General features: G+C 38.8%; 1 protein-coding gene across 5 annotated transcripts; it reads left to right on the top strand.

The window, feature by feature from the left end:
- Positions 1-25,686: 25,686 nt before the first annotated feature.
- LOC120072248 lies at positions 25,687-40,123 on the top strand. Of its 5 annotated transcripts, XM_039024699.1 has the most exons (12): positions 27,320-31,446; positions 31,531-31,558; positions 31,636-31,708; positions 31,802-31,872; positions 31,984-32,054; positions 37,027-37,260; positions 37,526-37,705; positions 37,827-37,898; positions 38,028-38,227; positions 38,343-38,758; positions 39,069-39,253; positions 39,562-40,123. In XM_039024699.1, the coding sequence occupies exons 6-12, from the start codon at positions 37,179-37,181 to the stop codon at positions 39,978-39,980; spliced, it is 1,554 nt and encodes a 517-aa protein (XP_038880627.1). In that variant the 5' UTR covers positions 27,320-31,446; positions 31,531-31,558; positions 31,636-31,708; positions 31,802-31,872; positions 31,984-32,054; positions 37,027-37,178; the 3' UTR covers positions 39,981-40,123. The 5 variants fall into 5 exon arrangements, with proteins under 5 accessions (XP_038880619.1, XP_038880604.1, XP_038880611.1 ...); XM_039024709.1 differs by lacking the exon at positions 31,531-31,558; XM_039024691.1 differs by lacking the exons at positions 27,320-31,446; positions 31,531-31,558; positions 31,636-31,708; positions 31,802-31,872; positions 31,984-32,054 and adding exons at positions 25,687-26,422; positions 27,144-27,257.
- Positions 40,124-68,631: the final 28,508 nt, after the last annotated feature.

Raw genomic sequence — 68,631 nt, 5'->3', positions numbered from 1 at the left:
ACTAAGTTTTTTTTTTACCCTAATCGTCTAGAACACTTCAACTAGAGAGAAGTAATGTACTTTTAGCTCTAGCGTCCCTGAGAGTTCACATCGTGAGATTCATGCTTGGCTTTGGGCCGCCCTGGGAGCGGACTCCATTCGGAGAGTGTTTGCATGAGTCAATACCAATAAGGGAAGTTGTTCATAGTAAGTGGGAGAAGGAAGTGTGTGAACACATCCTACGGTCTCTTCCATTAGGTCGCACCGTGAGATTCCTATAATGCACCTGCATGTCTTCCCTGAAGCGACCTTACTAATCGGATGGTTGTATTATAGGATTCTGAACTTCGCAAACTCTAGAAATAGATAAGGTCTCTCAGGTTCGTTTTCATTCTTGTCTTTCCAACTTCGGAAGCATAATGATTTCGATCTTTAAGGTCTGAAAAGAGAAGGTCACACTTACGAGAATTACTAAGTGTTAGTAAATTCTTGACCAAAGTAGTGATAATGAGTTACTATAGGAATAAGAGTTATTCTGGTGATAGTATCTAGTCAAGATAGTCTTGGTTCAACGGAGGAATAGTCGATCACCCCTCGGTGGAGGTTATTCTAAACCATTGAAATATGTTGCAAAATATAATAATGAAGGGTACACTATTAGTTGTTTTTGCTAACTTGATTGGATTTAAAAGATTAATGTTTTTTACTAAAAAAAATATGTTTTTCTTTTCAGCATGACTAGCTCTTTAGATCAACTCTTAGCTTCCGAGAAACTAAACGACGATAATTACTCAACATGGAAAAACAATATGAATTTAACACTAGTAATAGATGACCTGAGATTTGTCTTAACTGAGGAATGTCCTCAGGCTCCTACCTCGAAAGAAGCACAAGGTAAATATGATTTACTAGTTGCTGAAACATGTTTAGTGGAGGATGATACCTCAACCTGGATATTGGATTCAGAAGCCACTAATCATATTTGCTTCTCTTTTCAGGAAACCAGTTCCTGGAAAAAGCTTGAAGAAGGTGAGATCACCCTCAAGGTTGGAACAGGATAGGTTGTCTCGGTCGAAGCAGTGGGAGATTTAAAGTTGTTTTTCAACGATAGATATATCATACTTAAAGATGTTTTATATGCACCTCTTATGAAGAGGAATTTAATATCTATCGCTTGTATTATGGAACAAATGTACAAAATATCTTTTAAAGTTAATGAAGCATTCATTTTCAGAAAAGGTATTCAAATTTGTTCTGCTATATTTGAAAACAACTTATATAAGTTAAGACCAACTAAAGCAAAATTTGTCTTAAATACTGAGATGTTTAGAATAGTAAAAACTCAGAATATAAGACAAAAAGTTTCTTCTAATGCCTATCTATGGCACCTAAGACTTGGCCACATAAAACTCAAAAGGGTTGAGAGATTGGTTAAGAATGGACTCCTAAATCAGTTAGAAGACAATTCTTTACCTCCATGTGAGTCTTGTCTTGAGGGAAAAATGGCTAAGAGATCTTTTACTGGAAAAGGTCTCAAAGCCACAATACCCTTAGAGCTCGTACATTCGGACCTCTGTGGACCGATGAATGTCAAAGCTCGAGGTGGGTATGAATATATCATCAGTTTTATTAATGATTATTCAAGGTATGGTCATATTTACCTAATGCATCACAAGTCTGATTCTTTTGAAAAGTTCAAAGAATATAAGGCTGAAGTTGAGAACCAGTTAGGTAAAACAATTAACACACTACGATCAGATCGAGGTGGGGAGTACATGGACTTAAGATTCCAAGACTATATGACAGAACATAGAATCAAGTCACAACTCTCTGCACCAAATATGCCTTAGTAGAACGGTGTATCTGAAAGAAGAAACAGAACCTTATTGGACATGGTTCGCTCAATGATGAGTTTTGCTGAGTTACCTGATACCTTTTGGGGACATGCACTAGAGACTGCTGTCTATATTTTGAATAACGTTCCTTCTAAAAGTGTTTCAGAAACACCTTATAAGCTATGGAAAGGGCGTAAAGGCAGTTTACATCACTTTAGGATTTAGGGATGCCCGGCACACGTGTTGGTGTAAAATCCTAAAAAATTGGAACGTCGTTCAAAACTATGCCTATTGTAGGTTATCCAAAAGAAACAAAAGGTGGTCTATTTTACGATCCTCAAGAGAATAAGGTATTTGTATCGACAAATACCACATTCTTAGAGGAAGACCACATAAGAAGTCATCAACCTCGCAGTAGACTAGTATTGAATGAAATTTCCAAAGACGCTACAAATAAAGCTAGTTCATCTACTAAAGCAGCAGATAAAACTAGTACATCTGGTCAGTGACATCCTTCTCAAGAGTTAAGAATGCCTCGACGTAGTGGGAGGGTTGTTCATCAGCCTGACCGTTACTTGGGTTTAACAGAAACACAAGTCATCATACCTGATGACAGTATAGAGGATCCATTGACCTTTAATCAGGCAATGAATGATGTAGATAAAGACTAGTGGATTAAAGCCATGGATCTCGACATGGAGTCAATGTACTTCAATTCGGTCTGGGAACTTGTAGAGCATCCGGATAGGGTAAAACCTATTGATTGCAAATGGATATACAAAAGAAAACGAGACCAAGCCGGTAAGGTCCAAACCTTTAAGGCTCGACTTGTGGCAAAGGGTTTTACCTAGCGGGAAAAAGTGGATTTTGAAGAAACCTTTTCCCTTATTACTATGTTTAAGTCGATTAGAATACTCTTATCTATTGCCACATTTTATGATTATGAAATATGGCAAATGGATGTCAAGACGGCAACGTTCATAACGGCAATCTTGAAGAGACTATCTATATGGCTCAACCAAAGGGATTCATAGTCCAGGGTGATGAGCAAAAAGTTTGCAAACTTAAACGATCCATTTATGGGTTAAAACAAGCATCAAGATCCTGGAATATACATTTTGACACTGCGATCAAAACGTATGGCTTTGAGCAGAATATTGACGAACCTTGTGTTTACAAGAAAATCGTCAAATCTACTGTAGCTTTTCTGGTTCTGTATGTAGATGGTATCCTACTTATTGGGAATAATGTAGGATTCCTGTCTAACGTAAAACAATGGCTAGCGACTCAATTCCAAATGAAAGATTTGGGTGAGGCTCAATTTTTTCTGGGCATTCAAATCATTAGAAATAGAAAGAACAAAACGCTAGCACTGTCTCAAGCATCATATATCGACAAAATGTTGGTACGATATTCGATGCAGAACTCCAAAAAAGGGTTATTACCTTTTAGGCACGGGGTTCACCTGTCAAAGGAATAAAGTCCTAAGACACCTCAAGAAGTTGAGGAAATGAGACGCATTCCCTATGCATCAGCAGTTGGTAGTTTAATGTATGGCATGCTGTGTACCACACCCGACATATACTGTATGCCATGTAGTTTAATGTATGCATCAGCCTTATATAATGGATTACATAAGGTTAGAATGATTAATTGGATTATTCATATGAAACTAATTGGAAAAGTTTCAAATTAATTTCATATGATTAATCCAATTAATCATTCTAACCTTGTGCAATCCATTATATATGAATCCTTATTCATGTATATAGTATTTAAAACATTTATAAATACTTTATCTCTCATTTAATAATTTAATTCATAATTAAATTATTGTGTCAAACACAATTGACGATAATACCCTTTCTCGATTTTGAACGATTCAAAGTTTCCTATCTAATTGTTCTAGGCTTTATTCCGATATGAGCTAGTAGGGGGACCTAATGGACCTACAAATTATGGGCTCCAACGATTCAAGGTTAACCTACTAATCTCATTAACCAAGCTAACCAACATTCGTAACTACCGGGACACTCCACTATAGCCCAGTAGCTGCACTCCCCTCACTGTAGATATATTTTCGTCCACTTGATATAGCCATGTTCAGTAAGTCGATCCTTTACAGGTTTTTCGTAGCTATAGCCAAGTCAAATGTCTATTTTACCCCTATAGTACTTCTTGTTCCTTAAGTTCTACTAATCCTCTAATGAACAATCGGTTTGTGGTCCAACCATCAAACCTAAGTCCCTCTCAGGCCAAGTAAAGGGTGGGGCCCCTTGTTCCAGTCCTAGAGTTAGTACTTAAGAGAACAACCTCTCTACTATCCCTGAAATGGGTAGGAGTGAATTTCGTCTTACGAGACTATGTCCTCAGCTATCTATCTAATCTTATCCTTAAAATGGTAGGCTTGTTTAGTCGGTGATGTCTGGCCACTCTCACCCATGTAGATCAAAGGATAATCTCGTATAAACAGGAGTTCATTGTTAGCTCGAGATTAAAATCGAGTTACCTAGGTCATCTTGTGAAATAGTCAGTTTTTTCAGTAAATGGCGTTATAAAGAGCAAGTGACTAATTTTGCGGTCCTGTCTTATGCAAATTCATTGCATAGGACACTTTCACTTACATGTCTTTACACGAACGATTTAGGATCTCATCGTTTGTACTTAATACAAAGTGGGTCACGTCCATAGTGTCCCCAGGATAAGTTACCCAACCCTATCCTTTACTATAGATAGTTTTGGCTATATACTTGAACTTGATCCTATGATATATCTCTACATATAGTTCGAGTATTCATGTTATAGCCAAGGATCTTAATTTATTGGATTTAGGTTAGATATTCACAACTTACTTATTCAATAACATCTTTTACTGAATAACCTCAATAATGTCTTTATTGGAAATAGAATATGTTTAATGATTTACAAACTACGAGTTTATAGGACATTAAACCCAACATTAACTCGTTGTTTGTGTTCGGGACTACTGTCATTCCACGCTTCTTGGGAACGCATTGCATGGGGCTAACCCACATGCTATCGGCGATAGGGTATATGATGCTTGCGTCTAACCATTTAATGATCTCCTTTTTTACAACCCCCTTCATCGTAGGTTTCAGTCTGCGTTGAGGTTCGATAGAGCCTTTCTGGTTTTCTTCGAGCCAAATTCTGTGCATGTAGTATGTCAGGCTAATTCCTCTGATATCGCAGGCATCCATCCGATTACTTTAATATACTTCTTTAGAATACTGAGCAGCGCATTTTCTTTCTCTTCCCGTAATGCAGAGGATATTATTACTAGCAGGGTTTCATTTTGGCCAAGGAAAACATACTTCAAATGGCTTGGCAGAGTTTTTAGCTCCAAGGTAGGTGGTTGCTCTAAGGAAGGTTTCTATGTTTTTCTCTCTTCATTTAAATTCAAATTTTCGTCTTTGTTCACTGTCTCCGTTATTACATGGCAGGTTTCTACGGATGTTGTCGCATCCTCTCCTTCATCTTCTTCTTCGGACTCCAATTCTTCATCGCAATTGTGTTCATTGTCAGAATCTGATAGGCCTTCATCTTTTGGAAATTTCATCACCTTGATGATGTTAAACCTGAGCTTTTTTCCATTGATGCCCATCATGATCTCTTCTTTGTGCACATCTATTTGAGCACGACTAGTAGATAAAAATGGTCGTCTCAATATGATTGGCACATCTTTGTCCGCCTTATAATCTAGAATGATGAAGTCTGCTAGTAGAATAAATTTATTGATTGTGACCATGACATCCTTCAACTTTCCTTCAGGATGAACTAGAGACCTATCTGCAAGCTGGAGAGACCGTTGTGGGCGTCAGTTGTCCCACATTCAATTGTTTGAAGATTGAAAGAGGCATTAAATTTATACTTTCCCTAAGATCGCATAATACTTGACGAATGTAGATCTCTCCAATTGAGTAGGGTATCGTAAAGCTGCCTAGGTCGCGCATCTTCGGTGGGATTATCGTGTTTGATTTTTGTGTTAATGCCACCGTAGCGAATTTTCCTGTGCTTCTTTTCTTCGACACTATATCCTTCAAAAACTTGGCATATTTTGGCATCTACTCTATCACTTCTATAAATGGAATATTGATGTGTAGTTGTTTTAATATTTTCATGAAGCGATCATACTGACCTTCATTGTTTTGCTTCTTTTTCAATCTTTGTGGGAATGGCGGTAGCTACACTTTCACTGTTCCTTGGTAGGCTTAGAGCTGGTCGCAACTTCAGGTTCCATCATCTCGGACTCTTCTGATTCATCTTGCGCCAACGGTTTCTTTGATTCTATTGCATTCGAATCGGTCCTACTGGGCTCTTTCCTAACTTCCGCTGTCGTCTTTCCACTTTGCAAGTAACTGCTTGGCAGTGTTCTTTCCCTGTGTTCCCCGGGTTACGTGGGAGCTCAGTTGAGCTCAGCAGCATCCCCTACGGTCTATTTTTCAACTCTTCCGCAATCTGTACTATTTGGATTCTAGATTGCGGATGGAAGTCGCCTGGTTCTGGAAGACCGTCTCATTCTTTTCAATGTACTGTTTTAACAGGTTCTCCAGAAAGGAAGATGGTGGCGCTTGAAAGTTGTTGGCTTGTTGTTGCTGTTGACCGTTAGTTCATTGGAAAAATCCTGGTGGTCCTTCTTTTTGCGTCATAGGTTGATATCCTTGTTGTTGGTTATTTTTCCAAGCAAAATTAGGGTGGTTTCTCCACCTGAGGTTGTATGTATTTGAGAAAGGGTTGTTCTTGACAAAGTAGATTGACTGCGGGTTCCATGGACACTCTTCAATCGAATGCGATTCTCCATATGTAGCACAACTTGTGCTCATCTGTTCTATTGCATTGACTTGTCCTCTTTGTGTTCCAAGATTGTTGATTGTGATGGCCTGTAACAAATTTATCATCACATTCATCTGATTTTGCAAAGATGCGATGGCACCATTATTTGCGTTACCTTCTCTGGGTTTTACTCTTGATCGCTTTCCTGCCAATCTTCATGGTTTTTCGATATGCGACCAAGAATGTTCTTTGCCTCATCATAAGTCTTATCTAGTAGACCGCCTGCTGCTATTGCATTGGCAGCTGTCTGCGATGCAGGATTTAATCCATGATAGAAGATTTCCATTTGTAGGCAGTTTGGTAATCCGTTGTACGTGCAATCTCGCACTAATCTCTTGAACCTCGCCCACGTATCACTGAGTGATTTGTTTTCTTCTTGTTCAAAATTTGTGATTAACTTCCTCCGTCTAGCATTCTCGGTAGGAGGGAAATATTTCTTCATAAACTCTTCGACAACATGTTCCCATGAAGTTATCTCTCCTGGTTCGAGGGAGTATGCCCATTTTCTTGCTTTATCACATAACGAAAATGGAAATAACGTGAGTTGAACTTCTTCAGCGGAGATATTAGAGAACACAAAAGTGTTACAAATTTCAATGAAGCTCCGAAGATGGGCATGCGGATCTTTGCCACACCGTTCACCAAACTGTTCGGCTGTCTGGATCATTTGTAACATTACTGGTTTCATCTCGAACCTCGATTCATCCAAAGTTGGCCTCATGATTCCTGGGGAGAAATCATATAAGTTGGTAACGCATAGTCCCGGATGAGTCTATTACGATCATTCGCTAGCAAGATAGGATTTGCCATTATGTTGTTTGCATTCGCGGCTCTTTCTTCCAATTGTTCTGCCAATCTGGGAGTTCTTTCTTGTTGTTGGTGTCTATTTCTCTATCTTCTTTAAAATGTTCTTTCGATCTCTGGGTTGTAATTAGGCTTAGGAGCGTGTCCTTCGCTCATGCGATGCTTGCTTCTTCCCTTAACGAAGGAATGGCAATGCATAGAGGTCAAAAACTGCAAAGAAAAAGAGATTTGCTGTTAGCGCAATATATACCGTAGTCCCTAGCAACGGCACCAAAAACTTGATGGGGGAAAATTATGATGCGTTATGGTGTGAGTTGCGGTGATGTATGTTATGCGGTGAACATGCAAGTTTTCCTAACAAGGCCCAAGTATAAATCTTCCTAGGTTTCCTGGTAAGTCCAAGGTCGAACACAAGGACTACTAAGTAAATATGCGATAGACTCTTTGATTCTATTGCGGTAGTAAAAACAAATGAACTGGATAGTATTTTGATTGAGATTTTTCCTATGCGATGGAGTTGAACGCAACGTTGATGAAAGCGTAGAGTTACAATGAGTATGCGATGAAGGGGTTGAGAAGGGGTTTAGCTAACACTTCTTAAGATTGTGCACAAGTTATGCGATCATGCTACACATAAATATTAGTACTACATTTCTCAATGTAGAATGCCATTATTCCTATTTCTAGGACACATGCGATGTGTATACGAAACAATCGATAGGACTTATTTCTAAGCCTCTACTCTTGTCTATGTGATGATGAATGATGCATACATAAAACAAGGTGACCGCATACAATCATTCCTATTTCTAGGGCGCATGCGATGTATAAATAGCAATAGAATTTATGTCTAGGTTTCTATTTCTTGCTTATGCGATTCTAATCCGACTCTCTCAAGCCTAGATTCTAATCTGACTCTTTCAAGCCTAGATTCTATCTTTAGACTACTCTCTCAAGTATGTCCAAATGGTGAATGATGCATACATAAGACAAGATGATCGCATAAAATATAAATCTTAAGTCATGCTTGCTAAGTACTTCTCAACCCATTTAGAAATTTAGCTACTCATGTGAGATATGGAGAGATTGAACATAGATTGAAATGTGATTTCCATTTTCTGTAAATAAAGTTCTGAATACAAAATAACAAAACGGTTTGAGAGATAAGAAGCCCGGTAAGCAATGTCTTGCTTCCCGTGGCCTTTTACACTGCTCTTTTTCACTCTAACTCTGTTCTAGATGTGTATTCTTGCTCTCGCAAGTGTTGGCCCTCTCTTCTTTGTGTTGCTTTTCGACAGTCTTTCGATCTGATCGGGAATGATCTCTCGGCTTCATCGTCTCCTTGCTCTTCTTCATTTTCTAAGTATATGTATGAGTATGTATGTGAACAGACTAACTAACTCTCTAACTCTCTAACTTGCTAAGCTCCCTTTTACACTTGTGGCCTTCGGTATTTATAGATTTCAAGGTGAAGCAGCCTTTCTTGCTAATGATTGCAATGATGGGCGGCATTAATCCCCCTGCTCTGATGCGCCGATTAATAGTCATCGAAAGTTGAGTGTACTTGCTACAATGTGGCTTTTAACGGCTTGTCAACTAAATTCAGATTCGATTGTTATTAGCTTTTCGTCCCATCATGATTTATTATGCTATCATCTTGATGCGCAGTCTTTATACGGCCACATTTTTAAGAAGCTTCTCATGATCACATGTCTTGCGATCGCAATCTTCAACCGCACTAACGCCTTGTTCCTTTGAATCGCAATTTCATATGCGCCATCGCATTCTTCCTGCACAAAATAGGTAAATTAACTGCTTTTATGCGATGAGCGCTTGTGATCGTAATACCTTTCATTTAGCACTTTCGGACATGATATTGCTTATTTTTCCATCGCATTCTCTCATTGTTTTACTTATTTGAGCTATAATAACTTGTATTTCTACCAGTTATTGATGCGTTATTTTATGATGTGAAATTATGGAATGAAATGCGGTGATGGAATTGCGTTGAGCAACAAGTTTTCTCAGTGAAATCCAAGTATAAACCCCACTGAGTTTCCTGGTAAGTCCAGGGTCGAACTCAAGGACTTGGGAAAATGATATGCAGTGGTAATTTTTAGGAAGTCTTTGTGGTAACTGATAACTTAAATAGTTGTTTGGTGTTGTTGTTTGCAGTAATGAAATAAACGAATGTGGCAGAGTTTCGAAAAGAGTTGATAATACGGAAGATGTGATGAGTATACGGTGAACGGGTTGAGAAGGGGTTCGGCGAACACTTCCTAGGATGCGTTCATGTTATGCGATCATGTAACACACATACAATAGAAAACCATCTCTCGACGCAGATGCTACGGCTTTTAGTACTAAAATGCATGCGATATATGTAATAAGTCTATAGAACCTACACATAAGCCTCTATTCTCATTTATGCGATGACAAAATGATACACACACAAATAAGGCGACCATATAATATCATACCTATCTCTAGGGTGCATGCGATGCAGGTTAGCAAACAGAGCTTATCTCTAAGTCCCGATCTCTTACTTATGCAGATCTAATCTTACTCTCTCGAGTCTAGATTCTAACCTAGCTCTCTCAAGTCTTAGGTTCTTTCTTTAGACTCTCTCTCGAGTAGCTCTAAAGAAGTGTTGGGCACAACATAAAACAAGATAATCGCATGCGATGAAGATCTTAGGTCATATTAGTTTAAGTTTCTTCTCAAACCCATTCGATAGTTTAGCAACTCATGCATGCTTTCAAGAGAGTGAACAGATGTAGATAAAGAAATTCCATTGTATAGATATAGAGTTAAAATACAAAATAACAATGCAAGATAGAAATAAAGAACCTGGTAGCAATCTATTGCTTCCCAAGGCTTTTACACTGTCTTTTCTACTCTATTCAAAAGATAGTCTCGCTCTCACGAGAGTCGGCCCGCTCTCTGCTTTTCCATGCCTTCGGGTTCTTTCTTGAGTTGCCCTGAGAGATCTTCCGGCGTCTCTTCCCTTCTCTCACTCCGCCTTAAAATAAAAGAAAAACTAAGAACAAGGCTATTCTAAGGGAAAATTCTCTAAGTGTTCCAACTTGCTGAACGCCGAACTCCTGAATTGAAGGTTGCCTTCGATATTTATAGAGCTCCAGGGTGAAAGGCGGCTTCTCTCTTATGATTGCACAGATGGGATGGCTTTAATTCTCTAACTGATGCATTGAATATTTGTCACCTAAAAGTTGAGTGTACTTGTTATCGTTAGCGACTTGTCAACTTAATTCGGATTCAATCATCATCAGCCTTTTGTCCCATCATGATTAATTATGCTTTTCACTCAGATGTGCCCACCAAGTTGCGCTAGCTCTATGTGGCAATCCCTCTTGAGCAGATGTTTGCAAGCATAAATCACCACAAAGCCTTGCAGTAACGCTACGCTCGTCCGTTGATTTCTTGTGATCGCACTTTTCGCCTTGCGTCAATGCATATTCTGCATAAGAATACAAAAGTTAACTGTTTTTATGCGATGGACGCATGCGACCGCAATGTTATGAACTTAATGCTTTTTGGACGCAATCTAACATATTTTTACCAACGCAAACCTTCATTGTTTAATAACTTACCACTGTAATAACATGCATTTCTGCCCGTTATCAAGAATCAGATGGCAAGGCAAGCCTTGGACGTTGATGCAAAGGCACATTGGTAGTAGGCATGCGGGTGAGATCATGCGATAAGACAAACCATAAGGTGTTGAGTTGAGACCTAGCTTGACCCAAGGGTTGGTATGCAATGGTGGTGTGCTATGCGCTAAGGCTGAATTATGCACCAAGGACATCTGAGGGCATATAGACGCATATGACAAGGCTAGCAGCATGCGATGGTTATAGTCCTAGTTGAATGCATGTGCCAAGGGTAAGCCATACGGGGAAAGGAGTATGCGGACAAGCAAGTACTTGTGATGACTTGAGGTTAATGTGGCACAAAGAAGGGTGATGTGATGATCAAGGCATGCGATCAAGTAAGCATGCAACCATGTAATTGGAAGGATGCGATGATAAGAAGAGCTATGAGCTGATAGATTCATTTGGACAAGTTGCTAAACTGAGAAGAGGTTGAGCTTAAGTTAGAAGGAGGTGGACAAATAGGATTTCATGCAAAGGAGACTTATGCATGAGGAGGACAACGCAGCTTCATGCAAGTAGAAAGTGGCATGGAAGTAGATGGTGGCAAAGCAAGATGAAGACACTCCAAAAGTCCCTTAGTAAGAGGGGTCATGCATTGGGGCCTTAAGAGATGATGAGGATCGGTTGCCTAAGGCCTATAAATACCACCACAACTCTTCAATTTATAACACAAATTCTCTTCAAAGGACATTAGGAAGAGTATTTGAGGGCAGACTCAGAAGAAGCTTTACGTTGATCATGAAGAGAATGTGTTGATAGCAAGACCATGTGTCGATCAAATGGTTCCGAGAGATGGAGATTCTATCGGACAGTGAGGTCATGAAGTAGCATCAACTTGGAACGAGGAGTTCTCCCAAACTACTCGTGCATTTTGAGTGATTCCAAAGCCACTTGAAAGCTCTAAGTGTCTAGTTTTCAAGGCAGGGATGCTAGGGAAGAAGCTCAAAGGAATAGGGCTGGAAAGTGAGGAAAATATAGAAGGGTCGAGCTCTCGGGTAAGCTTGAGCCAATCTTGATGTTTTGAAGATTCCAGCCAAACCACGAGGAGTTCTGAGCTGAGATTTTAAGGTAAGCCTCCAAAGACAATTTAGAACATTTTTGTAGAAGGAAGTTCTCAAAATTAGTCCTATAATGATAAGTAATCTGAGCTTCAAAATGAATCTGGAATTTAGGGTTCAAAAGGAAGCCAAAGGAGACGAAGGAACTTGGAAAGAGAAAGGTTCCTGCCAATCAAGGTGAGTAGTATTTCTTTTAAGGTCTTAAGCATATATTTCATGTATATGTTTATGTTATGAATGAGTAGCCAGAATGAGCATGAGAGTATGTGGTCGAGATGGTCAGGGGGCTATAAGGCCTTGTTCCTGAGCCTATGAGAGGAATCTCGTATGAGATGGTTAGAGGACCGACGGGCCTAGCTTCTGAGCCCATAAATGAGGATCTATGTGCATATAGGGAACATAGGAGAGTATGTGTTTAATATTAATATTAGTTTAACTATCTACCCTGTGTGTAGGTAGGGTTGAAAACAGACTCATTCGAGACTGTGGTTTGGATGTTAACCTCATAATTGTGATATTCTTGTATTAATATGAGCTGAAAGAGACTTTATAAGTTGTTTACCACTCACTGAGCTTCTTGAAGCTCGTTCTTTTCTTTCATGTTTTCCTTTCCAGGTAGCGAAAGATGAGGAGTTCCAAGGTGCTGCTAAGGTCAAGGTCTGCCACACCACAGCCATATTTCAGTTTAAAGTTGTTGATGTAAACTTTGTAGTTAAGTTTGGGAATTGTATAAACATTATACTATTTCTAATAAAATGAGTTTAGCCAAACATTTGTTGTTTATATCCTTGGCTTAAAAGTTAATGAGTGCAAAAGGTTTAGATGGGTTGTAGGTATCACAAAAGTGTGGTATATGTCGTCCTCATGCCTCCTTTGGGTTCTAGAGGTAGGCTCGAGAGGGGGTGTGACATAAATTATTACATAAATCAGCAAAAGAGGCTCTAAAACCTTTCTGGACTGCATAAACCACCCGAACCAGACCCTAGCTGCTTGAAACAAACCTCTAAAGCTTCAAAAGTGGCTGAATCAGACCCCAATTGGTCGAACTGGATCTCCCAGACCTGAACTGACTAGACCGATTCACTTGGACCGTCAGTTCAGATTCGCACGTGTGTTTTGGGCTAGGATGAGCAGTGTTGCAATGCTCTCAGCCCAGCTTGCGATGCCACCGGTTTAGATGAGCAGCGTTGCAACATTTTAAGGGTAGCGTTGAAATGCTGCCTGACAGTGGCTACTGCTGTTGAATTCTGTTGCTGACCTTCTTCACTTCTTTCTTCAATTACATCCTAATTTCAACTCTAGTGACTTCAAACGAATTACAGATGCTTAAACACACATTAAGACCCAGCAGTTAAGAGCCAATTATGAGAATTACAACATAATTGAAGAGAAAAAGATGTCAAAACTCAGAAAACCCATATCAGTTCACCATTTTCATACAACTTATGAAAAACACCCACCAAGCTAAAATTAACACGAATTGAGTGTTTAAATCATCCTCTGATACCAATTGTTAGTTTCTAAAAGCATGCAGTGAAAGAAAACATAATCATTAAGCTGTATAATTCATCAATTTTAGCTCTAAAGATAGCATGTTCATCAAAGGACAAAAGGGTTTCAAACATACCTTTGAAAATCTTCTTCTTTAACAAAATTCAGCTACAATCCTCCGAGTTCTTGCTGTGGACCACCATTAGAGCTTCCCTGCTATCCTCTAGAAGCCTTACATTGAGTTTTGGGACTCAAAATAAGTTGGATTTAAGGGAAATAAGAGGATAAGGTCACTGGTTTAACATTGTTGAAGAACCTTCTTCAACCTCCAGATTTCTCAACAAAATCAGAGATTGCATACCCATTTCAGCTGAGGTTCAGTGTGTTTTTATTAAGCTTTACCATGCAATCACATTGCCTCAAAAATTGGCCAGCATCTACTTAGATTTTTGGGTGGAATTTTAAGTTGAAGTGTGAGTAAGATGGTTGCTTGAAAATAATGGATTCAATATCACATTTGAGATTTTTCCTTTTTTAAAAAAATTTATTTATTTTATTTCCATTTTGAAACTAATTTTCAAATAAAAAAAAATCAATTTTATTTTTTTAATTAAAACTCAAAAAATTTGTTAATTTTCAAAAAATTAATTCAATCATTAAGTTTTCTAATAAAATTAATAATAAATAATTAATTTAAAATGTTCATTAATTCTATTAATTTAATATCAATTATAAAATTAATTTCACCAATTCCACCACCATGAATCCTCATTCATGAACTTAATATTTAAATCATATTTAAAAATTAATCGATTCTCCAATTTTGTATAATTCCATAATCAAACGTGTAATTATATCACATATAATTACTAATTTCATTATATCAAATTTGAACGATTCAAATTAACTTACCATGCTATTCTAAGGTTAATTCCGTTTATGAGCTAGTAGGGGGACCTAATGGACCTATAGATCATGGGCTCCAACAATCCGAGATTAATTGGCTAAACTCTTTACACCGAATTAACCCCCATTCATTAACTTATCGGGTCTCTCCACTAAAGCCCAGTAGTTGCACTCCCCTCATTGTAGATATATTGTGTCCACCCGATATAACCATGATTAGTAAGTTAACCTTTCACAGGTTGTTCGTAATAACTGTTGGGTCAATAGTTGTTTTACCCACGAAATTACCTCTCGTTCCTTAAGTTTCACTAATCCTTTAATGAACAATTTATTTGTGATCTAATTAACAAACCGTATCCCTCTCGGGCTAATGAGAGGGTGGGGCCCCTTGTTCAAGATCCGGAGTTCAACACTTAAGGGAACAACCTCTCTACTATCCCTGAAAGCGGGTAGGACTGAACTCCATCATGCTCCCTATGTCTCCAGCTATCTACCCGATCTTACCCCTGAACTGAGAGGCTTATTGAGTCGGTGTTGTTGAGCCAACCCTCACCTATGCAAATCTAAGGATGATCCCAAATAAATAGAAGTTCATAGCTAACTCAGGATTAAAGTCAATTTACCTAGGTCATCACTATGAAATAGTCAATCTTAAACAGTAAACAACGTTATAAAGTAAGAGTGACTTATTTTCTCGTCCGATCTTATGCAATTTCATTGCATAGATCACCCCTACTCTTCATGTCACCACATGAATGAATCAAGATCACTTCGTTTGTAGCACTTTACAACTCATTGTAACAACTACACAGTGAGCCGCATCCAATAGTGTTACTAGAATAAGGTACCTAACCTTATTCGTGTACTATAGATCATTTTGACTATTTACCCGAACCTGATCGACTCTTATACCTCCACATAAAGTTTAAGTACTCGTGTAATAGTCATAGATCTTTTAGTTTATTGGATTTATTTCTAAAAGAAATAAGCAATTCATATATTCAATAACAACTTTGTTGAATCAAAACTTCAATAAAAACTTTATTGATTTACAGAATAAGTTTATTGTTTACAAACCACGAGTTTTAGGACATAAATCCCAACACTAGCATCATGACGCTACGAAGCGACAAACAGAGTATTTCTTCATAGTGCCACGACACTAGGGCACAGTTTCGCAACGCTCCGAGACGGAGAAGAAGCATGTTTTAGTACCAATTCGTGCACGGTTTGGTTCGATTTGGAGCTGGTTCGAGTCCATTTCATTTGGTTCGAGCGGTTCAAGGGCGGTTCAGTTTCTGGATGGTCTAGTTCGATTTGTTTCAAGATTGGTTCACTTCTTTCGAATCGGTTGACCTATTTATTAATGTAATAGGTAAGTTTTTATTAATTAAATTAATATAAACGTTATATTAATTTAATTAATGGTTTTAGGAGTCCAATCTCGATCCATAATTGCTGTTTAAATTATGCACTTGATGTATGATTTAATTATGTTTTATATGTCATAAAGTATGTCATATAGTAAAATCCCAAGGTTATGCATTATTCATGCATCATTTATATTATAAATGTTATAATATATGTTTGCATGATTTAATTTTATAGTATGCTCATGCATCATATAATATAAGTGTTATACTATATGCTAGCATGCATAAATAACATAGCCATGCATCATTGATATTATAATAGTTATAATATATAGTTTGAATGTATGCATGCGATGTATGTTATTTATTTCATTACTTTTATCTATAATTGTTATGTATGCTAGTAATGATATGAGATTTGCATGACGCATGACATTACTTTAGATAATCTTATAAACGTTATAATTTTTAAAAGTATGTCATACGATGCAATGTATGTTTGCTTTTAATTTGTTTCATTTATTTTATAATAGTTATAACTAAATGAAATTATAAATTAAAATCAATAACTTAGAATTGCATGCAAACTTAGGTAAAATCATTTTTTAAAATAGTTTTAAAATATGATTGACATAGACCTAAGATCACAAATTTGTAATGAGATTAGAAGTTAGTTTAATCTTTTTAATCAATTTAATAGGACTAAATTGGTTTTAATAAAAGATTAAATTTGTAGCAAGCGTATCTATAAGGGACCTTTTGTCTAAGGCTACTTCTGTCTAGGTTGGGGTATTTAAATTGACAGAAACGAAACACACCTACTTGGGAACTGACCTAGAAAGATGAATTAAATAGATTTGCTAGAAGCATGAAATTGTTGATTAAGGTTTGTTAAAGTGTTTAAATGAAAATTAATCAAAATCGTTTAACTTTCCAAAGTAAGTGTTACTTTTTGGCAAGCTTAATCAATCACTTAGTAAAAACAATTAGCCGATTTTTTCCTAGTAAATCAAACCCTAGGTTATTAAAATACTCAGTGGGAGGAAAAAGATATATATGAAACGTCAATTTTTCCACTCACGTTTCTCTCTTAATGTTCACACCATGAGACTCATGCTTGGCCTTGAGGTGCCCTGTGAGCTGCAATTCTAGATGGTATTAGGGTTCATTTAGATTTTGCTAAAACTGATTGAATATTTTAGAGTTATGCTAAAATCTAATGTAGATCAACTTGTTTATTTTTCAACAAAAAATGTCAAACAATATTTTTCTGTTAGTTGCCTGTAAACCCCGAAATTAGGTTCCCTAGATAAGCATGTTTGACCAAAGGGATGTTATATTACATATTTATTAAGTAGAAATTCATGTTGTTTATAGGGATTATGAAGGAAGAGAAGGAAAATATATTAAATGAAGAAACTCAATCATTAGTCTGGCTGGAGGCACTAAGTGTGGGGTGACGTGGAAATCTACTCTTTGAACTCAAGAAGCGGCAGAAAGATTAAAAGGGGAAGTGAAACTTCAAAATATGGTTCCGGCAATTGGCAAGAATAAATTTAGCGAATTCGGTGCCATTTGAAAGCTGGGAGAATCTAGTTTTGAAGGTTGTCCTTCTGGAGAAAGATTGCAAGAGGAGAAGAACAAAAGTGGAGAATTTACAGAAGAGGCAGAACCACAGATTAATCAAGGCTCGAGGTGAAATTTGGAAGTTCTAAGCCAAACTATAAAGAATTTTGGGCTGAAATTTTAAAGTAAAAAAGTAGCTCAAATCTAAACAAGTTTGTAGAAGGAAGTTTCTTGAAAAGAGCTATGGATTTTGAGTTATGAATTTTTGAAGTTATAACAGGGAATTGGTGCATAAACAGACAGCTGCTTGTGAAGAACAAGCAAGCAGTTCATCGTGGAGAATTATAGTGAGAGTTGGGCATGAGGATCTCGCTTATAAAGGAAATCTCGCTGATTTTGTAAGGAGGATCTCGCTTTAGGGGGAAATCTTGCTAGGAATTGAGATGAGTATCGCTAAGATTTGATAGGAAAAGCTTGATCTCGCTGGCATCGTTCTAGAGGATCTCGCTAGGGGGATCTTGCTAGCATCACTCAAGGGGATCTCGCCAGTAAAGCTGTCTGTATTGATGAAAGTTCCTTTAATAAATGAATTATTTGAGGTATTTTACTAGGAATTCTAAGTAGTTTAATAGGGAATTATATCTTTTCAGGCCAAGAAGAGCTAGGGGAAGCGTATAAACCAATAAAAGCCTGACGAACTGTGAGTGACTAAGTAAACTTAAGGTTTCCAATACTCATGCATATATAATCAAGTAAAGCACAGTGACATTAATGATGTATTTATACTTCCTCAAGCAACAAATGGTTGGAGAATAACTTAATGTATGTTTCCCGATTTGTATGTGTCTAACACAGGCCAAGGTATGTCATGTAACCATTACAAAAGCTATGTTTCTGATTTTGATATATGCTTCTTAGAGGAAGGCTATGAGAGGGTGAGTTCTTGTGTAAATGAGTGGCAATGGAACAACTACATTTAGAGACAATTGCTTGAGTTTACTCATTGGTATATTTACATGTTTATAGTGATGCTACGCTTGTTGCTTTACGATTCTATAGTCACTCACTAAGCTTCTAGCTCACAGAATTTCTGTGTTTTCCCTTCTCAGGTAGCGGTTAGTTTTCTCAAGGTTGATCCTGCTGGTGCTTGCCACCGAAAGACTCGGCTTATTAAAAGACTTAGGTTGATGATCTATTCATGTACACATATTTTGTGAGGGACTAGGGCTTCTGTAGGAATGTTTGGGCCACCTGAGAATATTTTTCTATAAAAGTAATGTCTTGGCTGTATGCATGTATTTATGTAATCTTTGTAGAACCTTAAGGGAGGTTAGCTGTTTGCGTATATTACTAATGAGTTGAATAGGTTGGTATTTAGATTAGGTTATGGCGGTAGGGTTAGTAACTACCACGGTCATATCCTTTTCCAGAATAAAAGGGTAATTTGGGAGGGGGTTTGACAAGTTGGTATCAGAGCATAAAGTTTTGGGAATGAGAGGGAAGTTTATGCATAAGTCTAAGTCCCGAAGTGTGAGTCCCTAACATGTGTACATTGTATTAGGTGAAATGCCAAGGCAACGTGGCAGACCGGGTAAACAGACAGGTAGCAGGAACACTGACCCTACCAATAGGGGCCTGGAGGTTGGGGAGAACCTATCGGGTGGCAAAAAGAAGGTGAATGATCTAGTGGGTCAGGAAACGATGTCCGAGGGAGAGTCTAGTACTCCCCAAGCAAGGGCAGATTCGCAACTAGAAGATGTAGTGTTTGACATGATAATGCAGAGGTTAGCAGCCAGTGTGGGCTCTGCACGAGCCGACCCAGAAAAGAAATATGGTATTGGGAGGTTTAAATCCCTAAGGGCTGTGACATTTGAAGGTACAACAGATCCAGCTGAAGCTGAGTTGTGGTTGGATGTAGTTGAAAAATGTTTCATTATGAGTTGTCCAGAGGACAGGAAAGTAGGATTAGCCATCTTTCTACTACAGAAAGGAACAGAGAAATGGTGGAAAGTGATATCCGCAAGACGAGCCAGTACAGATGTGATGTTATGGCCCGAGTTTAGGAAGGCCTTTGAGGATAAGTATTACCCCAGCTTGTTTCGGGATGCAAAAAGGGATGAGTTCCTCAGATTAACATAGGGAACGATGTCGGTGGCAGAATATGAGCAGAAATTTACAGAGTTATCACAGTATGCCCTACCGATTATTGCTGAGGAAAGAGATAGATGCAAGAAATTTGAACAAGGTTTGAAGAAGGAAATCAGAACTCTGGTGACGTCTATGGCTAATTGGCTAGATTTTAACCAGTTAGTAGAAACAGTAATACGAGTCGAGTGGAGTTTGGCAGATGTTGAGCAGTTGCCAAGAGGCAGTGAGACCGTAGTAGGGCCTAGAGACAAGGGATTCTGATCTTCAGTGGCAACCCAGACTAGTGGAAGCCATTTCAGGGGAACCAGATGGCAGGGATCCAAGAAAAGGAAAACGAGACCCTCGACCGGTGCAGTTAGCCGATCTGAGATGCCATGAGCTGGTCGGTATCCAACATAGACAGGAGACCGACATGCCCTAGTTATGGCAAGAGGCATTTTGGGGCATGCTATAGTGGCAGAGGTGCATGTTTCCAATGCAGACAAACAGGGCATTTCGAGAGGGACTGTCCCCAGATGAACAGGGACGTTCTAACAGCACAACAACCAACCTCCCAGACAGTTAACCAATCAAAGAGTGTTAGAAATCGGGGCGAAGGGTCAAGTGGTGCCAAGCAGAAGAATGTCGTAGGTCGACCCCAGCAGCAGGGGCAAGTGCATGCCGTGACACACTAGGAGGCAGCGGAGTCTCCAGATATTGTGAACGGTAATGTTACGTTATGTGGGCAGTCTGCTTATGTTTTATTTGATTCTGGTGCCACACATTTATTTATATCTAATATGTATACATCTGGTATAGATAGGTTAGTTGAACCTATGCCTGAAGAATTATTTATCTCTACCCCTTTGGGAGATGTGATAGTAGTAGATAGATGCTATAATCATTGTGAGATACTGATCAATAGTCAGAACTTCTATGCTGATTTACTTCCTTTAGAACTATTGGAGTTTGATGTTATCCTGGGGATGGATTTTCTAAGTAAGTATCATACTTCAATAGATTGTTACAAGAGGGAGGTAGTGCTCAGAAAATCAAATGGCCAAGATGCAATGTTGACAGAAAGCAAATGATTAGTCGCGGGGAATTTGATATCGACGGTGAAAGCTCAGAAGCTATTGAGCAAAGGATGTAAAGCCTATCTGGCTCATGTGATGGTTGCTCAAGGGAAAGAGTTGAATCTAGAAGATGTCCTAGTGGTAAATGAATTTCGGGATGTATTTCCTGAAGAACTATCGAGATTACCACTCAACAGGGAGGTGGAGTTTACTATTGACTTAGTTCTAGGAATAACTCCCATATCGCAGGCACTGTATAGAATGGCGCCGACTGAGTTGAAAGAATTAAAGGTTCAGTTACAAGAGTTAATTGACAAGGGATACATTCAACCTAGTGTATCGCCTTAGAGAGCTTCGGTATTGTTTGTGAGGAAGAAAGACATTACACTTAGATTGTGTATCGACTATAGGCAGCTGAATAAGGTAACGATTAAGAATAAATATCCGTTACCACACATTGATGATTTGTTTGATCAGCTAAGAGGAGCCACGATGTTTTCGAAGATATACTTGAGATCGGGTTATCATCAACTGAAAGTGATAGCGCCACTCATTTGCTACATGATCGTCCAAAGTGTGCATCTCCAATACCCAACACCCATGCTCGCGCACACTTGAGGAGGTTGTCGTATGCTTTGTTATGCATAGCTTTTCTCCTGGCCACACTTTGGCTTTCTTCAACACCCAAATAACCTCGCAAGCCTCTTGGATGTCGCAAGCCTTATCAATGCATCATGCCTTTCAACTCATTCGTTCTTTCTTAGTACCAACACATAGTTTATTCTTGTCTTTAACACTTAGCTTTTACCAGCCTTGGTTGCTACACACGCAACCTCATGCGTCCACACTTTTCCATCAACGCATGCTTACACTTGGCTTCCATACTTAACCAATTTTCACTTGTTATACTATCTAAAACTCACCCATGACTAGGTATTTCTAACATTTAGAATTTTTTTCCTCCATCTTCCTACTTTCTTTACCTCCTTTCACAACTTTACTTAGCACGCCTGTTACTCACTTATGTATGGAGTACAGGGTTTACATCTAGCTTTTTTTGCTTCTTCTAGGTTCTAGGTCGGTTTCCTCTCTAGTGTTAGGATTTCTAACTAGGGTTTGACCACTTGATCCTGAGCTCCCACTATTTCTTGATTTAAAAGGAAATCTATCTTCAAAGAAGTCATCATCATTTGACTCAATGATCATTTGGTTCACTAGATCATAGAACCTATAGGCTTTACTATTTAAGGCATAACCTATAAAGACGCACTCGTAAGCTCTACTAGCCAACTTTCTCCTTTTTGGGTCTGGAATCCTCACAAAGACTAGACAACCCCATGTTCTAAAGTAGGACAAGTTTGGTTTCTTATTCTTGAGAATTTTGTAAGGTGAAGTTTTATTTCTAGACTTTGGGATTCTATTTAGGACATAACACACGGTAAGGATGATTTCACTCCACCAATATGATGCGGCTCCTGAACTAAGTAAAATAGTAACTACTAGCTCAGCTAAAGTTCTATTTTTCCTTTCGGCTTTTCCGTTCATTTCAAGAGAATAAGGTGTGATCTTTTCATGTATTATTCCATGTGAGTTAAAGAACTCATTAAAACTGTCAGAGTCGTACTCGATTCCTCTATCACTACAAAGTCTTTTAACCTTTCTATTAAACTGATTCTCTAATTCAGAAACAAAAAGTTTGAAGGTATCAAAAGCATCACTTTTGTTTTTCAGCAAATATACAAAAGTAAAATCAAAGTAGTCGTCAATAAAAGTTATGAAATATATTTTACTGTTCGTAGTCAAGATGCCATCAAATTCACATAAATCAGAATGAATTAAATCTAGAGGCTCAGAAATCCTAAGTATAGATTTATGTGGAGTTTTAGTAATTTTAGCCTGACTACAATACTCGCATTTATTAAAATCATTCATGGATAACTTTAGATATCATTTCCAACCTAATCATGTTACTAATTAAATTCTTATTCACATGACAGAGTCTAGCATGCCAAAAATTCATAGAACACAATATATACATAGAAGATTTCATTTTATTGAGGTATAAATTTAATTTGAACATTCCCTAAGTTGCATATTCTTTCCCTACAAATACATTATTTTTGGTAAGGGTATATAGGTCTGCCCCTATAGTTTGAGTAAACCCGACTTTGTTGAGGAGATAGCTCGAGACCAAATTCTTTCTTATCTCTGGAGTGTGTAGGACGTCCTTCAACGTGAGGGTCTTTCCAAAGGTAAACTTCAGTTCCACCTTGCCGGTTCCAGCAACTTTCGTGGAATGGTGATCCCTCAACAAAATATTCTTATTCTTAGTTTCAATACAAGTTTTAAATAGACTAAGGTCGCGACAAAGCGCCAGTGTCTATCCACCACCCTTCATAACCACCGATCAAATTTACTTTCATGATCATGGTGACTAACAGTTCTTCTGTCAGATTCGCCTGACCAGCAGGACGACGCCTGTTCCTACAGTTTCTAGTCATGTGCCCAGGTTTATTACAATTAAAATAGAGGAACTGTACCGTTTCTCCTGAAAGGGTCTTCTATTTTTTCTATTGGTTCTGGTTGCTAGAGCCATGGTTCTGACTTTTCCACTTTGTCCTCTTAGATTTTTTGTCAGGTTTTACCACGGCAGAAGGGATTTCCCAGGTACTAGGTTCACCTCTTCCCTCTGGTCCTGCTTTCGAGCTTCCTCCTCAATCCTTAGCTAGGTGATAAGACTCTCCAAGGAGAATTCCTTGGTCTTATGCCTCAAAGTGTTCTTAAAATCCTTCCACAAAGGGGGTAGTTTATCAATAAAAACAGCAACTTGGAATTGTTCATTTAGAGGCATACCTTCAGTAATTATCTCGTGGACTATCTTCTGGAGTTCATGGGACTGGGCCTCCATGGATTTTTCATCCGTCATCTGGAACTTGAGATAACGGCTAACAACATATTTCTTCGACCTGGCCTCTTTGGTGTTGTACTTCTTTTGCAGGGCATCATAGACCTCATTCGTTGTCTTCATTATATTGTAGTAGTCATATAGATCATCATTCAAACCATTTAAAATAAAGTTCTAACAAAGAAAGTCTTTCTCCTCTCAGTTAGTAACTTCTTTTATCTGTTGTTCAATTGGTTCTTCTAAAGGGACAATCGACTTATCTCTGGTACAAGTTTCGGAAACTTTCTTGATGGTGAGAAAGAACAACATCTTTTACTTCCACCATTTGAAATTCTCTCCTTCGAACCAGAATGGATAGTTGAGGTCAGATGTCATAACGTCGTTGTTGTTAGTGAGGGCCATTAGTGATGTGGCAGTAAACCCGTCTTAAAATTGTTGGAAATGGCAAGACCCTCAGACGAAGAATAGCAAACAGTCAAGCAAAGAAGAAAACCTTCAAAACAGAAACTCATTATAGGCTGAATTGTGGAGCTCGTTCTCTTTAAGACGTTTCGTGACTCTGCCCAAGTGTGTAAGTAGATCAGGAATACTGCCACGCCGGGAGGAGTGAATGATCTGCTGAAGACTTTTTTTTTTTTTGGTTTTAAAATAAAATAAAAAATAATATTTTTATTAAAGAGAATAATAATAATCGCACACTCGCCTGACTAGACGGACGACGGCGGCGCGCGTGTGGGACGTCCATCAAACCCACATTGGTCTATCTCTTCACTTCCTCCAAAACATGGGTACCCCTTGGGGCCCAAACCCAAAGCCCAAGGTTAGAGTACAAAGGGGAGACTTCCAAATCAAAATTTTCTAATGTGGGATTCTGCAACCAAAGGTTGGTTCCCTTTTATTTTGAAATCTAAATTTTCACCCAACACCAATTTTTGAAAGCCCATGAAGTCCAAGTCTATTAAGGTGATTGGGGTATCTGGAGTGAGAGCCAAAAATGTAATTGGCACTTTGGCTTTGAGAAGTGTTGTTGTTGGGTGTATGGTTTGTGTTGTCTCCCCTGGTAAAGGCTTCTTCCAAATTCTTTTTCCTTCATTTCAAGGATAGCTCCATGTGGGTTTGAGTTTGTTTCTTTTGGGTGGGTGAATTTTGCTAAAAATATGGAATTTTGGATCATTCTCAGTTTGTTGACGTGGTGTCTTTAGTTGGTGACAAATCTGATAGTTTCAGATTAAGAGTGGCCTTATTTCCATGCTGTCAAAGTTGGTGGATGGATTGTTCTGGTTTTTCTGTTTTTGCTCCCACTCCAAGTTTTTGGCTACATCTAATTTAATGATTTTGCTGGTTTACAAGTCAAGTTGGGTTCCTTATATGGTTTTGATTTTATGGGTTGTTAGATTTCTTATCAGAATTTTCAAAGTAGGACTTAGTTTTCTCTCTGGTTTGTCACTTGTTATTTGTGTTCATTACATGGTTGTTTGTTCTTATAAATTCATGTTTAGTGGTTTTGTCCAAGAGCAAAGTGTTAGGTATCAAAATCCCTCCACATAGAAAGACACACAAGAACACCTAACCAGATCCAATAACCAGGCCAAAACATAGTATAACCTTCTCCCTTGAGGTGGCTATTATATATAAATAAATATCACAAAGTCTCGAGGATATTATAAAGTAACATAGGTCACAAGTTTAGAGAAATTAAAGAAGAATAGCAGAGGAAGAAAATGTAACATCCCGAATTTTTGAATGATTTTTAATTAATTATCTCAAACTATTTGAAATATATTTTTGATTTTTGGAGTTGGACATGGAACTAAATGTGATAAGATTATTAAGGTTATATTTGTTGATTTGGATTTATGGATATTTTTTTTTTTGGGAGATTGAGAGGTTAAAAGAAAAGGGAAAATATATATATGTATATTGGGTGTTGACTAGTCAAATTAGGATTTAAACTAATCTTTTATATATATATATATATAAATAAGGTTGAAAAAAAAAAGAAAGAAATTTAGTTTTCTGTTCTTGGCTGTTGAGTTTAGGCAGCTAGCAGAATATTTGATGGAAGAATGGGAAATTCTTTTGAAAACCCTGGGAACATCATTAGTATAAGAAGAGGCAGAGAAGACAAAGAGCTGGTCCTAAAATGGGTCAGATGTCGGTTCAGGAATATGAGAGCAAAGAGAAATTCCATGCACATCCTTAAGAGTCATTGCTCAAGAAGAGCCTTCCAAACTCGATTATAAAAAAAAAAGAAAGAAATTTAGTTTTCTGTCCCTCTTCTCCACGCCTGCAGCCGTGAATCTCCCCTCCCTCCAATCCACAACTTTTTCTTCTCTCCCGTTCGCAATCGTGCGCAATCCTCCGCCGCCAGATCCGACGCCCACACGAGAAGCTCCAAATCCGCCCGTCCCGCGCCACTCTGACCACGCCAACTGCTGGTTCTCTCAGCCGTGACTCAGCGCCGCTCATTCCGCTAGAGCTTCAGATCGCGTCGTGATCCAGCTGCAGCCCACCTGATCTCTAGCCACGATCTCCTGCCGTCTCGCTCGCTTGCCGCCGCCGCCGCTGGAGTCTAGCCGCCAGATCTGAAGCCGCGCCGCCGTCCACAGGCGTCCGTAGCCGGTGCTCAGCGTGGCCATGCGTGTGGGTTTTTGTCGAGTCGTCCGTTCGCTGCAACATCCGCCGTTCGATTCGTCGTGTTCATTACCGCCGGCCGCTGGTCGCTGTCACTGAATCATCGCTTTAAATTGCCAGATTTTAGAGTTTGATGTGTTCTGGTGAGTTAGATAAGTTTTCTATTATATCAGGTAATGATTAATTTTCTATACATATTTTTAACCTTTTATCAGTTTGTTATTCTGTTATAAGCTATTTTAGATATGTGCACCGACTCTGCCTATTTGTATCAGATACGTAAACAAATCTATTGTATGTGTAATACAATATCTTATTCTCATGTTTTTGAACTAGTTTGAAGTTATAGAAAAGTGTATTGGTAGGGGGGTGTGGGGTGTGTTTCTTTTACCATATTAGTTGTTGATCACCACAAACCCCAAACCCCAAATCTCTGCAAGCTCTTTATGTTTTTTTACATAATCATTCCATTTTAAGCCGAGTATCAAATAATGCCCTCTAGTTATTGCACTAATATCAGTAGCAATAATTAGTGATATATATGTGTGTGTCATAAGCTTTCGTGTAGGCATGAGTTATTTTATGCACTATGAGATGTACATGTTTTGCTCATCAATTTATTAATTTTTCTTAATTCAATTGGAGACGATTATTTTATGCACTATGAGATGTGAATTTTTGAGTTCACTAGGAAGCCAAGTATATGTTTTTCATCTTCTGGTTTTTCTCTAGTTTGCATGCAGTTACTTGTGTGGATGGGGGACAACCATTTTAATTTTTTTTCTTTGTTGGTTAACAACTTAATCACATACATTACCTCATTCTATATATCATTTCCAATTTATTGCTTACAAACTCTTACAGGGGCTTGTCTTTAACAATCACAATGGTAAGATAGTTGCAATACAAAGGACTCCAAAAGTAAAACCAATTGTTATGGTATTTTCTACCTTACACATGCGCCATGATTTAAGAGTGGTAAGTTCTTCAATTCTCATGGGAGCTATGGTATATAGAAAAGTATAATTGGATTGTGTCTTTGTGATTAATTGTAATGTAGCCGATATTCTTTTCTTTAATATTTCATTACTTACCATCTTTTACTTATTGTCTTTTCCTCTTTTAACGAGTGTTGATTCTTTTGTTTGTTGATTCTATTAATAAATATTTGTGTAGTTGTTATTTTTCTTCTTGAAGATGTTTTGCTTAATTAATTTGCTTATAATAAATTAGGTGACTTGATAGCATTGTTGTGTTCTTGTGATCTTCCGCAAATAGAAGAGGTCAAGAGTTGTGCACATGTCATTGATTTTTAGTGATTTTCGATGAAGGGATACACTTTAATAGAAGTATACAGTTAATTAATTTACTATTTGATTGATTATAATGTTAAATTCTTGTTTTTGTATAGCTGTGGAGTTACCCCCACCCAATTTAAATTTATATGTTATATTGAATGGATTCTTGACCTTTGTACGTTTTTCAATTTTCATATGGTTTTGTTCTTTCACTTTGCCCATCCCCTTTCAGATGCTAGCCTTTGTGAATTTTGTGGTTTCTATGGGTTTCATTTTACTCCATGAGTTTCAATAGGTGTGCAAGATCTTATATGATTTCTTTCTATCATTTATTTTCTAATCTTTATTTGTTTGGTTAATGTAAGTAACACTACAACAAATTTCTTTCTATCATTTTAGTTCACGAATTTCAAGAGGTGTGCAAGATCTTATATGACACTTTTGTGATCTTTTGATTATATAATAGGTGTATTTGGTTAAAAATGACTTAAGGATACTGTTATGTTGTAACTATATTTATGATTTGTTTAGATAGATATTATGCACTTGAAATTGGTTGAAAATTACTTTACGGATTTTGCTTTTAGATATTAGTAGGTTTGTTTCTTCCATTTTTATACCATCTTTATTTTCTTCTATCATCGTAAGACACATCCAAGATGTAATTGGTAGTATAAAGTTATGTGATATGTTTTGGTTTAGGAGTCTAGTATTTAAAACTCTTGGTTATTTCATTTATTTATTTGTTAATTTATTTATTTACTCAATTTATTTTTAAATTAGCATCGAGGAACCCCGAACGGAGTTTTCAGGATTTTGTCATTTGAGCTTTATTTAATGAAATAAAAATTTTATTTCTTTTGTTTAATTTTACTCGAGAAATTTATTGTCATGCCTATGCATGCATATAGTAGTGTCCTAGAAGTATAATAGAAAGTTGGGTCGTTACAATTGGTATCAGAGCCTAAGTTTTTAGGTTCTGTAGACTAACTTACATCATAAGACCAAAATGTCCCTTATGGCCCATCAACGAATTCCTTGTCATCGCTAGGTACGTTTGATAAGTAAAAGACATGCAAGTATTTGATCAATTTAATAGCACAAATTATGTTTTACTGCTTGGTTAATGTCTTTATGGAAGTTATAATGGATTGGATATGCAACTATGATTTAATGAAAAATAGATGGATGTCAAAAGTCACCTGACACTATTTTATCTTATGAACGGACTGTTAAGAAAGAATAGATAGTTCAAAGATATTTAAAACCTAATGAAGCTAGGTCGTGTTATGATATGACAGTGAAAATAGTAAAGTATTTATCTGTCTAAGCCATAGAATAAAGTAGTCAAGTTGAGAATTCACCAAGGAACAATGTTACGTTTTGTAATGGAGAATGAGATTAGTGAAACTACAAGAAACTCTATGAAAACAAGTCACGTACATAGGTATGAGATTAAAATTTCTTTATAGATAAGGAAAAGAAGAAGAGACTAGTTTTATTAGGGTTATTGGATATTAAAGTCAAATGTTTCCGAGAGGAATTGAGAAAGGATTAATAGGTCATAGTCGCTTTTGTATTATTGAAGATTGGTGGATTGGGTAAGGTATCATGTTTTGTTTCTTTATGTATCGTGCCTAAAAAGGGGAAAAAAATTAGTACGTGTAGGTGATAATATGAAGACCTCCATATAGGACCTTGATAAAATGAGTTTGGCAAGGAAGCCAAGATGGTTGAAAATAGCTTTGGCTTAAAAAATAGGGGAAAAAAGTTGGATTGAGTTATCGTTCTTTAGGTACTTGGATTTTTTTTATCTTCTTGTTGTGATGGAAGAACTAAACTATAACAAGAGGAATGGTAAAGCATTTAGATTTTTTTTTTTTTTTTTTTTTGGGAAAAAAAAGCTAAATTGTGGAGAGTACCCTGCCATAGTTTAAAGTTTTGAATTAAATTGTAGATTTTGGAGGGGTTATTAATGGTCACATGTCTTGGTATAGAGATTATTTTTCACTTAAAAAGTGAAAAGTACACCTTGAATTTATCGGCCTTAACAAGGATAAGTGTGAGGAAAATAAAAGCATCTAAGAAAGGTTTTAATATTTTGGGAAGATAAAAGAAATTAATATGTTCAAGATTCCCAAGTATTTGAGTGTGGTTTGGATGTTAAGATGTGGTATAATTGGTTACAAGGTGTAGGCTTTGGTGTAAAGGAAGAGTCCCTAATTACCATTTGGAACTTTGGACCTTACTATGTGTGGTTGAAGGAAATTGCGTAAAGTGTTGGTTGTAAAGCTCAATTCCAACATCAAAGTCTTTTCCAAAATAAAAGGTTAAAGAGATATAATCTAAGGTGGAGTTGTTAGTAGCAAGGATTGTTTTGAAACTATTGACATGGGATATCGAGACTTTATTAGTCAACAGGTACATAATTGAAAGTGTTAGCAAGGAGTAGGAGATTTTGATTTTGGGAACAATTTATATAGAAACTAATGAAGCCGTTAATTTGATTGAAAGGGGAAACTGATCTAGTTTGAAGAAGATAGAAAGTTATATATGTATTAAAGTAAGAAAGTTAGATTTTCTAAGATCATCACTAGTACAAGAGGTGGACTTGAGAGTAGAGCTTGAGTTGATAGCAAGAAATTGTTGTAGATGGGATGAAGTAGCTCAAGTCCCAGAAACATGAACTATTCAACAAAGTTCGTGTTATGCCCTAATGTTGTGCCTTTGAGAACATCAGTTTTGGTTGTCAAGAAGAAAGGTGGATCCATGCAACTATGCATCAACCATTAAGAGTTGAGTATGGTAGTGTCGCCAGGTTGCAGGGGACACAGGGGAATGCCCGTGCCGTTAGGTGTGAATCCGAATTCCGAATCTTGGACTTCGAGCGCCACAAGTAGTATGTCCTTCTAATATGGACGACGAGTTGATCAACTTCAGGGAGATGGATACGCTCGAGGTAGACTTATGAATCAAGAAGGTTTCCATCTTACAAACTATCTTCAAGGAATAGATATAGTTATTATGGGGTTATGGTGATGTGTTTTAGATGGACTGATACTCTATAGTATCTAATAACTTCATAAACCTTATTATGAAATAGATTTCTAGACTCATTCGTGCAGGGTCTGAATAATGAAATGCGATTGTTTTAAGACTAAAGAGTAACATGATGTTTGGGCTCGAGTAAGTTTTACATCCCTTGGCAATAGGATGCTAAGTTTCTAATGATATGAGATTTAATTGGACAAAGTTGTTTCTCAGGCATATAGCTACTAAATGGGGCATCAATTGTAGAAGCAATTTCCAGTTGTTCAGATATGCTCTGCTATTTATATTGGGTTATGATGTATATGGACAGTTGCTCTACCACATGTAAAGCATTGTTGATTTTCAACATCTCAAAGTTTCATAGTTATATATATGGAAGACATTATCACACTTCATGAGAAAGCATAAGGTATTCGACTACATTTCAGTACAACTTTTCACTCGCATATTGAGGTCAAACCGAGTGTGACTACAGTTCAGTACAACTTTTCATTTGCGTATTGATGGTCAAACCGAGTGTTGGAACCAAACATTAGAGGACATGTTATGCGCTTGTGGGATATACTTTTGCAGGCAGTTGAGACCCTATTTGCATCTTATGGAATTTGCTTATAACAACAGTTACCAAATTACTATTGGCATGACATCGTTTGAAGTTCTATATTGGAAGAGTTATAGGTCTCTTGTCTACTGGATTAGAGTTAGAGAACAAAAATTGTTGGGTCGAGGCAATCCAGAAGATCAGAGCACGTATGCAAATAGCATAGAGTAGACAGAAAAGCTACGCCGATGTTAGAAGCAAAGATTTGGAGTTTGAGGTGGGTGATAACATGTTTTTTTTTTTTTTTTTTTTTTTTTTTGTATATAGTAGCACTTATGAAAGGTGTTCTGAGGTTTGGTAGGAAAGGGAAGTTGACAGTGGTGCTGTCGGTGGGTGTTTCTTTCTCTCTCTAGCATCTTTCCTTCGATCTCAGTCTCTCTCTCTCACATCTAGCTGTTTGCAACAGACCCAACCTGTGAAGCTTCCACTGCCTCTGCATCGTGTTTTGGTTGCCACCACTCGTCGGAGTTTCAGTGTGGGTAAGGTTGAGTTTTTGGTTAAGTTCTTGGCTGGTTCTTGAATGCCCAATAATGTTGGATTTTATAATAATATTTTTTTCTTGGCATTTGAAGGTTAGTTTGGCGTTTTGGAGGCATTTGTCGTCACTGTCCAGCAGCTTCAATGGTGGTTTTGGGCCTTTTTGGTATACTTCTGGGCAAGATGTTGTAGATGTTTGGTGTGGGTTTCATTTAATCTTGATTACCCACTAAGTTTTGGCCTTGATGGTTAATTTTAAATCTGGCTGATGTGATAGGACTTGATTCAAGATCTTACTGGACTTACAAGATATAGGTTTCCTTGAACATACTTGGGCTTATTATAAAGGTAAGTTACCTATCGTGGGTTCGCCCTCGAACCCAAGTATGTGTTAAGTATTGGTTCCTATGTTGGCTTGGAATATTATGACATCCTTGTTGGTCAGTTGGAATTTTGGAAGCCAAGCCTAATATGTTATGCCATCATGATTTAAGACTTTGATTGTATGCTTATGCCTATGTGAGATTGATAATGACTGTGAGCACTTCTATCGGGCTATGCACATCACATGTTGTGAGCCTTTGGGCGCACACCTTAGGCCTATGTACGGTGTTCCCTTGGGATCACCACTTATGTTTATGACTGTGCCCTCCAGGGTCACTACCTATGAAAGCATGCCTTCGGGTTCACCCCTTATGCTTATGCCTATGCCTATGCCTACGATGCGTTTTTTGCACTCAAGTCCCAATAGGAAGACTAACAATTCACCTTGTGGGCCCAATAGTGGGATAGATCGGCAAATGACCGGAGGAATTCAAAACCTGGCCATTGGGACATCACATCAACTCATGTTTTTATTTATGTGATATGTTTTGGTTTAGGAGTCTAGTATTTAAAACTCTTGGTTATTTCATTTATTCATTTGCTAATTTATTTATTTATTCAATTTATTTTTAAATTAACATTGGGGAACCCTAAACGGAGTTTTCAGGATTTTGTTATTTGAGCTTTACTTAATGCAATTTTTTTTTATTTCTTTTGTTTAGTTTTTCTCGAGAAATTTATTGTCAAGCGTATGCATGCATATAGTAGCGTCCTAGAAGTAGAATAGAAAGTTGGGTCGTTACAGCTGATCCCCTCCCTCTCTCTTGTTTACATAATTTCTTTCTTGCCTTTCTTCCTCTCATAGACTTTCACGATAGGAAGTCTCACGTTACTCCCTTGTTGAATCACCTTGTCCTCAAGGTGAGCATTTGGAAGTTGCCTCTTCATGACTTCCACTAGTTCCCAAGTAGCCTCTGATTCTGGTTGTTTATCCCATTGAATCTGTCATTCTTGACAATTCGTTTCAGCATTCCACCTAACTCCCAATACCTGTTTCGGTTTTGCTTCCCATCGAAAATCTTCTGACAACTGTGGTGCTTCCGTTTGTACTATGCGCTCATAAGACATTGCTTTCTTTAATTGTGAGACGTGAAAAACACCATATATCGTGGCTCAGGAAGGAAGCTCCAGACCATATGCCACTGTCCCAATCTTTTCCACCACTTTGTAGGGACCATTGAACCGTGGTGATAGCTTTTCACATCTTTTTTTGCTAGAGATTTCTGTCTGTAAGGCCTGATCTTAAGGTATACAAAGTCTCCTGTTTCAAATCCCACTTCCTTTCTTTATCTATTCGCGAACTTATGCATTCGATTCTGAGCCATTACCAGCTGGTCTTTTAATTTCAAGAGAGCTTGATCCTGTTCGATTAGTTGTTGTTCCAACGTGTTGTGCACGGTTTTCCAGTCACTATACGAAATGATGGGGGGGAGGGGGGAGTGTGCCCAAAAACTATGCTGAACGGGATAGTGTTGATCGATATATGAAAGTTGGTGTTATACCATAACTCTGCCCTGGGCAACTACTTCTCCCATTTCCTTGGTTGTTGATTGCAGAAACATCTTAAGTAGGTTTTGAGACATTTGTTAATGATTTCTGTCAGACCATCAATTTGGGGGTGGAACGCGGTGCTTTCCTTAATTTGGTTCCTTGAGTTGCAAACATTCACACCATAATAAGCTCACAAAAATTTTGTCCGTGTCAGAAATGATCGATCTTGGAAACCCATGGTGCCAAATGACTTCTTTGATAAATTCCATTGCCACTTGTTTTGCTGAGAATAGATGACTTAGAGCTATGAAGTGACTATACTTAATCGATCCATGACCACAACAATCACATCCTTCCCTGTCGATTTAGGTAGACCCTCAATAAAATCCATTGATAAATCTTCCCATACTCGATCCAGAATTGGTAGGGGTTGTAGCAAACCAGCGGGTATCATTGCTTTGTACTTGTTCTTTTGGCCGATTACGTACTTCTCCACGTAACCTTTTACATCTTGCTTCATGCCTTGCCAATATAGTTCTCCTATTATTCGCTTATATGCTCGTAGGAATCTAGAGTGTCCCTCCCATCACATATTCATGAAAAATATGTAATAGAGTGGGTATCAGAGTAAAGGATTTTGAATTTACGAGCCGATTTTTATATAACAACTTCCCCTGCATCCATGAGTATTTGGGGTGGCTATCCGTATCTGGTTTCAAGTCTTGAATAATCTTCTACAGGGTTTGATCTTGTTATACTTCTGAATGAGGTCCACGTCTAAGATGCTATGAGTTGACAACATATTCAAGCTTGTAACTTCTTCCGTGCTCTGTTCTTTAGGTTCGGGCATTCTAGATAAGGCATCTGCCGCTTTCTTGTTCAAGCCTGGTTGATATAAAATTTTGAAGTCTTACCCCATTAGTTTGGTCAACCACCGCTGAAAATTCGATTAAACCTCCCTCTGTTGTAGTAAATATTTCAATGCTTGCTGATCGGAAACGCCTCCCCAATAGATAATGTCTCCACTTTTGCATTGCTAACACCACTGCCATCAGTTCCCTCTCATACACTGATTAGCTTGTGTCTTAAAGATAAGGGTTGATTGAAATACACAATGAGACGGTTGTTCTGTGTTAACACTGCCCTCAATCCTGTGCCTGATGCATCAGTTTCAATTACAAATGGTTGGTTAAAATAAGGTAAGGCAAGGACGGGTAGAGTGGTCATTATCTTCTTGAGTGTTTCAAATGCTTGATCGGCTTCCAAATTCCATTGAAAAGCGTTTTTGTGCAGTAATTGGTGAAGGGGTTGTGTAATCTTGCCATAATTTTCCACGAACCTTCGATAATATCCGGTGAGCCCTAGAAAACCCTGAAGGTTCCTTGGGTTTTTAGGCTTGCCCCAATTGACCATCGCCTGAATTTTCTCTTGCTTTGCCTCGATTCCTTCGGAAATCCAATGATCCAAATATTGGATCTTGGCTTGGCCGAAGACACACTTGTTGTTTGCGAACAACTTGGTTGTCTCCGAGCACATTAAAAACCAAATTGGTGAAGGGGTTGTGTAATCCTGCCATAATTTTCCACAAATCTTCGATAATATCTGGTGAGCCCTAGAAAACCCCGAAGTTTCCTTGGGTTTTTAGGCTTACCCCAATTGACCACCGCTTGAATATTCTCTTGCTTTGCCTCGACTCCTTGTTTGGAAATCCAATGATCCAAATATTGGATCTTGGTTTGGCCGAAGACACACTTGTTGTTTGCGAACAACTTGTTGTCTCTGAGCACATTAAAAACCATTCTCAAATGTTTAATGTGAGTATCCCGATCTGAACCATAAACCAGGATGTCATAGAAGAATACCAGGATGCATCTCCTAAGGAAAGGTTTGGATACTTGATTCATCAGCGCTTGGAATGTGGTTGAGGCGTTCGTTAATCCAAGGCATGACCAGGAATTCATAGTGTCCCTCGTGTGTACGAAAAGCAGTTTTGGGCACATCTTCCTCCATTCTAATTCGATGATAACCCGACCTCAAATCCAGCTTAGAGTACACTGTCTAACCATATAACTCATCTATCAACTTTTCAATAATCGGTATCGGGAACTTGTCTGGTATGGTGGCATTATTCATACGTCTATAATCCACGCAGAATCACCATCCTCCATCCTTCTTTCTAACCAATAGGACTGGACTAGAGAACAGGCTGTTACTTGGTCGGATTATCCCGGACGTCAACATATCGTTCACCAAACGTTCAATCTCTTCCTTCTAAATAACCAAGCCAAAATAGAGTATACCCTTCTCCCCCAAGGTGACTATTATATATAAACAAATATCCCAAAGTCTCAAGGATATTACAAAGCCAACAGAGGTCACAAGTTCAGAGAAATAAAAGAAGAATAACTGAGGAAGAAAAATAGCAAAGAAAGATACTCCAGCTGTTTGAGAGAGTAGTATCTCCTATATGAGCTATTGCTCTCAAAAATCATCCTACCCTTCCTTCATTCCCAAAACCCTACTAATGCCCTTCAGCGGGTCCCCGTTCCACCATTTCCTTCAAAACGCGCCTCTCCCAACGGTCAGGTGATCAAATGGTCTCACTACTGGTCCCCTCCCCCTCTCTTGTTTGCATAATTCCTTTCTTGCCCTTCTTCCTCTCATAGACTTTCATGATAGGTCTCACACAAAGTTGTTATGTTATGGGTAATTTTTAATCGTACTTGCTTTATTTTTCTGGACTTTCTGGCTTAGTCCAGTTAAGGGCTACATTTCGTTGTATTTGCTTTATATTGCTGGTTTTGTTTCATTGTACTTTGAGTATTAAACTCTTTTTATTTCATCAAAGAGACTTATTGTTTTTTTTTAAGCTGATTGAAAATATACCCATATTCCATAAGAGTAAGGGCAAGTCATGAACGGTCTTGTGTCAGTCTATGTGGCAGAAGCAGCAGCAACATTTATTATTTTTCCCATGTGTCCATTTGAGCATACATAACGAGTGTTTGATGCATGTTTGCGAATGTTGGACCTACTTTGACTTTGTACAACTAATGTCCAACACATCTTTTGCACTAATAAGTGTCCAAGTACCTGATGCATGTTAGACGCTTACATGCTAGCCAGATTAAAGTGTTTGTGCTTCTTAGTAGTACTATTTTAGGTTTGTCATGGAGCAAATTAAAACAACCTTTTTGTAACTACAATTTATCCACGCTCATATCCCAATGGCCTAGCCTTTTTTAATTCTCTCTGGTGTACCTTTTCAATTCATTTCACTATGTCAATCTAGTGAGTAATGTTTTCTTCAAATTCCTACTTCTTTTCTGTGCTTCAGATTTGAGATGGTGGCACTTGCTACTCGACATTCAGCACTGTCACTTTTTGTTAATTCCATGTGTTCCCCAAATCTGAGTTTTATTTCATTGTATGCTTTGATTTTCAGAATGAGATGATAGCACAGAAGACATGATAGATATTGGACCAGAAGATTAGTTGAACGGAGAGATCTTCATTTTGAGGACGCTATATAAATGTTGATTTTTCTTCTTGCTGCTTGTCTTGTTATTCCACAAATGGGAAGTTGAGATAGTACTTATGGATAGGGATTTACAGAGATCATTTTCTTCACGAGTAAATCGTAGGGGAGAGCGAAATATTCAAAATCAGCCTGCTAAAGGTACTTGGAAACGTTTAGACCTTTTCTGGTCTACTTTATGCAATTTGACCTGCCAGCTACGTTATGGATTGGGGTTGGGGTTGGGGTTTTGTTGAAGATTAAGATTTTTGTCTCTTGGTTTTTTTTTTTTTTTTTTATTTATTTTTCTTTCTTTCTGTTCGTTTCAGAGATTTTGAATGTCTTGTATGGGATATTTTCTGTTGCATGATAGATAAAATTGATATTATTCAAGAAAAATGAAGATATTTGGTTGTTATGGTTGCAGATGTTGAAGGAGGTTTCGTTTCATCTGAAAAGTTGCCTTCCGATTACCCAATGAAGATTGTTTGGAAGAAGGGGTTCATTCGATTATTTCTTGTGGGTGGAATTTTATGGATGTTGCTGATTCTCATTGCCTCCCTCTTTCATGTTTGGTCTTGCCGCTCTTCTATCACTTTTTTCTCCGGTATTTGTAGAGAAAACATTATCCTGTATTTATGTCTTTAGTGTTTTTGAGTCTTGTTTCAAGATCATTTAATTTGTGACTCGATGTTGAATGTGATTTCTTTTGTTTTCTTGATATACAGCTATTTGTAATAAAGAAAGTAAGGTTTTCACGATCTTAAACTCAATGGGATTAATGGCAAAGGCACAACACCGTAAGATTATTCTTTCGACCTTTCTTTTATAGTTTTGAACTTGGTTTGTAGTTGTCATAACTAAAGATGAAGTGGAGAAAACTTTAGTGTAGTGTTTAGATACTGATATTTATCTTGTTATTTACTTAGGTTGTTCAATTCCGTTGATGGATGAAGCCGATAGAGTAGTCATTCCGAAAGGAAGAACTCCAGATAAAATTGTCAAAAGACTTGTCTACATCACTGAAGCGGAGTACTCATTAAATGGATCTCAAACATCCCCACTGTTTGGAGGACATCAGAACTGGACTCAAAGAGAGGAAAGCTTTAAACTAAAACCAACCATGAAGGTGGGACAAAATGTCTTTTTTGTCCATATCCTCACCCAGTTAGCTTGAATGTTTTTCCTGGGTTTTTCAGAGTTGATTGTAAGCTAGTTTGTCACTATTTTTGTTTTCGAATCAGGTGCATTGTGGTTTTATGCGAAATGGTGGGGCTGAAATGATTCCTGCTGATATCAAGTATGTCAAGAAGTGCAGGTTTGTGGTTGCCTCAGGAATTTTCGATGGATATGATGTTCCTCGTCAGCCTTCGAATATAAGCGTCCGCTCTAAGGATCTATTCTGTTTTCTTATGGTGGTGGATGAGATATCAATGCAATTTATAAGAGAAAATGTTACTATTGAGGAGGATAATGATGGAGGAAAATGGGTTGGTATCTGGCGCCTTGTTTTACTGAAGTATCCACCCTATGATGAGCCAAGAAGAAATGGAAAGGTTCCAAAGATATTAACTCATCGGTTATTCCCTCAAGCACAATATAGTATCTGGATTGATGGTAAAATGGAGTTGATAGTAGACCCTTTGCTCATTTTAGAAAGGTATTACTTTTTATGAACTTGTTAGCCTTATGATTCCACATATATGTAATTTTTAATTATAGTTAAAAAATATCTTCCCATTTCTTTGCAAAATATACCTACGAAGGTATCATTTGACTTAACTAGGTGAAGCCAGTTTTTTCTAGTTACTGTCAGTGAGGGGAGGGGAGTCTATATTCCAACTGGGACTGTGAGATGTTGTGCTAATTTTCACGGATTCTGTTGATGATCAGGGTGATCGAACTTCTGCAAATACCTTCTAAAATCTTCTCAATGTTCTTGGTAATTACTTTTTCTTGCTAACCTGCAGATACTTGTGGCGTGGGAAGCATACCTTTGCCATTGCTCAACATAAGCATCACCGTAGTATCTATGAAGAGGCCGATTCTAATAAGCGAAGGAAACGATATGCCCGTCCTCTTATTGATCTTCACATGAAAATTTACCGATATGAAGGAATGGAGCCATGGAGTCCAGAGAAGAAAACTGTCAGTGGTAAGCCAAGGTTATCTTTATCAGATTTTATTATTGTCGATGCATGCCTTCTTATATAATATGTGAAATTGTGCATCTGAAAAACTTCAGTTCCTCAATAATCACCATTCTTGACATATATTAAATGAGAGAACTCTGTGACAAGATTTGGAAGAGTTCTAATTGTTGTCACACGGTTCCATTTTAATAATTCCTAAAATGAACTACTTAACTCTAGAATTGTGGGTGTTTCCACCGGATCATGCTTTTTAACTCGACGTTTATGTGCATAAAATGTTGTATTGATCAAACTTCATGAAAAAATGCAGATGTTCCAGAGGGAGCCATCATTATAAGGGAGCATACAGCAATGAGTAATTTGTTTAGCTGCTTGTGGTTCAATGAAGTCCACATGTTCACACCAAGAGACCAATTGAGTTTTGGCTATGTGGTATACAGGCTAGGGGATTCTTTCAAGTTTTTCATGTTTCCAAATTGCGAGTATTACTCACTTTTTATTTTGCACCCACATACAAGAGAGCATTCTTCTCTCATAGAGTGGGTTAAAGATTGGGATCAACTCAAGGGGAATATGAGCGATATGAAAGAGTATAAACAATGGAAGAAGCGTAATTCGTCGACTAGTTTGATAGAGACTAAGGGAGGATTAGGTCTGTGGACTCCTTACCCTGGAAACCTTGATTCAGTTGTCCTTCCAACTGTAGTAAGATCATCAAAAGCAGGCTGAACATTGCTTTTAAATTGTGCAATCCTTCCTGGAAAAGCATCTTCCACTTCTCTGTATTATTTACCTGACTATTCTCAAGGAAAGGATGAAGAAATTTTGTCATGATAGTTCCTTCCCATATATTTATAGACTTGCTACCTCTATTTGTGGCTGAGTGAACTTTTTCAGTTTAACTTTGAAGGTCTATTCTAATCTAATCTCTCATGATTCACAACCTTTGAGGTCAACTACTGAAGAAGGTTGATATTCTGCACCCATTTTGTGGAATATCAAAAGATTTTGAGGAATCATGTAGTGTCAGGTCAATGGAATTAGAAATAATTGCCATCTATGATTGTGGCATATTTTCATCAATTTGGTTGCATCAATTTGAATGGTAAGAAAAAGATAAAGCCTAGAATTAATGTGTAGGCTACTTGTATACATTAACAATTTAATACAACTCATGATATACACCAGTTACATCTCGATTGACTTAGACTATCATTAATAGGCAAATAAAATTAATTGGTATATCCATAATTTATATATCATTGATTTACCTACCATTGATATATGATGATCATTGTAAAAAATGCAATAGTGACACTTAGTTCATTCATATAATTGATGTACATGTATTGTTGATAATTTGATATTAGGGATTGTGATGGGGTATTGAGATGAGATATGATTGGAGTTCATGTCTGTATTTTGGGTATTTCAAATGTTGAGTTAAGTTCATGTCTGGAGTACTTGATGTAGTTTTTTCTGACAAAATCTGTTTTTATAATGATTATTTTTGTTTGGATATTTTTTAATTCAATAATTCTATATATTTTTTTAATAAACTATGGATTACACTAATTTTTTTTTTTTTTTTTAAATACACATATTGCATAGGGTTTTGAAAAATGGGGTTTAGAGTTTACTTTTGTGCATCATGCATTTCAGTCTTTTTATTTTAAGCCATCATTTTACAATTTTGTGCATGTAATATTTCTAGTTAAGTTGGAAAAAATTATATTGGATTCATTAGGGCAACAAATTTAGATTTACATTGCAAGTGAAATATTCTCAAAATGTAATTGTATTATAATGGTTCTATTAATGTCATATTACATGGTTGATGCAAAAATATGTGGCAAGTTTTTAGGAAAATTTTATTGTGCTTAAAAATGGAGTTATTGTGCTTAAATAATTCAATTGTAAATTAGTATGACAATTGATTTTTTTTTTTATTTAAATCAATTGGTGAAATTATATTTGGAATTGAACAATTGGAATAGAATTATTTTTTTAATTGGGAGATGGTTGAGATTTGATTTTTGAAATTTAATTTGGAGTTTTTTTTTTTGGAAATTAGAAAAGGAAAGGAAAGGAAAAGGGGTGTTCACACACACACGCACACGCACACGCACACACGCACACGCACACACATGTATAACCATCACTTCCTCATATCTAGAGTGGTATGCTATAAAGTCTTCGTTGCTTATTGTTTTCTAGTCTACTATAATCTTTCTCTTCTCTATTCATATACTCAAACGTTTGCGAAAATCTTTTCTCTAAACCCGTTTTCTAAAACCGTTTTATCTAAAATGGGGGTAGAGGTTGCAAGAGGTACCCGGTGTGCCATTAGCGTACGGTATTCGAATTGGTTGACTTGTTCGTGAGTGGAAACAAGTGTTGCACAATCGTTTAGTAAAGCTTTCGAAAGTGCAATTGTGACAGTTGACACACACATATATGTACATATACACACACACATATAAATACATATATCTATATATGTACATATACGTATATATATGTATATAAATATATATATCCATATATGTACAAAGAAATAGAGTCACCGATCCAATACTTATACCACAAACGCAGTAAAGCAGTAAGAATGGGGCCGAATCCACAGAGAGACTAATGGCTAGCCAAGTTAATTTAAAAATTCTATGTAGTGGGGGGTTGGTTGGTTTTGTGAAACAAATGACAAGAAAAATAGAGAAACAAGAATGAGGGCAGAAAAAAGGGTTGAATTAAATCGATGGAAAAACCATGGGATTAGTATGTATGTTTTATATTTCTATCATCAGACACTAGTTAATCGTACTACTTCTATGAACCCCTCAACCTATTAAAGAATCTAATAGCCCAATTAGCCAAATTTGATAATAAACCAAATGAGCCCTAATTCACTTTACAACTTTTCCTTCTTAGCGACATACAAGTTAAAATTGAATTGCATTACGAAGGGTTCAATTGTTGAGACATACTACAAACAGGAAAAGCCATATCTCATAGCATGATTTATTGGAAAAGATTATATTAGGGCATACACGAGTTTGGTCAGAAAAAGTCTAGGCCCTACACATGCGATCCTAATATACGTAACTAAATCAATCAACATTGCATAGGCTATGACGATTTTACAAACAAGAATTTTGATAAACTAATTTGTCAGATCCATTCATAAAAATTCGATTGAGACTCAATCAAATCCACCCAAAGAGTTCACAACAATTAAGCACAATTAACTAGATATCCTTCAAGAATTAAGACATACAATTAATCCCAAGAATATTTACCTAGCCTCACATAGGCATATCGACAATACAATCAAAGATATAGAAACGAGGCTGACTATGATGAAAATTTCACAAAAAATCGACTCAATTGGCTCTCAAAACCGTACTTAGATCAGAATTTTCTTCACACCTTTGATGGAACCAAGATCACCAATTTATAGGTTTGTCGCAACATCATAACACTAGGAAGAGCATTGCAATGCTGCGGCAACATTACTCAAAGTGTTGAGGAAGGGTCATGACGATGGCCTAAGTCTAGGTGATTCATCTGAGTATAACTTTTATACTGGATTTTTAACCTACGATGTCTAGGTGATAAACAAATTTTATTGCCTCACACTGCTCACGCATGCTCATAAAATCGGTTTAACCTAACTTAGACGTCGGCTCGATCTCCAGGTAGTAGGTGTTCCATGAACCGTCAACTTAAAAACCTTCAACCTTAGTCATCTTATCTGAATTTTTGCCAAGATCTTGCCGGATAAGTTTTCTTGTAACTTCGGTTTTACAAGATATCGACCTATTTTTTATGAAAATTGGGATTGCTCGATGGTTAACCCTAAGTGAGCATGCATCTTATCTTTATTATAGATTTTAGAAGTCTAGGTTATTTTATAATAATTATAAAATAAATTATAACAATTATAACCTTAGAGCATTCATCTATAACATTCTTCCTTCAAACAAAGATGCTTTAATATAACACTTATATTAAAACTAAGCATGCATAGTATATATTTTATAACACTTATAACATTAACAAATGCATGTCACATACTTTTCCTATGATGGGGTTTTAAAACTATATGGTATACTATATGCACACATAATCAAACAACATTATACATCACATGCATAATAGGTAAACAACACTAAAGTGGACCGATTTTGGCATTAAAAACAAACAAATAACTAATTTATTGCAAAAATCAGCAATCAGCTTCCTAGAACCGGCTTCAAACACTTTAAACTATCTGGAACCGATCAGAAACCACTTGAATCGGCCCAAAAACACCAAAAACCAAGTTGAACCGGTCAAACCGGCTCAATCAGGTCAAATAGACCGGTCCAGACTGTTCTGGACGGCTGGTCAATGCGCGTTGGTGCAGTCAAAGAAAGCGCGGGTGGGTTCAGGTCGAACGAAAATCGTGGGCGCACGCAGGCGGGTGGCGAATCGGGTCGATGCATGGATGCACGGGTTGCGAGTGACGGGAGGCGCGCGGGGCAAAACTGGGTTGGATACTTTGTCGACAGCTGGCGCGCATAGGGCTTGTGAAACCTGAATCCTAATTTCTCTCTTGAGTATGTTTCCTACTAAGACTAGTGTGATGAGTACGGTTGATGTGGAAACTAGTGTGTAATGGTAAGGAAAAAGTGGAGATTTGAAGAAAAGAGGAAATTTGGAAGTTTAAACTCTTGGGGAAATTTTGGAAAATTTGGCTAAGTATAGAATTTTACATTGGATGCATTGGATGATGGATGAGTTGGTGAAGGAAGGAAAATAGGAGTGAGGCATTGGGATGCACGAGGGCTAGAGGTGTATGCGTCAAGCAACCTCAGCCAAATGCTTAGCCATGTGTCGAGCAGTCCTCGGCCAGCACCCATGCATGCGTCGAGCAGCCTTGGCCAAATGCCTGCCCATGCATCGAGCAGCCTCAGCCGGACACCTTGCCAATGCACTCAAGCGTGCACGCCCATGGCATTGAGCGCCCTGCTGAGTAGCTATGCCGTTTTGTAGAGGTCCCTGCCATGCAGCCAAGTGCTCAACCCATGCCATGGCGCCATGCAGTCGAGCGAGCAAGCGATGGCAGCACACGCTGCACGGCCCAGCGTCGAAGTAGCACGCCCATGCATCGAGCGGCCAGCACGACCCATGCGTCGAGTGGCCAGCTCATTTTGCAGCGCGCCTATGCATTGGTGGCTAGCACCATGCGCCCATGCCAAGCAAGTCGTGCGAGTGAGCCATGCGTCGGGGATGGACGGTCACCCTATGCGTTGGTGATGGTTAGCTCCTTGCGATAGCTAAGTTGAATTATAATGATAGTGAATTGGCTTGCTATGCGTTGAGTAGAGGCTATGCATTGTTTATGGACTAGGCGTTGAGCATCCAAGAGTTGGACGCATACAAGGGTGAGGTCACATAGAAAACATCATCAAAACCATATGTCTTCTTGGGAGGAAAGCCTTAAGCCTTAAGAATTTGAGGTGGTGGCATCAGATTGGAGGCTCATGTGTTGGCAACATGGGAGTAAGACACTTAGCTTGCGATGATCACATCATTGCGTTGATGAGGTGAGAAGAAGACACTTGGCCATGCAGCCAAGTAGGTGATGTCAACTCCGGAGAAGGTTTGGACGCCTATAAATAGAGCCATGAGACTTCATTTTTAGATCACAATTCAGAAATACCGTAAAAAGAGTGGGAGAGTGAAGCAAACCTTGTGTTGGAGCCAAATCCATGCGTTAGTCATAGAGGACACATTGGACAATGAGGTCTGAAGAGGACACATCAACTTGGGACGAGGAGTTCTCCCAATTTACTCGTGCGTTTGGAGTGATTTTAAAGCCACCTGAAATCTCTGAAAGTCTAGTTTTCAGGGTAGGGCTGCCAAAAGAAAAGCTCGAAGAGATCGGGATGGAAACTGAGAAGAAAATAGAAGGGTCAGGTTGTTGGATCAGTTTGGGCCAGTCTTGAAGATTCCGTGATTCCGGCCAAACCACGAGGAGTTCTAGCTCAAATTTTAGGGTAAGCTTCCTGAGACATTTTAGAATATGTTTGTAGAAGGAAGAATCTCAAAATAAGATTTAGAACTATGAGTAATTTAAGCTGTAATTTGAATATGAATTCTAAGGATGAAAAGGGAGCCCGAGGTAGAAAAAAGAGCTACTAGAGTGAAAAGCTCCTAAGCAATCAAGGTGAGTGGCTAAAACGTTTTGACTAAAACATTTGCTTAAAATGTTTGATTACAACGTGTTATAAAAAGCATGTTTTAAAGAAGATTATTCTCATGCTAGCTAGTTTTACAAAGTGAATTCCAAGCAAATCATGAGTTATGTTTTAAATGTATGCATGTGTGAGAAATTGTTGAAAAACGATTTATATGTGTTAAATATACTCAGCATGCATTAGTACCTTTAAAGCCATGTTTTTTATATGAGTTATACTTTACATGCTTTAAAGAGAAAGTCATTTATGACTAGTTTTACTTTAAAGAGAAAGTCATTTATGACTAGTTTTACTTAATGTAAATCATATATACATTAATACTCCACTTGATGTATCTCATACATCACACGGATTATATCATACATAATTGAATTTCCTCTTGTCAATTTGAACATTTCAAATCAACCCCAAGAATTGATTCTCAATTTGAATCCATTGAGTTACCAAGGGAACCTTATGGACCTATAGCTTGAAGCTCTAACAGTATGTGAATAACTGACTAAACTCTTTAGCCAATGGATCCACCATCTATTGATATATGCGACCGATTTTTACAATTAATCTGAGGTCGAACATAGGGATTATTGTCGTCAATGTGTTACATTCGTGATATATGCGACCAATTTTTACAATTAATAAAGATTGTGTGTTTGTATAGGAAGTAAATTACGGTAAAGTAAAATTGTGCAAATAAACTAAAGTTGCATTAATAAAATAAACTGCGATGAAAATAAACCTAAGCTAATGTGATACAAGATACAAGATACATGATATACATGATGCTGAATTCGAGGATGACTGTGAAGTTTATACAAAGGATCGTGGTTTGCGAGAACAAGTCTTTATGGATGAATCAGAAGGGGAAAGGATAACGTCGCAAGTTTGTTAATTGCGTTGAAGATGTAACTAAGGTTCCGCTTTCCCTTGGCGTACACCTCTCGGTGATCGGCCGCGTTCCCATATCTCTATGGTGAAACAGGGATGAACGTGGTGAATGCAAGGTTGCTTCCATCTCTAGAAGTACTTCTTGCTTGAGTTAACACATTCTTCCAACCCTCTCTCGATAGGCGGAATGGCATCTTCACTTCTGCTCTCACAGGTGAAGATGTCGTCTAGCATGCCTTGACTAAACTTAATTATTTATTTAACCCAATTAATTTACTTGCTTAATTCTTGCTAATTACACACGGGATTAAGGAAACGTCATGGAGAAAATGGATTATGGGTGAACGGAAATAGATAGAGAAATGATAGGAAATGATCATAACATTCAATACTAAGATTAAGCGTCTGATACATGGTGTGAATGATAGACTAAGAAGATGAGTACAAGTGATGATAAAGAGATAGAAACAAATACATAAGAGTGTCAACGCCTTGACACAGATCTGAACAGAGGTTTTGCTTACCGGCGTGTGGAATGGATGAACAGAAGAGCTTCCCTCTCAGGCTTGTTTGTCTGGTAGAGGTGACCTTCGTATAGAGCTTTGATGGTAGGGATCGGAAGGATTCTTTTCCTGGAGAATCACCTCACGGCCTTATCTCTTAATTCTTCTCGGATCTACTCTGATTAGTCGCTCAACCAGTCTCTCTCTCAGATCAGTATATACACGTTTTTCTGTATTCAAGCATCCTATATATCCTTTCAGTGGAATTTCCAGAGCTATTTATAGGCTCAACTTTGACTCCCTACTTTATGGTCCTCACTTTACTGTTAAGGCAGTTCCTGAAATGGTGGAGTGAATATTTGTGAAACCTGGATCTCCATTTTCCTACTTAATTAAGTGATTAAGGGGTTAATTAGGAGAAAGTTAAATCCTATGTTATGTAAATAATCTAATAATTTTACAATTGTCATAATAATTGTAATAATTGTCACCTTCTGTGGATCAACAATTAGTAAGAGTGAATGTAAACTATAATGGTTAAGAAGGTGGTCTGGGGGCGGGGTGTGACAGAGTGGTATCAGAGCATAGGTATACGTAAAATCTGGGAGGAGGTTGAGTATAAAGTTTAAGTCGAGAACATAAGTCCTGGGATAATTGAGGAATTAGTTTATACCAGTTTAGTATCCAGTATAAGTTTTAGGAAAGGTTAAAGAGTTAGCTAATACCAGAGTGGTATCAGAACATAGGTGTATCGTAAACCTGGGGAAGGTTTGAGTTAAGTACTAGAGTATAAGTTTCTGGGAAAGTTATAGGTGAGTTGATACTAGTTTGGTATCAAAGTATATGGTCTTGAAAAAAAAAACATGAGGGTTGAGTTTAGTAAAACCAGAGGGAAGTGTGAAAAGAGAAACCTAAAAATTAGTCGAAGTGGGACTAAGAAGAATGGTAGATGTGGCATGACCTAGCAGGCAACCGGAGTTTGAACTCACAACGCTACCTGAAGACCTACCGAGGAAGGTAAGTATGAAATTAAGTTATTCTTATTTTGTAATTGAGATAGAAATGTTTATGTTGTAAATAATTTGGTTCAACATCTAGCTTAGAGATGGCTAGGTGAGGTATTGTTGGACAAACTGAGAAAGTTGATATTAGAGTAGCGCAGTGGAAGCGTGGTAATAGACGAGGGTATAGGAGGTTACAACAGTGGTTGTTATGAAAATTATAAACAACGCGGTGCTTAGTATCAGAGTAAATTATCGAGGTGACGAAATTCTCTCTAAGGGGAAGTAATTTGTAAATCGGATCTCCATTTTTCCTACTTAATGTAAGTGATGTAAGGGTTAATTTAGGGAGAAAGTTAAATCCATTTTGTCAAATAATCTAGATAATGTTTACAAATTGTCATGAATAAACTGTAAATAATTGGTCACCATCTGTGGATCAACAAATTAGTAAGAAGTGATGTAAATACTATAATGGTTAGGTATTAGTTACAGATAACATAATTGATCCTAGAGTACGAGTAGGAAGAGGACCCTAAAAAGAGATTAAAAGAAAGAGAAACCTTGAACTAAAGTCCTGAATAGTAAGAGAAAGAAGGATGAAACTAGAGGAAAATTTAGAAATTGTTTTGGTGTAAATTCATGTGGAAGTTTGCAGAGATAAACACTATTCACAGTAGCTAACTGAAGAATTGGAAAAGAGTGAGAGTGGAAGAGCGACACCAGCGAGAGTGGAGGCAGCGAGAGAATGGGGAGAGAGCGAGATTGGCTGAGGAGAGACTGGAAAAGGGCGAAGTTGGAGAGAAGGGTGGAGAGAAGAAGGAGAGAGCGATGCTGGCGGAGATTGGAAAGAGCGATGCTGGCGAGATTGGAAGAGAGCGAGATCCTTAGCGAGAAACCTAAAGAGAGCGACACTGCCGAGATCCAAGCTAGCGAGAAGGCTGGAGAGAGCGAGATCCTTAGCCAGAAACATGGAGAGAGCGACACTACCGAGAGCCAAATGAGCGAGAAGGCTGGAGAACCAAATGAGCGAGAAGGCTGGAGAAAGCGAGATCCTTAGCGAGAGTGGAGAAAGCGAGAGTTTGAGCGAGAAAGTGGGAGAGAGCGAGAGTGGAAAGAGCGAGATCAGTGAGAAAGTGGGAGAGAGTGAGAGCGGAGAGAGCGAGAGCATCCTGAATGCCTCATTCGAACGTCACGCCCACACGATCGAAGGAAACCGCCTGTGCATCGAACGGCTGGGCATTTATGTGTTGAATTTGGCCACGATCTTATAGATTATGCATTGAAAACCCGAAATTGAATACAAAAAAAGCTTGAAGATGTAAGGGAAAACGTCAATTAAAATTTAGGTGTCCGATTAAGAGAAATTCTTCAACCTTAAGAAATTGTGTTGGATGCGTTTGGGAAGAACACATTGAACTAAGGTGAAGTCAGCTTACGTTGATAAAGGGAGGATTAAACATTTGGCCATGCAGCCAAGTAGGTGGTGTCAACACCATAGGAGGTTTGGACGCCTATAAATAGAGCCTTTGGGATTTCATTTCCAAATCACAAATCATAAAATTCGTAAAAAGAGGGGGAGAGTAGAGTGCATTGGGTAGTGAGGGTGGAGGAGAATGCATCAAATTGAGACGAGGATATCTCCCAATATACTCGAGCGTTTGATGTAATTTCAAAGCCATCCGAAAGATAAGAGAGTCTAGTTTTCATGGTGAGGCTTCCGGAGAAGAAGCTCTAAGGAGTTGGGCTGGAGAATGAGAAAAAGATAGAGGGGTCGAGCTATTGGGTAAGCTGAGCCAGTCTTGATGTTTGGATGATTCCGGCTAAACCATGAAGAGTTATGAGCTAATATTTTATGTTAAGCTTATTGAGACATTTTAGAATAGTTTTGTAGAAGTAAGTATCTCAAAATAAGGTTTATAACTATGAGTAATCTAAGCTGTAAGTTGGATAAGGATTCTAGGGGTAAAAAGGGAGCCCGAGGTAGAAAAGGGAACTATTAGAAAGGATCCTAAGTAATTAAGGTGAGTGTTATAGCTTTGATCATTAACACATAGTGTGAGTGTTATAGCTTTGATAATTAACACATAGTGTGAGTGTTATAGCTTTGATCATTAACACATAGTGTGAGTGTTATAGCATTATAGTTTCCGACATATATCGTGAGTGTTATGTAACTTTGATAATAAAGAATATTATGTTTATACAGTGTTGATAAGTAAATGCACATATTATGAGTATTCACTTAGCTTTATACTTTGATATTGGAATATATGCATCTAATAGATACAAAATAACATGCTTTTTGGTGATAGGATGATTGCCCATGATATTGTTTTGTGTGTGACTGTGGAAACTGGAGATTATGCCTGGGATATAGTTTAGCATGCTTAAACAAAAGGTGCTTGGCAGGGAAAAATATGGTCGGCGGTGAAAAATTGGTCGGAGCTATCGGTCGGCAGGAAATATGGTCGGCTCGATCGGCGGGAAATAATAGTCGGTAACGATCGATGGGAAATATGTCAAGTACCTAAAGCATGACTAGCGGGAATAATAGAATGGTCGATGTGCACATTGGCGGAATTGGGGTCATAGAGGTTTCCATAGGTGAATTGTAATTGTTTGATGATAGGATATGCTGCTATGTGTAAGCTTTTGGGATAAAGTATTACTGGTTGCATGATTATATCTTTGACTGTGTATGAGTATAATAATGGCGAGTGTTGGCATGTGATTGATTCCAAAATGATGATTTTCAAAGTGATTTCTGTCTAAAAGAACCACTCACTGGCTTAGTAGCTCACACTTCTTCAAAATGTTTTCTGAATTCGCCCCCCCCCCCACCAGGTAGCAAAAAGATGAGGAGTTCCAGGGTGCTGCTAAGGCAAGGTCGTGCCACGATGCCCCAATTTACAACTTTCGGAGGGTTTTTTACGGTTGTCATTGTAAACTTTGTTGTTAAGTCCTTATGTTGTATAAACATTATATCACTGTCGTAATAAAAGTTGGGCCTACTTAATCCGTTATAGTTTATCTCCTTGACTTAATCATTCCGCTGTGTATAAGTTATAGTATGGTATCAGAGTTATTCCGCAAGAATCATTAGGCAGTAAGTGTCAGCTCAAGAGTTGATAACTTCTGCAGTCGCATCCCTCTCCCAGGCTAAGAAGGTGGTCTGGGGGCAGGGTGTGACAATATTCCTTCTGTTATGCAATCAATCCCATCAGAAATTCACAATGGTCAGCTGTACACGTGTTAGAATCCTCCGCATTTGCGTTGCTCTTTAAATCTTCGATCGTTTGCCTGCATGCGGTGTTGTTTTTTTATTACCATATGCGGTTAAGATTGCGTTGATCGTTTAGCTCTTGATCGATTGTCGCATGCGCCGTCATTGCTTTGATCGTCTATTCATTCCTGAATGATGGGCACAATGCGACATATATGCACTATTCAGTTTATCTTGAGCCATGAACGCATGCGGTGACTTGATTTCCTGCAAAACAGACTTGAAATAATATTTTCTACCATCGCAATAGTGTTAGTGGGTGTATTGATGACAATTTATAATTCTCGCATTTCTTAGCTAATTTCTATACAATTGACGCAACTTTTCTTTCTTTTGGCTGCGATATCTAAATAAAACAGTATAAATAACTTGTATTTCTACAAGTTATCAGGGCCCCGATTGTTCAAGACCTGAAGTCAGTACTTAAGAGAACAACCTATCTGCTTTCCCTAAATAGGGAAGGAGTGAATTCCATCTTGCAAGGCTATGTCCCCAGTTATTCATCCGGTCTTATCCCCAAAATGGTAAGCTTATTGAGCAGTGATGTTGGACTACTCTCACCATTTGCAGATTAAAGGATAATCCCGAACAAACAAGAGTTCATAGCTAGCTTAGGATTAAGATTGAGTTAACCTAGGTTATATAATAAATGAAATAGTCAGTTTTAACAGTAAACGGTCGTTATAAAGAAAATTGACTATTTTCGTGGTCCGTTCTATATGAAAACTCATTGCATAGGATGCCCCCACTCTCATGTCTCAACATAAATGATTTATGGATCACATCGTTTGTAGTACCTTACAACTTCTTGTAACAACTACAGAATGGGCCGCATCCAATAGTGTTACTAGGATGAGATACCCAATTTCATCCATATACTTATTAGACCATTTAGGACATATACTATCAACTTGATCCTGTTTATGTCACTACATAAAGTTACAACATTCAGATTATAGCCAAGGATGCGTTTATTGGATTTTCATAATAAGATGCAAAATCAACAAGTCATTGTTATTGATTAAATAGAATGTTTAACACGATCTGCGAGGTCTAGGACATTCCCAACAATCTCCCACTTGGACTAAAACTCCAGTGAGAACAAATATATACAATATAATGTTGAGATACATAACGGAAAAAATACAATAAACTAGGGCGTCTACAATACCATAGACATTCTCCCACTTGCCCTAGATTACACTACTCAGAGTCCTAGTCCCACTAGGTGGCCCTTGAAAACTTTAGCCGAGAGGGCCTTGGTGAATGGATCAGCAAGGTTGTCTTCAGAGGCTATCTTTGTGACAAACACATCTCCTCTGTGTACAATCTCTCGGATGAGATGGTACTTTCGTTCAATGTGTTTTCCACGCTTGTGACTCCTGGGTTTCTTTGAGTTATCAACAGAACCACTGTTGTCACAATACAGTGTGATAGGCAGGTGCATATTTGGAACGACTTCCAAATCAGCTAAGAATTTGCGTAGCCATACTGCTTCCTTAGCAGCTTCGCATGCAACCACGTATTCTGCTTCTATGGTGGAGTCAGCGATACAAATTTGCTTGATGCTTCTCCAAACTATAACTCCTCCGTTAAGAGTGAAAACTGATCCTGAAGTAGATTTCCTGGAATCTATGTCAGTCTAAAAATCAGAATCAGTGTATCCCATAAGGATCAAATCCTTAGGTCCATACACAAGCATATAGTCCCTCGTTCTCCTAAGATACTTGAGGATATTTTTTACAGTGATCCAATGACTGTGTCCAAGATTAAATTGGAACCTACTGACGATTCCAACTGCAAAACATATATCAGGACGTGTACACAACATAACATACATCAAACTCCCAACTGTAGAAGCATATGGAATTTTGTTCATCTCCTCAACCTCTTGAGGTGACTTAGGACATTGTTCCTTCGACAAATGAATTCCATGCCTGAAAGGTAATAAACCTTTCTTGGAATTTTGCATATTATACCTTGACAACATCTTGTCAATATAAGATGCCTGAGATAGTGCTAATGTTCTATTGTTTCGATCTCGAAAGATTTGTATTCCTAGAACATACTGAGCATCACCCAAATCTTTCATTTGGAACTGTGATGCTAACCATCTCTTTACGTTAGCAAGAAAGCTTGTCTCATTTCTAATGAGCAAGTTATCATCAACATACAGAACTAAGAATGCTACAGTTTTGTTGACTATCTTCTTATAAATACAAGGTTCGTCAATATTCTGTTCAAAGCTATAAGATTTGATCGCAGTGTTAAATCTTATATTCCTGGATTTGGACGCTTCTTTCAGTCCATAAATGGATCGATTAAGCTTATAGACTTTCTGTTCCTGTCCTGTTTCGACGAACTCCTCTGGTTGAGACATAAAAATACTTTCATCAAGATAACCATTCAAAAAAGCTGTCTTGACATCTATTTGCCATATTTCATAGTCATAATATGTGGCAATGGCAAGAAGCATTCTTATTGATTTAATCATGGCAACAGGAGAAAAAGTTTCTTCATAATCAACTTCTTCTATTTGGGTAAAACCCTTTACCATGAGCCTGGCTTTATAGGTCTGTACCTTGCCAGTTTGGTCTCGTTTTCTCTTGTAGATCCATTTACAACCTATAGGTGTAACACTTTGTGGTTGATCTACAAGTTCCTAGACTGAGTTGAAATACATAGACTCCATTTCATCGTCCATGGCTTTTATCCATTGTTCCCTATCAACATCTTCCATTGCCTTCTTAAAGGTTAATGGATCCTGTAAACCATCATCTTGTATGATGTTTTGAGTTTCTATTAAACCCATATAGCGTTCAACTTGTTGAATAACCCTCCCACTATGACGAGGCATCCCCAACTCTTGGGATGGATGTGACGGGACAATCTTTTTTGATGGACTAGCTTGATCAACAACTCTTGTTGATTTATCTGTAGTATCTTTAGACAGTTCTTGCAATATTAGTTTACTGCGAGGTAGATGATTCTTAATATGATCCTCTTCCAAGAAAGTTGCATTTGTCGATACAAATACTTTATCTTCTTAGGGATCATAAAAGTATCCTCCTTTTGTTTCCATAGGATATCCTATAAATAGGCATAATTTCGAACGTGTTTCCAATTTTTTAGGATTCTGTACCAACACGTGTGTTGGACAACCCCAAATGCGAAAATGACGTACACTTGCTTTGCGTCCTTTCAACAATTGATATGGTGTTTCTAAAACACTTTTGGATGGAACAACGTTCAGAATGTAAACTGCAGTCTATACTACTAATAACTTGTAGAAATACAAGTTATTTATATCATTTTATTTAGATTATGCGGCAAAAAGAAGGAAAATTTGCATCGACCGTATAGAAATTGGCTTAGAAATGCGAAAATTGTAAAGTGTCGTAAGCACACTTGCTAACCCCATTGCAATGGCAAAATGGAATCTCCAAGTCTTTGTTTTGTAGGAAACAGGTCACCGCATGTGACCATCGCTCGAGGACAAAAAGAACAACACATTCGCATTGTATGCAGCTGTCAATCAAAAACGAAAATGAACAGCGCAATTGTAGTGCATGCGACGATCGATCATGGACGCAAACAATCAACGCATTTGTACCGCATATGGCAATCGATAAAACGATCAAAGAAATTACACCGCATGCGGTGATCGACCGTAGATGTAAAGAGTGACGCATTCATAAGGACTTTTGAAATTGTACAAATTTTCTGTTGTACGATTCTGACAAATTAAATGTGGAGCAGAGCGAACGTTTCCACCAAGCCGTAGTAGGAAAAATCAGCTTTTCAGAGCGAGACCACTGATGCAGAAGGTGCTAAGGTCTATAAGTAGCTACATCAAATTCAAAGAGAGGAGGCTGGTCTAAAGAGACAACTTAGAGAAAATCTGGGGAGAAAGACGAGACAAGACCGAAAGGTAAGTCTCTAGAGCAAGCAATTCATTCCCATTCCCAAAGAAGAAGCTCTGTGCAAAAGATCACTTTTACCTGGAAAACAAGCCTGAGAGGGAAGTTCTCCACTCCATTCCTACCACATGCCGGCAAGCAAATCGTCTCCGATCGGGATCCGTGTCAAGACATTGACACTCTTTCCGTATTTGTTCTCATTTTCTATTCATCCACCGTGTTCATCTCTAATCTTTCATTCACTATCTGTAACAAACGCTTATCTTTAGATTTTGATATCATTATCATATTCATCATCATCTCTCTATTTTTCACCATACATTCATCATCCATTTCCTTCACCATGTGTAACTAATCCCTAGGGTAAGGGGAAGGATTAAGCGAGTAAGTTAATCCTTGTTAAAAAAAATTAGCTAAGTTTAGTTAATACATGCTCGACGACATTGATGACATGTAGAAATGCATGTCATCTTAGGTCTTTTATTTAGAATTATGAAGGTTGTTAGGCAGAAATTGCGTCGATCATGATAAGAATTCACGAGAAAAAAGAGTTTGCGTCGATCGACATGATGAATCTCAGCTAACCCATTACTTTGCATTAATTATGCATTCAATGTTCTATTTTTGTAGCTAATGCAGGAAATGAACGCAAACGTGGAAACCGGACCACTGCATAGACGACTGCATGTGGAGAAACACTCCATCGCAAAGGCAAATGCATCGATCAATGCATGGATGTTGCGTTAATCACCCGTATGCGTCCATCGCATGGGAGTTGCACTCTTCAGGCGATTGCGGTCATCATGTAGAGTTGCGGTATTAAGAGAATGCGGCCATTAAATGATTGCAACTACGTGACAACGCAAACTAATGGGATCAACGCAAGGTAGGTGGAATAACGCATCAACGCATCTAACTTGAGAAAATCCAAAAGATGATGTTGACATTTCACCTACCACGCCGTTTATGGCAGAGGTTCAGAAAAGGATGAACGTGCCTAACGTCAGACTTAGAGCAGTCCAATTAATGTTGTTGGCAATCCAAGCTCTATAAATAGAAGCCGATGAGCTAAAAGTCATTTGATCCAAGGTTTTTGCTTGAGGTTCGCCTAGGGCGGATCCTTGTGATCCAGACAAAATGAGTGAGAAGACGCTGATAGTTTTTCACCTCCTTCATCCATTCCGAGTGACGACTAGAGCCTTCAACCTGAGCTAGATCTCGAGATAGTCAACTCTTCCTCCCATTCGTGGCACCACCGGCAGCCTTGACGCACATCCGCCAGAGCAAAGTTTTGCTTCCAGCCGATCATTTCTTTTTCCTTTCTTTTCCTATATTGTATTGTTTGACATTTTGAATTAAGGAATTAATACAATTTGTTTTAATGCATTTCTCTGTTCCTTCGACCCCATCTCCATCTTCTTTGCTTAGCATCTTTACTTTCATTGCAACACTTAGTGAGAGTGCTTGGGTATTGCATACTTAGTCATGTGGATTAGGGATATGAAACATGTAGCAACCCACCGAGAGGTGTGCGTTGCACGAGTGTGTGAGTAACCTTATGTGCTTAGTGTGAAGCGCTGCAATGCCTGTCTATAGGCTAACACATTGCTTGTCTATGAGTAAAGCCAACAACAATCAACTGCCCGGGAGGGTAAGTGGTTGGACGCATTAAGCAAGGTATGCGTTGTTCACTAGGGATAGTAATAACCTTGCGTCAACAAAGTTCATGCGTTTGTCTTGTTTTATGTTGTGCCCAACACCCCTTTAGAGCTACTCGAGAGAGAGTCTAAAGAAAGAACCTAATTACTCTAGAGAGCTAGGTTAGAATCTAAACTCGAGAGAGCAAGATTAGATCGACATAAGCAAGAGATGGGGACTTAGAGATAAGCTCTGTTTGTCAACACTGCATCGCATGCTCCCTAGGAATAGGTACGATATTATGTGGTCGCATATTTGTGTGGATGTCATTTTGTCATCGCATAAATAGGAATAGAGGCTTATGTGTAGGCCCTGTAGACTTAGTGCATATATCGCATGCGTTCTAGCAATAGAAGCCGTAGTATTCGCACAGAGAGGTGGTTTACTATTGTATGTGTGTTGCATGAATGCATTGGCTTGCGTTGACTAGGGTTGCCCTCGCAGTCACTCTTAAAGGTTGCAATGAAAACATCTCCGCATTTTATCTATTTTCCATATATTTATTTCATGTCAAGGTTTGTCACAGCTCTACCTTTCATGCATATTCTCATTGCGTTGTCTGTTAGATAGGAGTAGGAGTAGGATTAACTTAGCAACATCCCCTCCATTCTTTTATTCAAACCGCCGCATGCACATCACCACAAACATATAGTTACAAGTCTCTGTGTTCGACCTCAGATTACCCGAGAAACTTGTATTGGAATTATACTTTGTTCCAGCGCAAGAAAACTTGTGGCAGGACGCATGGTCATTGCATACATTCATTAACTCATTTTTCATTCCAACACATGACTATCGACGCATGACTATGAACGCATATCTTAGGAACATGCATCGCATAACGCATCCATAGGATTTTGATTATCGAGTAAAATTGATTTCCAATTTCCCGCCATCAGACATCTTCACCTGTGAGAGCAAAAGTGAAGATGTTATTCCGTCTCTCGAAAGAAGTTTGGAAGAATGCGTTAAATAAAGCGAGAAGTATTTCCAGAGATGGAAACAACCTTGCATTCACCACGTTCATCCCTGTTTCACCATAGACATATGAGAATGCGGCCGATCACTGAAAGATGTAAGCCAAGGGAAAGTAGAACCTTAGTTGCGTCCTCAACAAGATTGATGAACTTGCGATGTCCTTTCCCTTAACCCATTCTCTTCCTGACACACTTCACAAGACTTTCCACCGCATTCATCAGATACTTTTGCACATCTTCACAGCCAGTCCTCACTTTGTATATTTATTTTTTTTATTCATTTGTTTATTTCCGCACTTTATTTACCACCGCAATTTACTTATCACCGCATTTATTTTACCACACTTTATTTATCATCGCATTTTATTCTTTACCGCACTTTACTATTTACCGCATTTTACTTTTCAAATCCAATTCATTATTCTTTTGTTTTCCCGGTCGCATATATCACATCAATATCACATTAATCACCGAAATCCCCGTGTTCGACCTCAGATCATTCTGAGAAACTTGCGTTGGAATTATACTTGGTTCCAGTATAAGAAAACTTGTGACACACGCATACTACACGATTGCATACTACGAGAGCATCTAAGCATCACCGCATACATAATTTAGAACGTAGTATCGCATATTATCATTGTCACAAAGTGCATACGTCGTCATCAACTCACGAGTTGGTGACAATATGACGATCATCGAATCATTTCATTTCACCTTACAAGTTTTTGGTGCCGCTACCAGGGATTGGCAACTTTTAGTGCTAAATATTTTTATGGTATTTTGCAGGACAGATCTCTATTGTACTGTCTATTTTCGCGGAGAGTAGGTTGATGATGTATGAGTACTAGGACTGAACCAGAATTCGACGCTGACCCAGAGATCGAGCAAACCTTTCGCGCAAGAGCATGCTAGAACTGAACAAGGCGAAGAAGAAACATGGAAAACAACAATGATGGGCCCGAGGGGAATTAGGGAATAAATCAGCCTGCGCAAGACCCGAGATTTTTGGCCATCGACTGCAATATTCCCATGAGGAACTATACGACACCTAACCTATGACTTCTCACCTAGAATTGCAAGACCTATAGTGGAGGAGAATGCGTGATTTGAAATCAAGCCGGTCATGCTTCAAATGATTCAGAATGCGGGGCAGTATGGAGGTCTACAAGGAGAAGACTTGCATGCACACTTGACCAGCTTTGTAGAGATGTGCAATACATTCTCCATCCCTGGCATGACTCCAGAAGGAATTAGATTATATCTCTTCCCGTATACACTTTGGGATGAGGCAAAGAGGTGGGCTCATTCATTGGAGCCAAATGAAATCAATTCTTGGGACCAGTTGGTTGAGCGATTTATGAAGAAATTTTTACCTCCCACAATCAACGCAAGAAGACGAAGGGACATGTTAAATTTCGAGCAAATGGAGAATGAGACTCTGAGCACTGCATGGGTGCGATTTAGAAGACTGGTGAAGAATTATCTGCATATCGGGATTCCTGATGCTGGTTATTTATGATGTGGAAATATAGATGATATGCGTTGATGGATTTGCATTCCGCACTCAAGTTTCCCCAGCGAAATTCAAGTGTAAATTCCTCTGAGTTTCTTGGTAAGTCCAGGGTCGAACACAGGGACTTGTGAAAATAGATTGCGTTGGTGATTTTTATGAAGACTTTGCGGTAACCGGTTAAATGAATAAATTGTTGGGTTTTTTGTTTGCATTGATGAAAATAAATAACAAATGCAGCGGAGTTTGAAAAGATTTGGTTAACGGGAGATGCGATGAATATGTGGTGAACGGGTTGAGAAGGGTTTCAGCTAACACTCCCTAGAATGCATTCATGCTTGCGATCATGCAACATGCATACAATAGTAAACCACCTCTCGGTGCGAATACCATGGCTTCTAAGGTTAGAATGCATGCGATATATGCGATAAGTTTACAGGGTTTAAACATAAACCTCTATTTCTATTTATGCGATGACAACATGACAACCACATAAATATGCGACCACATAATATCATTCCCATCTCTAGGATGCATGCGATGCAAGTTGACAAACAGAGCTTATCTCTAAGTCCCTATCTCTTGTTTATGTAGATCTAATCTTGCTCTCTCGAGTCCAGATTCTAACCTAGCTCTCTCGAGACATTAGGTTATTTCTTTAGACTCTCTCTCGAGTAGCTCTAAAGGGTATTTTGCACAACATAAAACAAGACAGTCGCAAGAAATGAACTTCCTAGGTCATGTTAGCTTAGTTCTTCTCAATCTATTCGACTAGTTTAGCTACTCATGTATATTAAGAGAGTGAGAAGATGTAGAAATAGAACTTCCATTGAATAGATATGAAGATGAAGTACAAAATAACAATGCAAGTATAATAAAGAGCCTGGTAGCAATTTCTTGTTGCTAGGCGTTTACACTGTTTTTACTCGTGCTCTAAAGATAATCTCACTCTCGCGAGAGTTGGCCCGCTCTCTGCTCTTAGGCCTCAAGGTTCTCTCTCGAGTTGCCTTGAGTGATCTCTAGCGTCACCACTCTTCCCTTGCCCCGCTTTAAAATGGAAAGGAAAACTATGGACAGAGGCATGAACTAATCAATTGGTTAACTCGTCAACCCCTTCTCTGAAGAATGCCCTTGGTATTTATAGAGCATCCATGGTGAAAGGCGGCTTCTCTCTTCTGGTTGTATAGATGGGGCAACTTTAATTCCTGACTTATACGTTACATAATTGTTACCGATAAAGCTGAATGTACTTTGTGACTGTTATCGGCTGTCAACTTAATTTGGATTCGACTGTCATCAGCTTTCTGTCTCATCGCTCTTAATTATCCTTTCACTTGGATGCGTCCACCATGTTGCGCTGACCAAGTTGCGGTGATCCTTCTCGGGTGCATGTTTTCGAGCACGATCAACACAAAGCCTTGTGGTGAAGTTGCACTCGACCAATGAATTCCTATGGTCGCAATCTTTGCATTGCATCAACGCATATTCTGCACAAAAATACAAAAATAAATAGTTCTAATGCGCTGAACGCATGCGACCATAATATTATAGAATTTATGCTTAATGGATGCAATTTAACATATTTCATCAATGCAATCCAACATTGTTTAAGAACTTAGCACTATGATAACGTGCATTTCTGCCCATTATCAATTCCCGATTGCATTCTCATGGAAACCTTTTATAATGGCCTGGATAGATCGACGCAAGCTATTGCTGATGTCTCCACGGCAGGAGGATTTATGGATAAAACGTACACTGAAGCAAAAGTCATCTTAGATCGCATCTCGCAAAATACAGATGACTAGATGGATGATGGGTTTGGAGGAAGAGGCCCAGAGCGAAAAAAAATGGAAAGAAGGTTTATACCTGCTGATACAATGACCACATTGGCCGCCCATATGGCCGCAGTCACCTCGCTCCTCCAAACGATGGCAATTAATCAAGGAACTCTCTCCCAGGGTGCAGAACAAGCCAATGCGCTGACGCAAGTGGCAGCAATAAGCTATGTACAATGTGGAGGGGTTCATTTAGTGGAAATGTGCCCATCAAATCAACAGACAATGTACTCGATCCAGAATAACCCGTTTAGCAACACGTACAACCTAGGTTGGCAAAATCACCCCAACTTCAGTTGGGGAGGGAACAACGACCAGGGAGGCCAAAGGACCATGCAGAACAATCATTCCGGGAATCGAGGCAATCCTTCGTCTTTTCATCAAGGTTAGAATCAGAGTAACTACCAAAATAGGAAATTACACAACCAACCTTCCTCATCCAACAACTCAACGAATTCATCGTCCTTGGGAAGCTCTGCTCAAGCAGTATATAGAAAAGAACGATGCGATCATGGAATCGCAAGCATATTCCATCAGGAAGGTCCAGGTCGGGCAGCTGGCGATCGAACTTAGAAACAGAACACCTGGTATGCTGCCCAGTAACTTAGAAGCCCCTAGATCGAATGGGAAGGAACAATTTCAGAAGTGACATTGGGTAGGCAAGTCTGATCGCCTGCGGGGATGGGGTTGCGATAACCTAAAGAACCTTCTTTAAACAGCATCCCTATCACTATCTTTACCGCTTTCTTTACTACTTTGTTATTGCTTTCATAAATTAGTTTTCCTGCTTACTTGAATTTATTTCTACTTCAATCTCAGCTTGCATTAATTTAGTTTCCTACCTAGTTGAATTTATTTCCATTTCAGTCTCAGTTTGTGTTGATCTTAATTTTCTGATGAATGAATGTTGTAAACGAACACCACAACGTCGTATAAATATGGTTTTGGGATAAGCATTACGATGTTGGTGATACATAATAACGTTAGGTATGCATTTCGATGACGGGTGTATCTTGCGTTAATAGATACACTTTGTGCCCGTCTTCCAAAAATGCATTACGTTGACGGATGAGTTGCGCTCATATGTACACTGCACCCATCCTCCGAAAATATGCACTATGTTGACGGATGTGTTGCGCTGGTAGAAATATCGTGTGCCCGTCCTCCAGAAATGCGTTGGGTTGATGGTGGTGTTGCACTAATACATACATTGTACCCGTCCTCCGCAAATATGCATTTGCGGTAATGGATGCATTGCGTTAACAAATAAACATTGTGCCCGTCCTATAAAATAAAAGAAAAAAATGATAAAATATTCGCTGAGAGGGTAGTCGAAACGCTTCAACTCCCGAGGGAACTATTACTTCGTAGACGAAAGGACGTCCTTTCCTACTAAGTCATAATGGGAGGGGCACAGCAGGGTTTTGGAATATCAAAGCCTACCACGCAGCGATCGCGATGGGCCCATCAAGGTCCAACCTATAAATTGCACCTCCTTAAGCCCGAGGAGGTCACTTTCATCTCTTCACGAAAAACCCTAGGCAAAAATTATCTCTACATACCATCATCCCCTTCCGAACTTTCTTTCGAAGAACAAAAAAAATTTCCAACCTCTTTCACTGAACCGAACCAATGGTCGTACAATCATCCCATTCCTCTTCCTAGCCATCGTTCCCTTCCCATGCCCCCGTCACCGCGTAGGAGGTGGCCTTCCTCGCTGCTAGCCACCGCCTCGCCGCCCAGCCAAAGCTATCCCCTAGAATCGCCAGAAAACCCCAGCAAAAATCCTCTGTAGCCGCAATACCACCCACCCACCGTGAGGGGCCGAGCTCGGAGAGTGCCTCTGCCACCAGTCCTGAGGTGGCACTCCCAGTACCTTCAACTGGGAATGAACTAAAACCAAAGAGGACAAGGAGGTATTCGAGAGAATTCTGAGCCATTTAGAGAAGGATGGGGGGTTATCGGAGGCCGGAGTAGTGAACTAGCCCTTGTCGTCAGAAGAGAAGTTAGCGGTGGCTTCATGGAGAATGGCCCTGACCATTTCGGATCTTAAGGAAACTGCCTCAACAAACTCCAATGAGGGACCCATAAGGGCTGTTTTGGAGGTCGTGGAGGTGAAGAAGCAGACGGGGAAGTCTAGAGAGAAGGAGAAGAGAAAAGATGAAGAAAAATGGGCAGAAGAAGATGAAGTCGCCCGGCTAGAAAAGGAGAATAAAGAAAAAAAGAGTGAAAGAAAATAGCGTAGGTGAGAAGAGAAACGCCTGAAGAAAGAGGAAGAAAGGAGGAAACGAGCGGAAAGTTTAGATGTCGACCGAGAATCAACCACCGCAAAGGTAGAAGAGGGGGTGTCAGCACAAGCTAAATCATCAGCGCAACTACTAGCTTCATGGCAGCATACCAGATTAGTTGTGTCGGACGACAAGGAAGATCCTAACATCTCCCCTCTAATGCGGCGCCGCAAGGAGAATGCGCCGCAAGGGTCCACAAGTGACCCAACATTTTTTCAATGCATAGTAGAGGAGAAGAAGGAAAGAAAAAGAAAAATAGAGGAGAAGGAAGAGAAAATGTCACGGGCGCGCCAAATCATCGTATTAGGCGATTTGGCCAGAAAGCTTCATGATGAGGAGGTTCGCCGTGACAACGCAAGGGCGGAAGAAGAGAAGAGAAGAAGGCTCGAGGATGAGCAGCACATTATGCTCGCCTCGGAGCAATTTGAAAAAGAAATGAGAGAGGAAGAAGAAGCGGAGAAGAAGGAAAATGAGGAAAAGAAGAGATGCCGCAAAGCAAATATTCAGCGCATCAGAGAGTGGAAAAGAAAAGAAGTGGAAGAATGAGAAAAGGATAAAGAAGAGCAACGCAAGGCGCAGGAACGCATCCAAAGACAAAAATATCGCCTTGCGTTCGCTCAAGAAAAGGGCAAAGCAAAAGTTGAGAGCAACGAGCTTGTGTTGGCCAGGAGGCGCCCAACAACCAAAAAGGAAAATGATGATCTGTGGATGGAAATGGGCTTCTTTCCTGCGTCGGTGCCACTACCAGATCTCATCATCAATGTTGTTGTGGAACTTGGGTGGGAAGCTTTCTGCTAGTGTCCATCCATCGTAATTCCATTGGTAGTGAGGGCCTTCTACCACGACCAGCTCCACGACACCGAAGATGCAGTGATCGTCGAAGGGAGTGTAGTGCAGTACAGCGCAGAGGACATCAATCAACTCTATCAGTTGAAGAATTTCCTGGAAGCACCGGGTAACAAACTGATTGATGATCCTACAAAAGTAGATATAGAGGATGCGCTGAACACATTAACGCAACCGGGCACCAAGTGGACGGTGTCCTTAACGGGCATAAGACTGTCTCTTATACACATCTAGATGTGTATAAGAGACAGGTGCTGTACAGCGCAGAGGACATCAATCAACTCTACCAGTTGAAGAATTTCCTGGAAGCACCGGGTAACAAACTGATTGATGATCCTACAAAAGTAGATATAGAGGATGCGCTGAACACATTAACGCAACCGGGCACCAAGTGGACGGTGTCCCTAACCAGCATAAGAACCTCGCCTCCAATCAGCTGCTACCAGAAGCGTGCCTTTGGGTCTATTTGGTGAAAAGGTGACTCATCCCAACATCGTATGACAAAACCATCTCAAGGGATCGAGTTTTGGCTGCATATTGCGTAGCGCGCGACATTTCGATTGATGTGGGCTAGCACATTGCAAAGCAAATCCGAGGTTTTGTTGGCCGAGTGAAAGGCCAGTACTTCTTCCCATAGACTATTTCGAGCCTATGCCTATCTGTGGGCATGGACATTGAAGAAGAACCCATGCTAGAAGTTCACGACGTCATCAACACGAAGATCCTGAGAATGCTTCTCAAGGATTCGCCGCATTGCCCCGAGCTTCCACCGAAACGGCCCCTCATTGATTTAAATGCGCCGCAACCGCCAAGACCCAAGAAGCAGTGCCGCAATGACAAAGGGAAGGAAATCATCCAAGGAAGTTCACCGCAGAAGCAAACTAGTTTATGCTTGGACCCTTTACCCTTAGTCATTCGCCCACCTAGCCCTACAAATGAACCCCTTTCCCCTCTTCTCGAACAATTCACCAATCTCCTCCTTGCCCCCGACTCCAACCTTGCATCTCCAGTAGGTCAACCCACCATCCATCTCCACCCCACTTTTCACCGCAACCATCCCCGCATGTTGATGACCCACACGGTTTGGGAGTAGGCCCTTCCGCTCAACCCCAAACCGATGTTGGTGAAACATCAACGGCGCAACCCTCCACCGCATCCCTTGTTGCTGCCTTAGAAGATATTCGGGGCTTCTTATCTCAAGAACTATTTTTCTTCCACCATTCATTAATGGAGTTGCAAGAGAGCAACACAGAGCTGTGATAGGCGATGGTCAATATTCAACGCAACATTTTCACCATTCGCCTTAATCAAAGGCAGATGACCGATCACAACCATGAGTACTTTAATTTCTTGACCACATATCTACATGGTCCCATGGTGCCTTAATATCTGCAACAGCCTCTGCAATTTCAGGAAGCATCGCAAAGAGCTCCTTTGCAATGCCCTCCTCACCAAGAGCCCCCGCCACAAATCTAAATTTGGGGGTGTACCACCTTCTCCTTCACAATTTTGAATTCTTTTTGCAGCCATTCAATTTTATATAGATAGCTATATCTTGTATTCTTCTGTACAAGCCTACACTTTTGTGTTTACGATCAATATAATTCTTTGTGTACTTAGAAAAAATTTTATACAACTGAGTGATTATTCTTTCTGTATGCGTTGTCCTCTATTTTTATCATCCTTTTTCAATTTATTGCGGTAATTCTTTTCTTTTCTTTTAATTGTTTATTTGCGCTGCCATGATGAGTATTATGCGTAACCTTAGCAAAATTTCTTTATACATTGCAATTTCTGCCTAACACTTAGACAATTCATCGCAATAGCTCTACTTTACCTTCTCTATTACAAGACTTTGCTCAAACCTTCTTTTCAAAATTTTGACTAAGTGTTTTATCTTTTCTGTCCAAAACAACGCAATGAGAACCTTGCGCATTTCTAAATTTGGGGGTGGCGAAGGTCTGAGCAGATGGGATCAAGTGGATGCGGTCATATCAGGCAAATGTGTTCATCATAAAAAAATTTAAAAAAAAACTCTGTTGTCAGCGCAAGGGAAAATCCCAACCTGATAAGAGTTAAGTTGTGAAAGGAACCTGCTCGTAGTTGGATGTTCGCATGACACCCGTGGGAGCAAGCCAAAACAAAGGTAGGTTACCAGGATTGACGCAATACAAAAAAAAAAGAGAGAAAATAAGAATAAAAGAGACAACTCCACTGATCAGCAAAAGTAAAACTTGGTTAAGGATCAAGAGTTGAAGTTTAGCTTGGTACACAACCAAAGTTGGATGCTCGCATGACACCCGTGGGAGAAAGCCAAAACAAAGGGTGTAACCATGATCAACTTTCTTTATAGGATGACGCAAACCAGACCACCACATAAAAGGCGCACTTCGTTGTTTTTACAAGGATAGGTAAAACATTCTTTTCAAAACAAGAAGAGAACTTTGAGTAGAGGTTTTCCTTAGGTAAGAATAAAGTAGAGCATGTTGAAGAAATGATCAGAGGATAGAAGGAACTTGTAGGTTTGGGAAATTATGTAGAGGTGGATCATTCGGAGTAGCCGATCGATGCAAAGCTAGGATAGGATTTGAGCTGAATTGCCTTAGTCGAGGATATGCTTGAGAACAAGCATATATCTAAATTTGGGGGTGTGATAGCTTGTAGAAATACAAGTTATTTATACCGTTTTATTTAGATTATATGGCAAAAAGAAGGAAAAGTTGCGTCGACCGTATAAAAATTGGCTTAGAAATGCGAAAAATTGTAAGGTGTCGTAAGCACACCCGTTAACCCCATTGCGATGGCAAAATGGAATGTCCAAGTCTTTGTTTTGCAGGAAACAAGTCACCGCATGTGACAATCGCTCGAGAAAAAAATGAACAACACATTCGCATTGCATGCGGCGGTCAATCGAGAATGAAAATGAATAACGCAATTGCAGCGCATGCGACGATTGATCATGGATGCAAATGATCAACGCATTTGTACCGCATGTGGCAATTGATAAAACGATCAAAGCAATTACACTGCATGCGGTGATTGATCGTAGATGTAAAGAGCGACGCATTCGTAAGGACTTCTAAAATTGTACAGATTTTCTGTTGTACGATTCTGACAAATTAAATGTGGAGCAGAGCGGACGTTTCCACCAAGCCGTGGTAGGAAAAATCAGCTTTTCAGAGCAGGACCACTGATGCAGAAGGTGCCAGGGTCTATAAATAGTTACATCAAATTCAAAGAGAGAAGGCTGGTTTGAAGAGACAACTTAGAGAAAATCTGGGGAGAAAGACGAGACAAGACCGAAAGGTAAGTCTCTGGAGCAAGCAATTCATTCCCATTCTCGAAGAAGAAGCTCCGTGCAAAAGATCACTTCTACCTTGAAAACAAACTTTAGAGGGAAGTTCTCCACTCCATTCCTACCACATGCCGGCAAGCAAATCGTCTCCGATCGGGATTCGTGTTAAGACATTGACATTCTTTCCGTATTTGTTCTCATTTTCTATTCATCCACTATGTTCGTCTCTAATCTTTCATTCACTATCTGTAACAAACACTTATCTTTAGATTTTAATATCATTATCGTATTCATCATCATCTCTCTGTTCTTCACCATACATTCATCATCCATTTCCTTCACCATGTGTAACTAATCCCCAGGGTAAGGGGAAGGATTAAGCGAGTAAGTTAATCCTTGTTGAAGAAATCAGCTAAGTTTAGCTAACACATGCTCGACGGCATCTTCACCTGTGAGAGCAGAAGTGAAGATGTATTCTGCCTCTTGAAAGAAGGTTGGAAGAATACGTTAACTAAAGCGAGAAGTATTTCCAGAGATGGAAACAACCTTGCGTTCACCATGTTCATCCTTATTTTACCATAGCCATATAGAAACGTGGCCGATCACTAAAAGGTGTAAGCCAAGGGAAAGTGAAACCTTAGTTGCGTCCTCAACAAGATTGACGAATTTGCGATGTCCTTTCCCTCAACCCATTCTCTTTCTGACACACTTCATAAGACTTGCCACCGTATTCATCAGATACTTTTGCACATCTTCACAGTCAGTCCTCACTTTGTATATTTATTTGTTTATTCATTTGTTTATTATCGCACTTTATTTACCACCGCAATTTACTTATCACCGCATTTATTTTACCGCACTTTATTTATCATCACATTTTATTCTTTACTGCATTTTACTTTTCAAATCCAATTCATTATTCTTTTGTTTTCCCGGTAACATATATCACATCAATATCGTATTAATCACTGCAATCCTCGTGTTCGACCTCAGATCACTCTGAGAAACTTGCGTTGGAATTATACTTGGTTCTAGCATAAGAAAACTTGTGACTTGCACATACTACACGATTGCATACTACGGGAGCA

Source organism: Benincasa hispida, chromosome 1, assembly GCF_009727055.1.
Source record: "Benincasa hispida cultivar B227 chromosome 1, ASM972705v1, whole genome shotgun sequence".
NCBI classification, from domain to species: Eukaryota; Viridiplantae; Streptophyta; class Magnoliopsida; order Cucurbitales; family Cucurbitaceae; genus Benincasa; species Benincasa hispida.
Note: the sequence above shows the minus strand (reverse complement) of the source record. Positions and strands in the feature narration are given on the sequence as shown.

Excerpts from the sequence above, each read along its gene's own strand:
- LOC120072248 (XM_039024691.1), top strand. The coding sequence starts at position 37,179 with ATGGATAGGGATTTACAGAGATCATTTTCTTCACGAGTAAATCGTAGG. Across the intron at positions 37,261-37,525 it reads TCAAAATCAGCCTGCTAAAG|ATGTTGAAGGAGGTTTCGTT; the intron begins GTACTTGGAAAC and ends TTATGGTTGCAG. Across the intron at positions 37,899-38,027 it reads AATGGCAAAGGCACAACACC|GTTGTTCAATTCCGTTGATG; the intron begins GTAAGATTATTC and ends TTATTTACTTAG.